At 33.9% G+C, this 59,726-nt stretch overlaps 4 protein-coding genes and 1 long non-coding RNA gene across 5 annotated transcripts in view; 3 read left to right on the top strand and 2 right to left on the bottom strand.

Moving 5' to 3' along the window:
* LOC122579537 (protein timeless homolog) overlaps nucleotides 1-5,489 on the top strand; it is a 13,764-nt gene extending 8,275 nt beyond the window's left edge. The window contains exons 12-20 of the mRNA XM_043751722.1: nucleotides 782-1,164; nucleotides 1,986-2,102; nucleotides 2,190-2,291; nucleotides 2,408-2,593; nucleotides 2,996-3,064; nucleotides 3,183-3,395; nucleotides 4,077-4,178; nucleotides 4,502-4,720; nucleotides 5,040-5,489. Coding sequence (XP_043607657.1) covers nucleotides 782-1,164; nucleotides 1,986-2,102; nucleotides 2,190-2,291; nucleotides 2,408-2,593; nucleotides 2,996-3,064; nucleotides 3,183-3,395; nucleotides 4,077-4,178; nucleotides 4,502-4,720; nucleotides 5,040-5,298 — 1,650 coding nt within the window. The 3' untranslated portion in view covers nucleotides 5,299-5,489. The remainder of the gene's footprint in view (nucleotides 1-781; nucleotides 1,165-1,985; nucleotides 2,103-2,189; nucleotides 2,292-2,407; nucleotides 2,594-2,995; nucleotides 3,065-3,182; nucleotides 3,396-4,076; nucleotides 4,179-4,501; nucleotides 4,721-5,039) is intronic.
* Nucleotides 5,490-10,673: 5,184 nt separating this feature from the next.
* Nucleotides 10,674-15,829, bottom strand: LOC122580160 (uncharacterized protein slr1417). Its single transcript, XM_043752432.1, has 3 exons — nucleotides 15,450-15,829; nucleotides 11,466-11,684; nucleotides 10,674-11,066 (listed from the first exon to the last, which is right to left on the bottom strand). The coding sequence occupies exons 1-3, from the start codon at nucleotides 15,679-15,681 to the stop codon at nucleotides 10,930-10,932; spliced, it is 588 nt and encodes a 195-aa protein (XP_043608367.1). The 5' UTR covers nucleotides 15,682-15,829; the 3' UTR covers nucleotides 10,674-10,929.
* A 24,264-nt stretch (nucleotides 15,830-40,093) lies between these two features.
* Nucleotides 40,094-46,619, top strand: LOC122579077 (single-stranded DNA-binding protein, mitochondrial). Its single transcript, XM_043751169.1, has 6 exons — nucleotides 40,094-40,309; nucleotides 40,392-40,552; nucleotides 41,673-41,881; nucleotides 41,976-42,076; nucleotides 46,072-46,131; nucleotides 46,375-46,619. Exons 1-6 carry the CDS (start codon nucleotides 40,216-40,218, stop codon nucleotides 46,389-46,391), a joined length of 642 nt encoding a protein of 213 aa, XP_043607104.1. The 5' UTR covers nucleotides 40,094-40,215; the 3' UTR covers nucleotides 46,392-46,619.
* Nucleotides 42,823-44,454, top strand: LOC122579078. The gene is made up of 3 exons (XR_006320601.1): nucleotides 42,823-43,571; nucleotides 43,718-43,931; nucleotides 44,088-44,454. It is a non-coding gene; the product is annotated as an uncharacterized LOC122579078 (long non-coding RNA).
* Nucleotides 46,620-47,765: 1,146 nt separating the features above from the next.
* LOC122579292 (2-C-methyl-D-erythritol 4-phosphate cytidylyltransferase, chloroplastic) lies at nucleotides 47,766-53,261 on the bottom strand. Its single transcript, XM_043751434.1, has 11 exons — nucleotides 52,948-53,261; nucleotides 52,790-52,858; nucleotides 51,945-52,000; nucleotides 51,232-51,311; nucleotides 51,004-51,086; nucleotides 50,809-50,886; nucleotides 49,863-49,931; nucleotides 49,327-49,395; nucleotides 49,173-49,219; nucleotides 48,417-48,507; nucleotides 47,766-48,079 (listed from the first exon to the last, which is right to left on the bottom strand). Exons 1-11 carry the CDS (start codon nucleotides 53,173-53,175, stop codon nucleotides 48,011-48,013), a joined length of 939 nt encoding a protein of 312 aa, XP_043607369.1. The 5' UTR covers nucleotides 53,176-53,261; the 3' UTR covers nucleotides 47,766-48,010.
* Between the last annotated feature and the right edge of the window lie 6,465 nt (nucleotides 53,262-59,726).

The following is a 59,726-nucleotide window of genomic DNA, read 5'->3' on the forward strand; positions in this document are numbered from 1 at the left end:
AAACTTATAACTATTGACATAGTCATTTCTACCTTAGAGTAACATGACACCAACATAAAACCTCTGCTGCTGTGGCTGGTGCTTTGTATGTGTTACACCACCGCAGTAGCAGTTGTTTTGCTGCTTTCGCCTGGTACCCAACAATCGCGAACATCACAATCTGTTTACCCCTTTTATCAAGGCCATCTTTTAATCATTTTAAAAGTGTATGCATACATTTATATGGCTTCTAAGTTTGCCAAAAAGCTATTTATTTACTTAGTTATCCACGTTGTTTTACAACCATTTTACAAAAATGGGGTGTAAATAAGATGCATCTCAGTATGTTGCCGAGATTCGTTTGACATCATGTAGGCATTCCACGTTGCTCAATGTGCAACATTTTCCCCCTTGCCGCTCGATCATCATTTGTGCTTAAGAAATGTGAACATCACAACAACGCTTAGTGAATTGGAAAGTCATTAAAATCTACAACTCATGAATACATTTTTGAGTCATACAACTACATTTGCAACTGGCTTGTGGTTCCATAATCTAAAGTTTAACCATACGGATATACTTGGGAGAAAACCACAATCATCCCATACCTCATTAAACCGCTCATAACCATCATGAATCATAAACAAATCTCATTACAGTAAGGAGTAGCCAACCATTCCTAATGTGTTTTGGATAAACTCGATCCAAGTTGACTTATACCAAAAGTTACCTTTTTTGATACGTTACCCTATGCCACCTCTTGTCTATAGTATGTAAGCTTACAATTGGATTTTGGATGCAGCTATCGCTTCTCATCATATTTAATACTATCTTGGAAGAGCAGAAGTTATGTTCAAGCAAAGAATACGAGAATATCGTCTCATTTCTTACATGTCTGGTTAGGAGAATGCTGAGGAAAATGAAGAGTGATCCTCTTTTATTTGTGGAAGTTCTCTTTTGGAAGACACGTAAAGAATGTCATTACATTAATTGTGAATCAATGCTACAAGATCTTGGCAAAATGAGAAACGATTATAGAAAGAGGGGAGATGATCCCTCACATGAAGATCTTGGTGAAACTGCTACCTCTGGTAGAAATGGATGGGTTAGAAAAAGCTTAGCCGATGCACTTGGTGATGATGAAGCTGATGTTGTTGTACCTCTTTGGGGAGATGGTGACCAGAGGTAAGGAGGTGTCCTTGGTTCGTTGGCCAATTTAGTTTTATTCTTTCATTTGTCATTAGTGGTTGGAAACTAAGAAGGTTTTGTCATTAGTAGTGGGAAACAACATGGGCCATATTTGTGTGCACTGACCAGAAGCACTTTTGTCTACAACTTAAGCAGGGATAATGTACAAGGAGCCCAGCCAACTCATTTTTTCATCAAGGCTACTTAACTACTGAAACTACATTATAGGCAACCCAAGCATGTATCGACTTTTGTTTATGTCAACTTTGGCCAAAAATCTGCTGGATGACAAATACTTTGTTGACTATTCAATGGTTTTTGACTTTACATTATAGAATAGATAACCAAGTTTTTTTTAAAAAAAAATTGAAGTTGTAAGTTTATCTTTGTCAATTAGCATGTATTCGACGGGCTTGGTATAACAAAAAGCTTTACATACGTGGTGGCCTATAAAAAGGTTTTAGTATGTGGGACGCCTTAATGGAAAATGGTAAATAGTTTGGTGGCCTTCTTATGCAATATCCATTTGTTGTATAATTAACTTATATTATATGTATAATCAATAATTTTATTAAAGATCAAAATTTTTTGAATAAAATTAATTTAGAAAGGTTTTATGCAGTTAAGTCTCATCTGGGCAACTCTCAACTTATTTTTCATGGTTTCTTATAAGTTAGATATTTTGTTTTACCTGTTAGAGATAAAATGTAACCTTAATCATTGCCATGTCTGCTTATTGCCTGGGGATTTTTATTCCTTATTCACTTTTATCTTCTCTACTTTTATGTATCCCATGTGATAATTTAATTGATGTGTAGCGAGGAAAATCCTGATGAAGCCCAAGTGCAAAAGACCTCAAAAAGAACCAAGTCGAATTTTGGAGAAGGGAGAGAAAGCATGATCCAACAAACCGACCCAGCGGAAGAACTTAATAAGTATTACTTTTCTTTTATTTAGTTTCACATTTAAAACTGCTTCTATTGGTCTTATCTTTCTTGACCATTATCTCTTCTTTTCTTTAGAGAACATCCTATAGAGCAGAAACAAGGTAGAGCACGTAAAAGATTGAAGCCACTTGTTCTTGATGATGCACTAGTAGAAAAACTGAAGGATCTTTTCGAGAAGTAAGTAAACTACAATTTAAGTATATTACTTCTCCTTAGATAAAACAATTGTGTATGAACTTTAACATGCATGCACTTGCTTAACTGCATCTTGTCAAATGGAATGGTCATTTCAGGTATAAAGAATTTCCGGATTGCAGTCAACGTATAGTAGCAGAACTTAATTTAGAGGTTTTACCAGCTCAGATTTCCAAGAAGCTTAAAGAGATGGGATTGAAAGTTTCATCAAAGAGGAGAACAGGTGATATGAATGTCTCTAGTATTCATGGTAACGCCATGGATACATCACCACAGCAACCTATGTAAGTACTTTTTCCGTAGCTTTTGTGATACAGCTCAAGCGGGATGATTTTGACCCATTGAGTTGATTTGGTTTTTGTTTTTTATGACGGGCAAATGGGCTATGTTCAAAAGGAAGCAGGTCAAAAGTCCCTTAAAAGTTGTATTTTTAATACGTTCCACCTCCTAAATCGGTTTATTTGATACTTATTTTTTGCTTACCCAAACCAATTCAACCAAGTACCCAATATTAGCCATTTTGACCTCTATGTTGGAGCTTTCATCCAACCAACTCGTTTTGTCAATTCTAATTTATGATCTGTGTGAGCTGGAAAAAGAAATTCTTGCACAGCGGAGAAAGATTCTTAAACTTTTGGCATCTTAAAATCAAGGGCTGTTATCTAACGTATGGTCTTGCTTCTCAGGTTTGTCAGAAAAAGGGTACGTGCATTCAGTGAAGATCAAGAGATGAAGATCAAAACTTTATTTGAGCAGTGAGTCTTTTTTTATTCAAGATGTTTCTTATATCAAAAGTATGTAATTTGGATTTTGTTTTAAACAATTATTTATTTGTATTGTAAATTACTATCTGAAATTTTATGTTTTATTAAGGTTTAAAGGTCAAAAGAAATGCAATCAAATGATTGCAAGTGCACTAGATGGTGAGGGCACATTCACAGCAGCACAAATTTCGCGGAAGCTTAGGCAGCTTGGCTTGCGACTCCGTAAGCAGAAGTCAAGTGATGACTTGCATCTGAGGGATGAAGACGGTGAAGAAGATACAACAGTTTCAGATGGAGAAACACTATCATCACTTAAGAAAAGGTATCATCATATGTTTGATTAGCTGATCATTTTGTAAGTTATTGTTTTTTTTTTATTTGACTATTTAATATATAATCAGTGTGTCAAACATGATTACAATCATTATTATATAACAGTAATACTCGTAGTATAATATTATAAATGAAATGATCTAGAAGGTTTTAGAACTCTGGGCGACCTCTGGACTGTTTTGCCCCTTTTAAATTTATTTTGCAGATTTAACCCATTTGAGATAAAATGTAACTTATTGACCTGTTTATAAGTATACAAGTAGAAATTGCCACTTCTAGCTTGTTATTTCTTCTATATTTGACTATTCGTCACTCATGGACAAATGCGCTGGTTTATATTTTTTTTTAATATGATATACAAGGTTTTTTTTAAAAAACCCACCACTAAGGTGGCCAAATGGTAGGTGACAGATGTCCTCATAAGAGGTCTCAAATTCAACCTCCCTAGGGAAATGGTTACTGGAATATCCCTGTTAGGCCGTATTTTAGTATTTACCCCATACAAGGTGTGTAGACATTCTCCATACATTTTATGCCATTCGAAAAAAAATTTATATGAAAATGGTGTTTTCTGCGGTGATAATATTGTTTACCCATTATTGTTTCTATACTTATCTTGCAACTGTCACATTGCATTGGTTGGAGCTAGTATAATTACTGGATCTTTTAGGAGCAAAACAAAGCAAAACGTGTTCCCTACTGAGGAAATAGCAGACCAGAACAGCGATAAACTATCAGATGATTCTGACAACATTGCACTCAGCTCATTTAGGTAATATTCATTTCTTTTGGTCTAAGATTTCACAACCGCTATGCACAAGATATCGGTAGCTACAACTTGAATTTAGATGCCAGAAATGCTTCTCTTTGTTTTCAGATATCAAAAAAATTAGAATGAGTGTTAATCTGGTTTTGTGGTATTCGAAATTGGTTAGTTTCTAAAGTTTTCCATCAGCTAAGTTATTCGACCAATTTGTGGAATATGGTCCAATGGAATATGTTACATGCACTAGCTAGTACAGAAAATGTGTCCAGGGGATGAAAACTGGTTTCTACATTTGTGTTGATTAGCTATATTTTAATGTTTCTTTGCAGAAATAAAAGTAAAAGGTTTGCACAAACAAATCACACCAATAATGTAATAGATGCTGAAGTTAATCAAGTTGGCAGTGGGCCACAAGGGGATGCCATGATTATTGAATCTTTTAGGAGCAAAACAACGCAAAAATTGGTCCTTACCGAGGAAATACCAGACCAAAACAGTGATAAACTATCAGATGATTCTGATAACATTGTACTCAGCTCGGCATTTAGGTATCTCACTTGCAGATTGAACTGCTATGAACAATATATCGGATGCTACACCTTGAATTGAGATGCTGGAAATGTTTCGCTTTGCTTTCAAATATTAAATCAAAAAATAAAAATGAATGTTAACCTGGATCTCCGGTATTCAAAATGGGTTCATTTGTGAAGTTTTCTATTAGCTAGGTTATTTGACCAATTTGTGGTATTGCGTCCAATGGAATATGTTATAAGCCTTAGCTAGTATAAAAAACGTGTCCAGGGGATGAAAACTGGATTCCACATTAGTGTTTTAGCTATTCTAATGTTATTTTATTTTTCTTTGCAGAACGAAAAGTAAAAGGCTTTCACAAACAAATCACACTAACAATGTAATAGATGCCGAAGTTAATCAAGTTGGCAGTGGACCACAGGGGGACGCCATGATTATTGAAAATGAGGATTATCTGGAAGATCACGGACTTACTGACGATTTGGCTGATGAACTAACTGATTTTGGGAGCAATGCAAGTCCAGTTACAGCTCCAAATGTTAGTGGTCCAAGAAGAAAACTGAGAATGGTCATAGATGCAGATGATGAAGACTAAAGAGATGACTGTAACTATTGTTAGTAAAGTATATAAAGATATGATAGATTGAAGATTAATACTATCAGGCAATTTTAAGTGACGTTCTAATTTCCAATTTTCTAACTACTTTGGATATATTCCGTAAATGGCCATGTTCGTGTTCATGTCAGCATCTCTATGGGAAGTAGATGTTTTATTTTTTGGAGCAATAGTTTTTGATGTAACCTTTTTATTTATTTTGTTCTGGTTGTATGTTTTGGAGCAAACTATTGATGTACTCTACGATCGTATAGCTGCTTGTTTGCAATCTTTTAAGAAATGAAGTTGATGTTTGCTGTTTAAAAAAAGACGATGCACCAAAGGCTTTTTTTCAGAATTAAAAAAGCACTTTTCTTCGTTCGTTTTGTAAAAATAAGGAATTTTTTTTTAAATGGACATCTAGACATTACTTTGTGTCAAACAAGATTTCATAAAAAAATTATGAAACCTGTAAAATCGGATTTATAAATTCCGGTTTCGTCCACGTAGACTAGAGGTGAACAAGAACCGATATCTACCCGACCCGAAACCGGTTTGACCCAACCCGACCCTGTTTGAAACCAGTTTGGGGTCAAACTTTGACCGGTTAATGACTGGGGTTGACTCGGTTTTTTTGGCAAAAAACCGAACCCGACCCGATCTCAACCCGGTCTTTAACTGACAATCAAAACCGAAAACCTAAACCGGTTGGTAACCGTCGGGTTGGGTCAAACTCGAACCGGGTTAGGTCAAACCCGATTGTTGACCAGGTTCGTTTTCGGTTTCGGGTTCCAACCCGGTTTTTTTGTACACCTCTAACGTAGACTGAAACCGGAATTTATAAATCTGGTTTCAAGGTCGAAAATATGTCACGTCAACGGGAATTTACGGTTTTACTATTAAAGTTGAAAGCAAAATTAGAAAATCTTGTTTCAGGGGACAATGTATGACAAAACAGTTGTTGCAACAACTTTGCAGGTTGATGTAACTAGACAATGTGAAACCGGAATAGTTTTTTTTTTTTTTTTTTTTTTTTTTCCGAACGACAATTAAACTATTTTATTAAAAGAATGGATCAACTAGCAAGGTACTAGTAATCACATTACAAAATTTAAAGTACAACAAAATAAACATAATCTATATTCATCTTAAAACTTTAACTCCTAAGGTTGCAAAAAGGTTGAAAAAAACTTATGCCAATTACAGATAAACCGAGACATAAGAAAAAACTCTATCGGTGAAGGTCAATGTAACACCCCAATATTTTAAGGTAAATAAAAATTAACCCTTTCATAGTTTTGACACTAAATTAATTTCCTAGTATTTTGTTTTGAGTTAAGGGGTTAATTTAGTTGGAACCTTATTGGCTAGCGGGTATTTTACCCACAAAATATGTTATGGGACGTGGCTAGCAGAGAGAAAAGCCAGCCACCAAGTTTGATGACTCATGTTTTCCCACTAAACTTCCACTCATCCTTTTCACTATCTTCTTCCTCTAATTCCCTTCAAATCCATGTATTTGAGGCTTCAAAAACTAAAAGTAAAGAATTGTAATTCTGGATAAATAACTATAATCATCTCCAATTGAATTAGAGATTGAAGTCTGGGGCTTACTTGGAGGTGGTGGTGACCGAAATTTTAAGGAAGAAAAAGGGGAAGAATTTCATTTTGAAAACCCTAATTCTTGGTCTCTAATTCTTGAGGTATTGTTTTCATAACCCTAGTTTTATTTGTTATTGAAATTTAGGGTTCTTAATCTTAGAATTTGGGGGGTTTTTGTTAATTGAGAATTTCAAGAAGAACCCTAATATTTTGAATTGAGAATTTGTTAGTTTGATTTAAAGAGCTATTGATAATGGAAAATCCCCCATAATAAGAAATTCATAGTTGGTGGTGTTTGGCTAGAAATCATGAAATAAAGTTCTATCATGAAGATTTAGAGTTTGTTGGAAAAGTGTTTAGTAGCCAAACACCATGATCTTAGAGTTGTTGGATGCAATTAGATGTTTGAAAGTGGTTGAGTCATGGAACTCATAGATGATATGTGATTATTCTTGTATAGGTGTTGAAGAATAAATTGTTGAACTTGTAGCCTTATTGTGTCAAGTAGCCAAGTTTGAGGTGAGTGTATATGCATATAATCATGTTCTTGTTACTAGAGGTCATAGGTGGGTAAATTCCTATGACCCATTTGATAGTTGTTTGTTAGAACTAGTAGGTGGGTAAATTCCTACTAGTCAAATTGTTTGTAAGAGCTAGTAGGTGGGTAAATTCCTATTAGTCAATTCGTTTGTAAGAGCTAGTAGGTGGGTAAATTCCTACTAGCCAAATTATTCATGGCCATGTTGAAAATGAATGTATGTTGTTTGAAATGTGTGAAAAGGCTAGCTTGCTAGGCTTATATGGTGCTTGATGCACAAAGTTGAAATGACATGATTATGATTATATGTGTATGCATTCACTAAGCGTTGCTTATGTTTTAGTTGTTTAACTCTTTTATAGGAGTTGGTAGTAGCAAAGGTAAGGAAGCAATCGAGTGAAGTTAGAATTGGAAGCTCTTGCCATTTGGAAGGTTGGCATATTGGATAATTTGGGTAGATGATCCCTTTGGTACCCATTGGCTTATGATACATGTTATTTGGTCAAATTATTTTGGATGAACTTTTGAAAGGTTGTAGTTGCGTTAGAAACGTTAGTAATGGTAGAATTTGTAACTAACTTGACAATTACCCAAGTAGGGTTATCGACCCGCTTGTGGAATTTTGTAGTCATAAGTCTTGTAAAAAGGAATGATTTCATGTATGGGTGATTTATATGCTTTAAAGGTCATGTTTTGGTATTTGGAGATGTTGAAGTTGAAATGGTGTTTTGGTTTTAACAAAAAGAGTCAAGTGCAGGGAAAACCTGATTTTTGTACAAAAGTCTGCTGCAGGTAGCTCCATTGCGCCGCAGTGGGAGCCTGTCTTAACTCACCGCGCCGCAGTGGGCTTATGGGTAATTGTTGCCGAGGAAAACCACTCCGCCGCAGTGGGTGTGTGGTGCCTCACTGCGCCGCAGTGAGCCTCCTTTCATTTTCTGCCGAAGTTTTCCACTGCGCCGCAGTGGAGGTGTTTTGCCTCACTGTGCCGCAGTGGGCATTTAAAAAAAAAAAAATTTTTATACGATTTTGTTTAAAAAGGTTTGGGTTCGTACAGTCAAGCCACCGGTTTTCACTTCACGATATTTTTGTTGCAACTCCAAACAAGTTCCAAGGAAAAATAACTAATCAAAGTAAGACACATTTACTCAATGAACGGATTCGCGATCCAATCTTCCCATGTCGCCTTGGACTTCCTGTCACGATAATGAATCCAAAGATAGGATGTTGCAACGATAGAATTAACGATACCCTTACTAGTCTCGGTCTTGTCATTATAAAGTTTGTTGTTTCTTGCTTTCCAAATGTGCCACAACCAAATGAAAATAATGGCTTCAAATCGCTCGCATATCTTTTTTGACTAAGACACGATGTCACACCATTTCAAGGTCCCTTCAATCGAATCAGTGAGGATGTCTATTTTGGTCCAAGAACATATAAGATCTTTCATATCATTGACAAGCTTACATTGCTCGAAAGTATGTTGAGAAAACTCAACAGCCCTCGAACAAAAGTCACATGAAAAAGTGTTGATGTCTATGCCTTTCACAAAGAGATTAATGAAATTTAGGAGACAATTTCTCCCAAGTCTCCATGCGAAGATGTTGACTTTTTTAGGCACAAGCCTATTCCATCGAGTCTTTAAATTGCTGTGACTAGTAACTCGATAATGATCATAGCAACATCTAATATGAGCAACAGAAAAGTATGACTTACCATTGAATTGCCACATCCACTTGTCTTTGTTGTTAGTAAATTGGATTTTAGGAAGATTGTGAGAAAGCTCCTTAAATGTAGAAATCTCCCTAGACTTTTCGCAGAGGAGTGCAGGACATGCAAACCATGCAGACTTATATATTAAACCAAATTTCGCATAGCCTCTTCCACCGTTTCATGCAATAACAACTCAAACTTTTTTGCTTTTCTTCCAAAAAATCATCCCTTAATATTTGTAATTTTATCCATCCATGGCATCTCTAAATGTTACATATGTACCAAAAAACCCCGAATTATTGTGGTTACAAGCTCCGGATATTTCATCGTTCATACAACCTTTTCAGCATCGGCACTGTAAATGAACTAAAACTTAGAAGAGCTGATGGGGTTTATTGGTTTGCTGAGGAATGATGACACACGCAAATGTCATGAAGCATGTCATGAATGCTAGGTTTGATGGTGTATTCATGCGAAGTGATACATGTTTTTGACTCCGCGTAAAGTGCGGTTTAAAGTTCTAGTTACCAACATTTTGATAGTTCTGTTTTATTCTTATACTCCGTATTATGAATAAACAGCAATATAATAAATAAACAAATCCAAGTTTGTAAATAAGTTAAAGAGGCAGTGCGATTTTGACTCGGTTTCGAGCAAAGCTATGTCTTGAAGGAGGCTGCCAAAGATTTGGAAAGTATCATTGCATATCACCGTTAAATTTTCAAGTAATATGAGGATTAACGTGTGGATGACTACATGACACCTCGATAATTAAGTTTATATATACTATAAATAAATGGATTCAATTTTTCACGTTTTGTGCTAACAGGCTTTTCGAAAATGGCGTTTCCACCCGTGGTAAACGCAAATAATTGATTTATATTAATGTTTCTTCAAACACTTAACACAGATTAACGATTTCAAAACACAATAATTTAAAAACCACTTTATAAAATGCAATCCTAAACGCCCTTTTAATTTCTGAAAACCCTAAACAAAATGATATTTATATGAAATCCATTTTTCTGTGATTCAAAAGCATCTTAAAAAGAATGTCAAAAGTCTATAAATTTCGTATTTTATGTTTTCGACAGATCAAACTCTATCTCAGTGATAATGTAAAGTCAAGGCAAAAAGCAACACAAAAAGAGTCGAGACCTTGAAAAGAAAAGGAAAGAAAGAGTCATAAAATTATCGTTAAAGTATAGATTGCAAGTCTGGTCTAAAGAGTACGATAACAGTTGTTTTTATGGTGTGTTAAATTAGATTCAAGAATGAAAAAGTTAAATTAAAATGGAGATGTTTGATTTCATTAGAAGGTATTACTCCTGGTATAACAAATATGTTCGGTCCAGTCTGGTCATCTAAGGCAACAAAAAACCATAACAAATACAATTTTGGCCAACCAGAGTTAATATGAATAATACACTTACATTATGGACAATCTCGGTAATTATCGATAATATTGAGATACGTTGATGTAGCAGTTTCAGTGCAATAGGTTCAACCGTGAAGATGATCTTCATGTGCAAAATACAACATCAAATAGACTATATATGGGTTTCATGAGTGTCGAACTTACAACCAGTTTTACTGATATTATATTGGTTCAACCGTGCAATAGGTTCAACCGTGAAGATGATCTTCATGTGCAAAATACAACATCAAATAGACTATATATGGGTTTCATGAGTGTCGAACTTACAACCAGTTTTACTGATATTATATTGGTTACATGTCGAATACAACCAAATGGTCTATAAGTACATAGTCTTTCAAATCTATGCGTTGAACGACTTACCACAACCACATGTTTGAGTAGCATTCGGGTTTTTGAATGAAAATCCTCCTCCAATGAGTGCGTCACTAAAGTCTAATTGCATCCCGAATATGAAAAGAAGGCTCTTTGGATCACAAACTACACAAGTAGCATAAAAAAATATCATCAACATTCCAGACATCACACTAGAAATTAAAGAAATACATCATGCATCAAAAACCATTATACTTGTTACTCCACCCTGAAAAATGCTTACCTTTTTATTTTTTGAAATCTCATTCAGACATATCATATTGCTAAAATCAGGAAATCGAAATTAAAAAGTAAAAAAGTATAAACTTAATATGGCATTTCACTTGAATGGCAAATCTAGGTACAAATCTCACCTATTGTAAAGTTTCACAATTATAAATAACAGTAATTTGGGTCAACCTGAACCAAAAAGTACCATTTTGATCAATACAAAAACTGCCAATTTGGACACATCTAGTCATTTTCTCTACATATAGTAATAACTAAAACAATATAGAAGCATACCTATGACAAAACCATTGTATTCCATAACTGTGTCATCAGGTCTTGTGTTTTCCTTGCTCTCAAATTCCATGGTGTAAGACATGCCAGAACATCCACCTTGCTTCACGCCAATTCTTAAGCATAAATCATCGTTTTTTTCTGACCTCATCTTGTTTAAATGCTTCAAAGCATTATCGGTCAAATCAATGGCAGGTGCAAGTCCTCCAGTTGCAGGTGCCGCTACAAGATTCAATGACTTTTAATTATTAGATACAGGGGTTTATTGTAAAGGGAAATTAATGCATGAAAGTGTATTGAACTTTGCTTGGATTGCTATTGTGTGTATCCAGCTTTAAAAAGTTCTATTGTTTGTATCCAACTTTAAAAGCTTTAATTGTGTGTATTAAACTCATATTTTATTTTTATCACAATTGATGCATCCAACTTGCAACCTCTATTGTGTGTATTAAACTCTATTGTTTGTTTTGCCATTGTATGTAGTCAACTTTGACCATATAGCTATTGTATGTATCCACCTTTGCTTGTTTTTGCTATTGTGTGTATCCAACTTTAGTCGATTCTGTTATAATGTGTATCCTTTTTTAACCTAAAATACATGTTACAATAATAAGTTATTTCAAAACATCTAAACAATGAAGAGATGCATACAGCAACAATTAGAAAGGTTAGAGAAGTCTGAAAAGTAAAATTCATGATACTAATAACAGTAATTGCAAGTGCCACTCACATGCCATGTATCATCATCAATACAAACCTTCAAAAGGCAAAAATCATCCAAATAAGCAGCAATATAGGCTGGTCAGTTGGCGTTGGCTTGAATATGCTAAAACTCTTAGCCCTTTCTGAGAAAACTCTAGATATATATATATATATATATATATAGGTGGCAATCAAATGAGAACAAATGAGAACACTTAAAAACTACATTTTGATGCATTAAAACTTAAAAGTCCATAAAACTGACATAGTGCATAACTAATAATCATTATCTAAGTGTTTAACAACACATTGATCCGTCAAAATTGAAAAAATCACGTTTTTTGTTGGATGCATCATTTTGATGAATATGCATCCAAGATGGATGCACAAAACAAAAAACATGATTTTTTCGATTTTGACGGATCAATGTGTTGTTAAAAATTAAATGATGATAATTAGTTATGCACTATGTTAGTTTTATGGACTTTTAATTTCTGAATAACTTATGTGTAATTTTAAAGTTTTTAATTATGTGGAGGCATAGATTATCATCCGTTATACAATTATGTGGAGATTTGGATTCTTGATCACATGTGCACGAATATTGCTATGATTACATGTGATCGACTTGCATAGATGTGATCATAGCAATATTCGTGCACATGTGATCAAGAATCCAAATCTCCACATAATTGTATAACGGATGATAATCCGTGCCTCCACACAATTATAAACTTCAAAATTACACATAAGTTAATCAGAAAACAGTCAAAAAACAATTTTCATGTAAAGAACAATCATCGGTTGGGCTTGATTTGAAAAGTTCTCAAAAGTTCTCGCAAAAAAAGGGTTCTCAAAATAACTTTACCCAGGGGTGTATATATATATACATATATATATATATATATATATATATATATATATATATATGTATTATTTATGATTACCTAAGCTATACTATCACAATAAGAGTAGTTTCACGGCTTGTCCTAGTGCTTTCCTAAATATAACATGATTCACCAGTATAAAGCTTTATGGAGTGCTAGGTAAATTTTTAGAATTGTTGAGGGCTTAGTTAAATAGAGTCTTTTGAGTTATCCTCTTAATTGTTTGCTTGTCCAGCAGCAACTTGTTATTCAAGATTTAATGGTGTCTAGGGAATCTCTACTATAGTAGGGTTAGGGTTAAGTCATGCATGTTTTGAGTCTTTGCCAATTAGGAGACTTCCTTCATCTCGAATATAATTGTATCAGATCCTTGATTCCAGACAAATCATCACTACTCATATGCGACTGTTCTTGCATTACTGTTCCAAAACTTCAAAACAACGCTTTTGTGGTTAGTTTTTCTGTTATCATGGCCAACAAGAAAATCAAAGCCTTGAAAGAGAAGATAGATACAGAAGTTTCTCAGATTCGAGCTCTAATTAGTGCGACTCACAACAGAATCATGTGGCTAGCCAGACACACGCAGAAAGAGACGACTAAGATTAAGCAACAGGTCACATTACTCTTGAAATTATCGTTAGAAGCAGAACACAGCCAACAGCAAGATACATCTGCATGATATGCATCGTTACAGAGTATATGGATGGGCTGGACCATGATAAAGAAAAAACGATAAAGATGAAGGTGGTGCCGGAGATCAGGGTCTGAGTCAGGGGAAAGGTGGGAACAATAACAGCCAACGGATTGGAAACATGAATGGTAATTGCAGGAACTGTAGTAATAGCCACAAGAGAAGCGTTTTCACGGATGGTAACAAGAATTTTTTGAAGATGTGTTTTTTATGATGCTAACACTATTCGGAACCGGCCACCCTATGTGGAACGACGATAGAGCAGCTTACTAGGGACCGACTACCTTATTCACAAACTAGACCTTAGCAACCTGACAAAAAAAAACTCTTTGTGGAACAGAAGTGGGACAACTCTGGTGGCAAACAAACGGAAGCAGACCTATACAACTATTGGGGATACAACACAAATTGGGAGGCACAGAGCCTCCACATTGACAACACAGGGTTTCGATGGTTGACGGAGACAGAATTGCAAGTAAAGAGAATTAAGGGGCTATGTTTCAAGCATGATAAACAAAATTTACACTAGATGATGGTTGAAAAAGCAATACTTGTTTAATTAGGCGATGATGATGAACTGATGGAGTAACTTACCGATTTAAACAACCACGCACATCTAGACACTGTTGTAGTGTCATTAAACTCAATGATGTGCCGTACACACAACGATACTATGAATCCACTTACACGTGGTTGCCATGTTTTTAGTATATAGCAGGGCTGCCCGAAATAAATTGAATACTTCTTCGGTGGATATAACCTAAAATATAATATTGGATATGAGTTGGTTATGCATGTTGAAAGAGATGAAAGCCAACCGGAAACTGAGCACGTGTAGAGCGTACTTACGTACCATCCATTAGCGGGAAGAGTAATTCGCCAGGTAAATTGTTGCACACACCTTATTGGATTTCGACTTTGCTTGCCTCCATTTCAATTTTTTCCATCTACACAATGTCGTTCACCTTGAAGAGCAGATGTATTTAAAAGATTTAGCACAGCCAAGAAAAAGGAGGAACTCGGTCATACAGATCTTCAATGATCACCGGGGCGCTGTGGACTTTTGGTAGTAACGCGTTAACTTGTTAAAACTTGACAAAAATGTGTACACTTTTGCAAAGAAAGCATCACTTGAACGCAACGGACGATGATTCGATGAGAGAAAATGTGGTCTTGACTACATAAATCTTTTATCAGATTTGTGTCGGTTCCACACTTTTAAAATTATCTTACGTATGAATCCTATACTATCCTTCTTATATATATAAGTGCGAGCATCGTCAAACATATATATATGCGCGGAGTGAGCATCAGCTTATAAGCACAACATGAATGACAACAAAGGCATTATATAAGAGTGATATTGAGGATTTTTTTTTTTTTTTTCTTTCCAGAATTTCTTATACTATATATCATCATATAAATATAAAGACAAACCTTGATTTATCCCAAGCAACATACTTATATATTTAAATTTAAGTTATACCGCCTTTCGATTCTATTTTTAAAAAATGATGCAAATTATAATTTTATAAAAAGTTATTTATCAAATACACATATATTTAATTATGTAAATTTGAATATGTAAGTAACTGCAAACATTACCAGCTATTCCTCGATTAGGTCCAGTATTAATTAATTAATTAATAATAATATCAGAAATTGAATTAAAAGGAAGAAGATGGGATTAATGAATGAAATGATTACCTTGTGTTGAAGAAGAAGCAGCTCCTGCTGGAACTAATAACAAATTATGATCATTTCTATTTCTATGAAAACATAGATTATTATTATTATTATAATTAAGGTTGAAATGAAAGGAGCGAGTGGAAAGGGAAAAGGAAGAAATGGATGATGCCTTTGCAGGTTGTTGAAGAGGACGGCTAACAGAGTTTGGGAAATTCATCATCCTTGAACAACAAGTAGAAGAAATCGCCATTTATTTATTTATTTATTTATTTACAACCAAAAAAAAGCAACAACAAATATATGGACTGAAAAAGGTTACCTACTACAAGTAGGGAGAAATATTATATTTGGATGCCAAACAAGAAATTGTATTGTTATTTGTTACCAGTGTGTCGTTACGAGTGTGATGGATGGATGCAGCGATTATTATTGTCATTTTATAACTTAACAAGGTACACAAGTTCTTATCCACCACAATTATTTTTATTTTATTTATTCTTAACCAACATCAACATCAAAATTACTATTTTCAACAAAATGGTGCAAGCACTTTAGTTTCTTCGTAACTAGGTTTTGAATCCAGACGTTACCCGAGAAACATAATGATACGTAAAACTTACAATGTGTTTAAGTTCAGTCATATATGCGTATAAAAATAAACGTACATTACAGAAGTCTATCATAAAACTAAAACTACAGTACGGAGAATAAAAAGTGATTTAAAAGACCTTTTAAAAATAATACTACATCATAGGGTTATGTAATTACCGGGTCATTGGTCATGCAAATATTAGTTGTTTTTAATTTAGAATAACCCTTAAAAAATTCCGTAAAAATTAATTAATATACTAATCAATGAATAAAGAGTAAATGAAAGATGAACGTTAAGGATTTTTGTATTCTTTTTCTTTGTATATAAGTGTTTTTATTTTGTTTCATACATATAAATTAAAATTTATGGTTCTCGTGGCTTTTGTTACCGGTAATGGACGACGGTGACGGTTCTTGAAATATTATGCATGTTTATATATATGTTGGTAAGAAGAGAAAAAAAGAAAAAAAAAAGTTGAAAATAAAAAAAAATTTAAAATAACATGAGGCTGTGAGTGTGCAATAGGAAATGACTGTATGACTATGACCTTAAAGGTTTACATGAATTACAAATATATGCCATGACGGATTAAAAAAAAGGCCAGAAAATGAACGTTTGTGAAGAGTACGCAGTCCCGTACTTTTCATTTTAGTGTATATATATAGTAATATAGTAGTTCACGCCATCACGGTGGTGTGATACATTGGTGTTACCTTAGCACCATATAACATCAGCCAACAACCACATAACATTCATAATAAGAATCATATCACATCATATTTTTATATCAAAATATAATATTTTTTTTACTTTTACATAAAATAAACTAATCTAAACCCATAGTATAATAAACAAAAATGAATTTAAATAAGCAAGCAAAGAATATATTATATTTCAAACGAATACATTACTTCAAATTATTCAAACAAATGTTACAAATTTAAAAATCAGTTTGTTAAAATAAAAAAATAGTAATTGGATAATTTGTTACTACATATTTATTTATTAGTGCTATAAATAAACTAGTTGAATATAATAGATACGTTGTTTCACAAAATACAAACAGGTTATTAAAGTCATCCTCATCATTAGAGCCAGCAATATATGCCCAGATGGACGAATGCGGGTCATACTCATCCTCTTTTTAAGAATATATTGGATGATATTGGGGTGAGTGTAACTTTCACGAGGGTTTAAATGGATTTGGGAAAGACTTTATCTATATGTAGGCGGGTCAAACTGGTCGGGCAAAGAAAGTGCATGAGTGATGAATGTTAGTATCTTATATAGTTATATTTAGTAATTTTTTAGTCGACAAGTCGGTAGCCTTTTCTTTCTCAATTATTTTGCACGATCTGGCAGCGAATCTACAGTATGGAAACTAATTTTCTTTACATTTTTAATTTCCAATTAAATTGGTACAATTACTTTTATTTTAGGCACAAAAAAATATATATTATGGATAAGTGCCCAGAAATGCAGTCAATTAATGCTCAAAAGTTATTGTGTGCACGAACTCTAGGTCAGTTTTATTGTATTCAGGAAACTTGAAGTTATGGTTATAGTAACACTAAAAGTGGAATTTGCTTATGAGTAACCGGTTACCCCTCCACATGGATTGACAAATTCCAAATCAATATCACAAACCCAGATTTAATATCTTCATCCAATATTTAACATCAACAAACCCACGATCCTTACCACGTAAATCAATATCACAAAGAAAAATGAAGATTGACTTCCAAGTTCCAAGTTCCTACTCTCTCTGTCACATTTTCACAATGCCACAACCTACAGTCCAACATAAAATAAAACTTCATAAATCAAATTCAAAAATATACGTATATATATATATATATAAGAACAAAAGAAAACCTGAATTTATCTACGAATTTCATTGAAAGCATGAAAGCATTTGCCAGGCAAATGCAAAAACTCTCCATACTCTCCATCAATTCCATCACTTTTTCTCTTAATCTGAAGAAGCTGAAGCACAAGTGATGTTTTTGAATCTTCGATTGGTTAAGTTTCACTGACGGTTCGTTTTCTGGCGAGACTCCATATTTTCCGGCGACGTCAAAACAGAAAACCGTTGGTTAGGGTTTGTGCGGGATTCATCACTGAGTAATTTGGTGAAAATTTCAAGTTTTATATCGAAGAAACAACAAAGTTATCATCGTTTTAATTTTCCCGACGAACGGACATTTTTTCCGGCGATCTAGATCACAACAATTGTTGGGCAGGGTTTGTGCGGAACTCAATTCGGAGTAGTTTGATGAAAATTTCAAGTCTTAATTTGTAGAAACAACAAAGTTATCATCATTTTAATTCTTATGGCGAACTGACATCTTTTCCGGCGAGTCTCAATCAGCTTTATTTTGGATAGGATTTGTTCGCGATTTGATTGTGAGTGGTTTGATGTCATTTTCGAGTCTTAACTCGGAGAAAAGTGAAAGATATTGGATTTAGAAGTTTTTCCAACGAAGTTTTGTTCTTTTCCGGCGCATAACCCAGAATCAATCTATTATTACGATTATCATTACCTTGAATAACAACAGAATTGAATTGGGATTGTTCAACACGTTGATGAATCATATCGATTACAAAACTAACCCGATTTTGGCGGTCAATTGGAAGTGGGTTTCAATCAAGATTGCGTCTTGAAAAGTAATCATGGGCGGAAATGAAGCCAAGATCGTGAACTGGGTCAAATTCGTCTTCACGATTGTTGAGGGTGGGAATTGTTAATAGGATGTTGTGATGATCGTCGGTATGGTCATGGATGATGATGAAGCAAAGTCTTCACCTTTGTTATTTGTATAGAAAAACTGATTGATACATATTTTTATTAATTATATATAAAATCCAGTCAACGGGTCAAACTCAAATTGTTTACTGGCTAACTTTTTACCTAGACACTTTTGCATGCTATAGGACTCTTGAACAAGTTTCCTGATTACAATAAAGTTGGCCTAGAGTTCGTGCACACAATAACTTTTGAGCATTAGTTGACTGCATTTCTGAGCACTTATCCTAATATATTAATAACGAATAAATAGTGTACCATTGATCTTTCCTATTTATTCAGTTTTTGATATAATTTATTAGCTTATACATTTTGAATTTCTATTTTTGAAAAGAAGTTTTTTTTTCTTTCAATTATATGAATTATTATCATATTAAGTTTAAGTTAGGTACTTAAGTTATATAATACAAAGGGTCAATACAAATATGATCATTAGTTATTATTAATCTGTCTGATAAACAAAAAAGTTAATTAAGTTTTGAGATGTTTACTATATTTGTCAAAAGCAAAGCCACAGTGATTAGTACAATGTTATAATCAAAGCTATTTATCTATTATGCTAATTATAAGTCGCGTGACAATATATAAAACTGATATCAGGTAGAAATATAAAATTAATTTAAAGACTAAATATTGAAACATCTCAATACTTAGTGTGGGCTTGGTTTGCTATTTTGAAAACGGTCCGATTTGATCCGGGTACGTTTTGTCTCGCACCTGTTTTGACCCGTTTTCAAATTTGTCCGTTTTGACCCGGATCCATTTTGACCCGTCACCCAACCTGACCCGACCTGAACATTTTGCCACCTCTACTCATCATACATCATCTTTGTATGTCATATTTATCATATATCAATATAATATATATACACTCCATCTTCTTCACACAACTTATTAAAGTTATTCTCATGCTCCATCTTCTTCGATATATATGTAACATCCTAAATTTTTAGACTAATGAAAATTAACCTTTATCATAGTTTTGACATTAAAATAATTTCCTAGTACTTTGTTTTTGGATACGTGGTTAATTTAGTTGAAACTTTAATGAATAGTGGGTATTTACCCACCAAAAATCAATTAAGGTCGTAGCATCTTTAGGAGATCCCAGCCATCTATTCTCCATACTCATTGTTCTATTATCAAAACTCATCTCTATTTTCTCATCCATTATTTATTCTTGAATCTTCCAAGCTTGTTAATTCTTATTTCCATCTACATCAAATTCCTCTTACAAGTGATAATCAACATCACCATTTCAAGCATGGTGTATGGGCTAAATTTTTACAAGAAAAAGAAGGAAGAAAGAATTTTGTTTCTAGTTGTTCAATTCTATTCTAGTAAATTACTCCATCAAGGTAATGATTCCTTTAACCTAATTTTAATTTCTTTAAGAATTGGAGTTCTTGAAATTTAGAAAATTGAGGGTTTTCTTTATATTGAGTTAATTGCTTTAATACAAGTTAGGGTTCTTGAAATTTAATTGTAACACCCATCATTTAAAAATAAGGATTTCCGGAATTTTTCGCTGAACGACGTCAAAGAAAACGGAATAAACTTTTAAAAGTTCAAACCAATAAATTCTGTTTGGTTTATTCATTAAATGGTATTACTCGGCATATCATTGAAACAAGTCTAAATGGAAATCCATCCATTGCCCAACATAAAACAACCGATCATAAGTCAATACAAGTCATAAACATCTTAACATAATTCAAAGGTCTAAAATGAGCAGCCACTAGGGTAAACTATTGTCATCATCAAGCAATCTACCCATGCCTCGCTTTTTATTCTTCAACACTCACAAGCTTGCTAAACCTGCGGGAGCAACACATTTCAAGAAACAAGTGTTAGCTAACGAATTAGCATTTGTCCAATTAAAACTTTATAAAAGTAATATTTTATCATTAAGGCACATATCATCACAATTCATCTCACATAGCATTAAACATCTTTCATATATGATAATTCATCCTAAATGTGCCTAATTATCTTTTGCATCATCACATATAACATCTTAACATCTTTATAAGTGTAACATAAGTCACACCGGACTAGATGAATAGACCTTACGGCTGTCGATCAATGTCGTTAAGAAATGGCAAGCCAATCCAGGAGTAATCCGTATGTTCATGACAAGTGGGGCTGGTCAGACCTCCCATATTACTCTTCACATCTAAGACCATGTTGCAAGGAGCCACCCGAGCAACCACATCTACGCACCAGCCGGGCAAGTGCAAGTACAAGTACAGGTTAAGCTTAACACTTTCACATCTAATTTACGAGCTCGATTTCACATCACATATAGTTTAGGTGTTTACACTACCTAAACACTTATCACATATAAATCTTTACGCTTGGGCCCTTAAACGTGCACGTCACATGGCAAATTAAAAGTCTAGTGAACTAAATGAACAAGCCATACAATCATGCACATTTCAATACATCACAAGACATTACATATCATGTCATTTCATAACATAACATAACATCACATCACATATCATTGGGACTGCATTTCAGGTCTCAATGGTCATTTACATAGCCCATAACACCTCCCATGTAACCCCGAATATCCATAAGCAATCAAGATATCATTAGGGAAGTTAATATATGAAAACCATGCTTTTGTCCAACCATCGGCGTATCAAAGTAGTGTATCTTACCTTGTAGAAGCGTACAACAAATGATAACGTAAGTTACCGAGCTTTGCAAGTATTCCCGACAACCTATAGTATAAGAAGGATTGATGTATGAGTTAACTAGACACTTAAACACACTTTAGAACACTTTAATGTATGATATCGGGGTGAATATGGTGGTGTATATCGAAGGTGTCGAGTTCCCAAACAAAAGACCTTACAGTGGTCACGAAGGTACCTTGGTGGATACCGGCGGTATCGCAGTTCAGCACCAAAATACCAATTAGTGGTCACGAAGGTACCATGGTGCATACCGGCGGTATCGTGGACCAGACTACCCAGATTTCAGATTTCAACTCTTATGAACATCAAATACACTTAAAATAAGACCTTAATGACTCATTGAAAACACCTATTGATTGTTGAATCATTTTCAAACACTATACAACCGATTTAACACTCGTAATGAGCAAAAAACGATTATAAACAAAATTAAATCCAACCCAAACCCTAAGATCAGAAATCAATGGGTTGAAAGGACTCATAAGACATGAAATCTATGTGGTTAATCATCAATTACCTGGAGATAGCAAAAAGGGATGCAAACCTTGATCAAAACTCTCTCGAATCACTCAAACGACAATGAAATCGAATAAGGAATTGACTATGGCAATGGAGTAGTTAGGGTTTAGAGAGAATTGATTATTTTGTGTAGTTTGAGGCTAATGACTGCTACCAAACCCTTAATCCCGTTTTTGAAGTTTCACATTTGACAAGATTAGTCCCTGAACTTCCAAATGGCTCATAATTAGCTGAAAACACCTATAGGGAACACTTACAACACTTTAAACACATCTAAAGGCATTAAATATACCTTTTAAACAGTTATACACATCAATCATTTAGGCATTAAACCCTTGCATTTAAAGCATATTAAACATATAGACGCGTTGAATCATTTAAAGACTTAACAGACATGAAATTTTGACTTAACGACTAAAGTCAACTATTAACTAGAAAGTTCGGGATGTTACATTAATCAACTTGGGGGTTTCTTGTTGGGTGCATAAAAGTTTTGATGAGTGTTAGCGCAAATGTGAGTATGCAAGTGATGGTATGACGATACCATTGACTACATGTGATAGTCCTTTGTGTTTTTGCTCTCCTTCGTGTGTATAAAGGTATGCAAGATTATTCACTAAGCTTTGCTTATTTTTTAGTTGTTTACCCTTTTTATAGGTTGTCCCGGATGTGGAAACAAAGCTAAGTAACATAAAGATTGAGTTTGAATTGTAAAGCTTCAAGCATTCCTTATTCACGGTAAAATGGTATTGATGATGGAACCCTTAGTGACCCCTTTGAACTATTGGCTCATGGTACATTTGATTGTTTTGGTAAAATTATTGTTGCATAAAGTGTTAGATTCAAAGAATTTTTGGGTATTTATAATAGGTCATTTTGTAATAGTAATGTATTGATCGTGATTGAATGTATTCTGAAAACTCATTATCCGTAACAGGTTTTTGATGTAGATTTTACGAAAAAGTCATGCCGAAATTTCTAATTTTTGTACGTTTTTTTTATAACGAGTTTTGGTAAATGTATTTGTTTGAACTCAAAATTGTTGTGGTCTTAAGCTTTGAAAATGAGTTTAAAAAAATTGTAAGTTGAGTCAAGTGTTAAAATGAGTTTTTGGTTCTGTTATGCACCGCATATATGGTCCATGCGGCGCATATCGGGGGCGTCTTTGCTTTGTGCGACGCATATTAAATCGCATAAAATTTTATGTATAATTTTTCACTAGATTATAATCTTTCTATGCGACGCATATATGTAAAAAAAAAGATCCATATTTTTCCATTAAATCAAGTTTTGTCGTTTCAAGTGCTATCAGAGTCGTGGTTTAGGGGATTTTGGTATTTTATGATTACAAGAATTCCTTGACTTAAACCATAGACGTGACTTGGCCTTATGTGGATAGTTGGTTTCTGGTGACATATGAAAGTATTTAGCGAATTTCACTTGAGGCGTATTATAATATGTAATCATAATAATGACTGCAGCATTATTATCATCATATATTATAATAGCTCAAGTTAAACCCATTAAATATGGAAGTATGTTAGTATAAAGTCATAGGTTGGAGACCTTGCTTGACAATGTGATTTAAAATGTGTATTTGCTTGTTGAGATGTGGGTATGATAGAAATATAAGTTTTGCATGAATCTTTAGATTATTGGATGATAGAAACATTGATGATGCAAAGAAAGAGGTGTGATAAATAAATATTGAATGTATGCTATTGTGTTGTATATTTTGGTGTAAGACCATTAGGTAGTGAGACCCATTACATCGTTATTATTTAGTGTAAGACCATTGGGTAGTGAGACCCATGACATCGTTATTATTTGGTGTAAGACCATTGGGTAGTGAAAACCCTAACATCATTATTGTGCTAAAAGACCATACGGAGTATGGCGAATGTGTTTTTGACTTTGATTGATATGCTTTCTTGAATAAGTATTTAACTACTTGATGACTAATGATAGAAATTAAGATGAAATTGGCATAGTGAGAGCGCGAGGATATTATAGTTGCCAGGAACTTGTAAATGGTAAGTATGGTAGTTATAAAAGTTAAAACCTAATTTCAAATTCTTTTTTTCGAGTCAATTTGGTTTGTTTTTCTTTGGAAGCGTTTGACGTAATAGTTGAGAATGGTTTTAGCTATGAGTAAACAATGCAAACTTTGTTGGGATGAGAAGGCGACCTAGTTGAATATTCCTATTATAGAGAATAGTCTTCGGTGGAAGAATTGAAACGGTTGATCTCTGTTGGAACTTTTGCTCGTGTGTTTTGATAATCGTCCTATGGCAGTCAAATCTCATGTATTTGGATCATCGACGCCCAATGGAAACCACGGTCTATGGAGAATATTCTTGTTGTTTGTTAATTTCTCAATGTCTTTTTCATGAATTTTATTCGTTATAGTCGTCCCCGATAGGTATAATTATCCTTTTTGATGAAATTAAAGATGGTATTATGCGTGCATGTTATCTATTCGTGAGCTAAATGAAGTGACAGTCGGAAACGAGTACCCGTTTTCAAGATTTATGTTTTACTCGATCCAATTGGAAGCCACTTTTTTTATTATTCTAATGTAAGTTTTCATATTATCATCAACCTAAAGCAAGCGATGAAGATATTCCCGAAGATGTTGCTCATGCTCGTGATGAGCACATTGAATTCGTGGTTATGTTTTTTTTCCGATTATACTGATGATTTTGCAAATTTTCATGAATATTTTGAACCGCAATTGTCATCCGTTATGAGATAAATCCGTATATGATTGCATTACCAAAATGTTGTTTATTTCGAAATTCAATTCAGCCACGACGTTCCTTTAATGAGAGGTCTGGCAAACACTATAAAAGGAAAAGTTTCATGTCAATTCATTGGATGAGTAGTCTGATTTAGAGAGGTGCAATTACCTTGATCGTGTGATTACCAAAATAGGAATGTGGTTGACCCGGCATGGATTAGTGTGGTGACGAAATGGGGACAACCTACAAAATCAACATAAATTAGAGGCTTCGTGGTTGACGGGTGACAGATGTCGTTTTACTTTCAGCCTTTTTGAAGATAGTCCCACCGTTGACCGAATTAATTAGAAAGAATGAGAAGTGAGCTTGGAGAAATGAATAAAAAGTTGAACGAAGGATTAAAATTAAATCAAGATGGAATCGTTCCATTCACGATTTGGAGTCCATCAGAGTTCTTGTTATTTTTAAATTTTTGGAGTTTTATCTCTGTAGTGTCAAGTTTATAGCTTTTATTCGATCATATGAGTCCTCAGCATTATCCTTTTTCTTATCGAACAACGAAACCTCAGCAGCCGTCAAAGAAGTTGATCAAATTTTTTTTGAAAGATTATGAAGTTTAGTGACGCCCCGTATGCTAATATAGAGGCAGACGCTTTGATCTTGAAAAAGTCCTCACATTTCTTTCTGTGTTTTACAGTCGTATATACTAATCACAATTGATTTCTCTGATCAAATCGTATAGGCAAGATGAGATTTTTGCATACGAGAACCTAAACAAATGACAAGTCAGATCACACAAACTACCTTCAATATATATATATATATATATATATTGCGAACTTACTAGACGTCATGATAGAACTTAGAATCCTCTCCTTAACAAAACCAAAACGAATTTGCCCCATGAAACCTATAAAGTTTGAATACTTCTTTTGCTCAACATGTATCAAGATTTAAGGAGAGAAGATTAGTGACTCCAAATGAAGCGGAATATTGTAAGCGTGAATAGCTCATCTTTGACGAATCATAGAGTTTGCACTTGATCTCTTAGAAGTTCCAGTATAGCAATAGCTATTGTTAGTATTCAGATTGTCGCCATTGTCGCCGTATGAATGTTGTTTGATAGGAAAGGTCATTTTCCATTTCGTTTGGGAAAAGTGGGACAACAAGAGTCGTGTATGACTAGTACCGTGATGAAGATGTGTAAGAAGATGGAAATGATAAGATAACAACTTAAAGCGGTCATGATCGGAAAGAATTTTATGCGGATAAAAGAGAGAGACTTATCAAGATCAATTTTGGTATTTGTATAATATGGAGAGGCGTTTCACGATTCTGCATGCGAAGAAGCTAGATATTGCTTTAAATGTTCTTTAAAAATACATGCTCGAGACGAAGATTATCAGTTGTTTGGAATTATCCGAGAAACTTCCAAGAAATTTATTCTATCTTTCACGGTTCTCGTTTTATGAAGTATTGAGCCGTCAAGTTTTCCAGTTTACTTTTAAAAGAAATCGAACTTCAAAATGAGCTTAAATAAGACATTGTCGAGGAGTTTTTGGTCTTTTGATGAAATATTTAAGAGGAGCGTAAATCAAGACTATATAATGGTGCATGGTGATATGAAAGCATATAAGAATATCGTATATGTTAATAGGAAATTGAGAGAAAAGTCTTTCTTTATTGTCATCGTTGGATGTCGCTTGGATCATGAAATCGTGATCCGTTCCAAGTAGGGGAGAGTTATAACATCCTAAATTTTTAGGCCAATGAAAATTAATATTTATCATAGTTTTGACATTAAAATAATTTCCTAGAACTTTGTTTTTGGATACGTGATTAATTTAGTTGAAACTTTAATGAATAGTGGGTATTTACCCACCAAAAATCAATTAAGGTTGTGGCATCTTTAGGAGATCCCAGCCATCTATTCTCCTTACTCATTGTTCTATTATCAAAACTCATCTCTATTTTCTCATCAAGCACTGATGAGCGTCCATTTTGTGATAAAAACCCCTAAAGAAAGGCTTCATTTCTATGCTTAAATGAGTTAATATTCCGGAACTATCGATACTTAATGAATGATATGTTTGTGCAGGTTCCCGGAAGATGCGAGAGAGGGTAAATGACATCAACTGACTCAAGAAGGAAGCCTATGAAGTTACAAGACACAAGGAAGTGGTTCGGGAGCCAAACAAAGACTCAAGTGCAAGACAGCAGCCACCAGCGCCGCTGGACACATACCTAGCGCCGCTGGTGCTCACCAGCGAACACTCTCCAGACCACAAGCGCCGCTCGAAGCTTCACCAGCGGCCGCTTGAAGTATCACCAGTGCCGCTAGCCCATTAGCCAGCGTCGTTGGCAGGCCCACCAGCGCCGCTGGTCGGCCCAGATTAGTAACCAACTTAAACACCTATTTAAGTCGAACTAACCCTCAAAACCCTAAGAGAGAGCCGATTCAGCAGCCTTAGCCGCCCAGGAATAACCCTAGATCGAAATTGCAGATTCCAAGAAGGTTTTGAGCATCTAAACACCTTCCGATCTTCACTCTTGGTCTAGATCTTTCATCTTTATTTACTCTTTGTCTTTGAACTATGTCTTTTATATTCTCAGACTTTGTTATTCCTTTAATAATGCTAGGCTAATAGGCTGAATACTTGTTTGGATCAATGTGATCATGTAGACGCTTATTGTTTTACTGTGTTTGTTTAGATTCTGTTGAAGTGTGCTTTACTGTTTATCGTAGATCCATGTTTATTAGTAATTCATGTTGCTATTGGTTTTATATCTGAACATATTAGTTTAATTCTGATGATTGTCTATGATCATGTACTAGGACTAATATGCTAGGACAAAAAACAACTAGTCGGTCTATAATTAGAAGTAAAAAGTGATTCACTTGTAACCGAGGGATCCAGAACCATGGTAACTAGGGTGAATTGAACATGAAGCTTAACAATACCAGACGCGATCCTTTGACTTGGAAACGAGCACTGTGGTCACCGGAGGGAATTATATCTGGTCATGGCTTAAGAGCTGGGTAATTAAAAGATGAATTAGTAAAGTGAGTCTAGCGACAGCACTACTACTTAGGTAAAGTGAATCTAATGAGAATCTGAACCGTGATTAAGTTTCCAACAGGCTAACAAACCAGTAGGATAGTATTTGGTCGTACCATGAGATCGGAGATGCCAAACAAGTATTTTAATTTAATTACTGATATTCGTCCTTTCACAACTATTTTCAGAGTAGCCTTTTGCGGCAAAGCATTTGGTTATATTTTCTTATTTAATTGCTAAAAATTAGTTTATTAGGAGTTAGTGACAAACCCCCAAACAAACTAGAATTACACGTACTACTAGATTAGGTAACGCAACGCGTCCCTGCGAACGATCCTGTAATTTACCACTAGGTTATACTCAACTGACCGGGTTCGCTGCTCGTTAAAGTGTGTGTTAGTTTAGATAGTTACTTGTACAACATAAATTTTAAAGACTAGGAAATAAATAAAAAACATACACCCATCAAGCACCTATTCTTGAATCTTCCAAGCTTGTTAATTCTTATTTCCATCTACATCAAATTCCTCTTCCAAGTGATAATCAACATCACCATTTCAAGTTTTTAACAATTGAAATTGAGATGGTAAAGTATGGTGTATGGGCTGAATTTTTACAAGAAAAAAAAGGAAGAAAGAATTTTGTTTCTAGTTGTTCAGTTATATTCTAGTAAATTACTCCATCAAGGTAATGATTCCTTTAACCTAATTTCAATTTCTTTAAGAATTAGGGTTCTTGAATTTTAGGAAATTGAGGGTTTTCTTTATATTAAGTTAATTGCTTTAATACAAGTTAGGGTTCTTGAAATTTAATCAATTTGGGGGTTTCTAGTTGGGTGCGTGTAAGTTTTGATGATTGTTAGTGAGAACCTTGGTTTTTAAAATCGCGAGTTAAGCGTGATTAAGCGCTAGGCGCACTTAGGCGTTAGCTGAAAAGCTTCATAGCAAATTAAGCGCAAGGTGTACAGAAAGCGAGCGATTTTTGCGATTTTTAGCCTTTTTTTCAATAAGCGCTAGGCGCTTAAAAGCCTAGGAGTTTTGTACAGAAGCCTCTGAACTGTGAAATACACCCATAAATAGAGAGAGAGGACAAAGGAAATACCTTTTAGTTAAAATGGTAGGTGTTTCATGTCTTTGATTGGCGGTGGCTGGCAGAGGATGGAGGCTACTGGAGAAAATGATGACAAAGAGAGAGAGAGAGAGAAGTGGATATGAATCTGATTTCTCATTTGAGATATGTCATCACGTGAGCTTTTGAATTATTGAGCTTTTGGATTATAGTGGACATAAGAATTATTGAGCTTTTGGATTATAGTGGACATAAATTTTTGAAGGAAAATCACTTTGCCTCCCTATACGTTTAAATAATTTATGTTGTACAACAGAATTACGGAGTGTTTGTAATTTATATTATATATATCTTTCAATTATCCAAATTTTAGATGTAAAAGTATTAATTTTGTAGTATATATTACATATAAATAATAAGATAAACTTATATTTAAATCGTACGCTACGCGTACGAAAATTTCGCTGCTTTTTCGCTTAGCGTTTTACGCTTCGGAAATGGACCTTATCGCTTTTGTGCGCTTAGTGCTTTTTAAAACCAAGGTGAGAACAACGTTGGACAGATTATGTCTCTGATTTTGCAACGTGTAAAACACCCCTGTCTTAGATTATTAACTTGTTGATCACCAAAAAGAAAATATAGGTTTATGTGTTATCTTGAAGTGGCCACTGTAATGGGTTAAAAAGATGGAGTAGAACTCTAGCTATGACTTTTTGAAGTAAGTATGGTCATTCTAAACTTTCAGTAAATAATGATTCTGTGTCTGTTTTTGAAACAAGTAAAACATAATTAAAAGAGTTAATTCATGTCTTGGTCATTGAATACATAACGTAACTATATGTTTTATCGTGAAATGGCCACTGAAATGCGCTTAAGATGTGGTGTAAAAGTCAAGTTATGATTGTTTGAAGTGAGTGATGTCAAATCTGTTTTTGTTAGTGACAACAGCAACAGTATTGGCTTTTAAAACTAGCAGAAGTCACATTTGAAGGACAATTGACATGTTGATCACTAAAAATAAACTGTAGATATATGTGTCTTCTAAATTTGGCCACTTGAATCACGTAAAAAGACTGGGTATAACCAAAGTTATGCTTGTCTGATGTCAGCTTGGTCAAAGATGAAAATGGTAATTTTGTTATGAAAGTGAGTTTGGCATTATAATAATGATATACAAGATACATGTTTTGTGAACCAACCCAAAAATAATATGAGATTGTAAAAGATTGGTTGGGTGTCAAAATACTAGTGATTATGGCTAGACAGCCTAGTATGTGATTGATGATCCTATATGCGTTTGTGATTTATTGCTCGGTTGAAAGCATACGTATTGTGTCCATGCGGTCATCTTAATTGTTGATTTGTGTTCGCGAATGAGGTGAGTAATAAAAATATGGGTGTGAGAAAGTATATATTTCTTATTTTAAAAATCTTTCTAAATAAAAATGTGTAATTTTTAATTTTATTTTTTTTGATTTTTTCATATATTATTATGTTTAGAAATAATTTTTTACTATTCTTTTTAAAGAGTTTATTATCTTTGTGGTTTAAGACTTTAAGATTAAATTTTAGATGCTAGAATATGATTCCTAACATCGCATTATATATTTTAGATCACAACATAATTGCTAAAATTGAAATTGAATTTTATTTTTTAATATATTAATTGTTTAAAAATGATATAAATTTGTTCAATTGAAAGGTAAACAATTTCACTGTATTTTTGAGTTTTTTTTTCTTTGAAATAATAAAATGAAAAGATAGCATTCTTTAGCTTTTAAAGACAGAGGAACAAAAATCGCAGGAAAACCAAGTGTGCTTTGTTCCAAATTTTTTTGCTCGTTTATGGCTTGACTCGGATGAAAAGGTGTCTAATTACTAACAATGTTTTCTAGAGTTTATATTAAAAAAAAGGATAAAATTAAATATGAGAGGAAAAAAAAGTGAATTATTATAATGCAATATTCTTAAGTTTAATGAAAAATGAAAGAATAGGAATTAAAAGTAAGAGTTAATTATATTTTTGAGTTTAAGTGAAGAAAGATAAAGGGAAAAAAATGACATAGGTTTACAAGTATAGTCTTTTTAAAACAAGTATTAATGCAAATTGAATGTTGAATATCTTTTTTTTTACTAAGAATAAAGTTTCACTAATATATCATTTAACTAACCCTTATTCAATGTTTTGAGTTTATACTAGAGTCTTTCACTATACAAAGAATCACAAACTTTACTCCATAAAATTCTCTCCCCAATCTCTTTTCATTCAACAAGTATCAGGTATCCACTTTTTATATTAGGAATTCTTGCTTGCAATGTTTTACTAGTAGTTTAGTTAGTTTGTTTAAACAAGATTGCAAATATATTTTTCTTAAATTCTTGGATTAGTAAAATCTTTAGATACTTTTGCGTACATGAGGCATTAGCCTATTAGGTTTTGGATTCAAAATTTGCGGACGTTACTTCCAGGTTATTAAGGGTTTTTTTAGTTAAAGTGTTGCAATTTTGGTTAAAGTAGAAATTAGGGTTGATTCAAAATTTATTGTTGTTGAAATTACTTTGATTAAAGTTTTGCTGTTGATATTGCTATAAATGAAACTTCAATTCTATACGTTTAGCTAGTATAGAATAAAAATGAAGAACACACGTAAAATCATTATTTTTTAAGGGAATGGCTATCCACACCAATTATTTTCATTAGTCATACCAATATAATAATATGCTAATCATGATGTTTTTTCTTTTTAATTTGCTTTTTTCATTTGACTTTTGATATGGTAATCATATTGTCTTGTTACTTTTTTCTTTATACATAATATATATTTATTATATTTGATTATTTTTATTTCAATATCATACATTTTACTTTTATTGCAATTAAAAAACTAAAATTATAATAAAATATGCAACATGCACCTTATATAATTATACATAATAGTAGAAGATATAAATAATACTCATAGATAATAAAATATTTTATATCATTTTCTTAATCAATATTAATATAAGTTCTCACACTTACTGAATTACGTCTAGGAAATTTAATCTGGTTGTACACATTTTGTCTATGCAAAAAAGGATTTTCCCATTCCCGATCAAATGCGTGACTAGACCAATGTGGATGCATAGGAGGTACCGGAAAATCTCCTTGTAACACCAGTCTCACGAAATGATTACCATTAAAGCGTTCAATTACACAAATATCATGTGGTTGTGAACTTGGTGGGCTAGTAAAAAGCGGTAAGCACGTTGTATCTCCTTCTTTGCTCAATAAAACAACCACCACATTATACCTAGTGTTTGGCATAATCATCCAATATGGTGGTTTTGCAAATCCTCCTTCAAAGTGATTCAGCACGTATTGAAGTGATTGTACGCCTTCTTTGTTAAAAATTGCAGTGTATCTTGCATTATGCACAAATAACTCATCTAATAAATCCATACGAATTTGACGCCAATCATCTTGGTGACGACCAACGCAAAAAACCGTCGCTCTAAATCCACAGTTTCCATCTCATAGTCCATTATGAACCTTTGTGATATACGGAAGAAAATCTTTGAATCCCTGGTCAATTAAATAATCTTCATTGTTCATACTTGGATCTGGATTCTGGGTTTCGGGTGTATATATATATATATGGATCTGGATTGTGGTACATATATGGATTTGGATTGTGGGTTTCGGTTGTATACACATATGGATCCGGATAGTATGGATTTTGGCTCATAAAAGGATCTTGAAAGTATGGTTGGCTTGAATGAAAGACTTCCGGAATATCATCCATTATTTTTGAACCACTCATGGGTGGGGCCTTCGTCAAATTCGAAACAGCTATCAGTTGGGACCTCATTTAGGTCAAATTCGAAACACCTATCAGTTGGGACCTCATTTAGGTCAAATTCGAAACAGCTACGCCTAGTCGGCTGATGTGTGAAATCTAGTAATAAAATTTATAAACACGAATCACTGGAAAACTGACTACAACACACTTACGGGCAGTGTACCTGTTCGTATGCAGTATAGTAAACCGGTAAATCCGAGGTCGATCACAAGGACTTATTAAGCAATTGTAAAATAAAATGACTCTTAGTAAAAATGGGGGTTTTGTGGCCGAATTGCCACGTTGGAAGTAGTTAGTAGAAAAAGTTAGTAATCCCGTAGGATTAATCGCAAGAAAGAGGATTTTGATTTTATGACAATGGAGATTTAAAAGTCATCCGTCTTGACTTCACTCAACAACATGTTCGGATTGCACATTAATGAAGTTCAAATTCAAATTTAGTTGATGAAGATAATCGTGATAAAACAAAGACACAAACTGGTACCACCAACGTTTGTAAAAATCATTTTAATCACCTAATTAATCAGTTCCTTTGTAAAAGCCGGTACCACCAATGCTTAAAACAGTTTCCCTAACCAACTAGTTTATTTGACTATCAAATTAACAATTGTACCTTTGTGAAGATAACGTGGTACCACCAACCGTTACACAACACGTTGACAAAATAACTCCTTTTATTAAATGACATTCACTATCATACCATGAACTGGTGACAACTGTTTATAGACAGACAATTAATAGAAAATCACATACGTATTCAACTAGTACCACTAACGAAGAACACATATGCCACCAATATCAAAATAATAGTTAATAAGGAATTAAATCATCAAGATCTCGACACAACGATAATTGAAATCAGCTTTGAATTATAAAACTGTGCAATCTTACATATTGTATCACTACATCAAGACGGGTGATAGAGAATTTAGCTGCTCATATTAAAATAAATAAAATAAACAAGAATGGAAGAAATCATATTATACCAATGAATTGAAGAAAATCTGGTAGCAACAATGATTCTGATCCGAGACTGAAAAGATAAAACTCTAACAACTTATTTGCCTTAAGAATATTGAGAATAAGAGTTATGCTCATAAAATCCCTAATAAAATTGGTCCTCTATATAATCTCTCAAAAAATCGTTTTTTTAATGCAGAATCGAAGCTAACTATATATATAAAATCCGTGTGTAACGGCCGTTAGCTATGTCACGCCCGTTACACCTCAAAACCCCGCCTAACGGCCGTTACTTATGTAATGCCCGTTTCATACCCTTTAGAAGTTAACGGCCATTTCAGTACATAACGCCCCGTTATAGGTAAAATCTAAAATCTCCTATATAACGCTCGTTACATATGTAACGGGTGTTACACCTTCCAGAATCCGTTTTTATCGTCTTTCACTTGATTTCGACCGAATCCTTCTCCCGTTCTTCCATATATCATCAAAATCAACCAATTCATCCGTCTAATGATTTTTCAACATGAAAACACTTAACACAACTTCAAAGCATCGAAAGTTGGATATAAAACTATAAAAATAACGAATAACTGGTTCTAAAGTCACGTGAGAAATGGTATAAAATATTGAACATCACCGGCTCATTAGCCGAATTGACAAAAACGGGAATAGTTGAACAACTATATCTTGTTGAGGAAAATTCGAGACGTCTTTTTGTTGCGATTTCTTTGGTCGTACATGGCTATTTTTTTGAACCCGTGGTTCCCGAATGTGAGTTGTACTTGGACTGAATATATTCTTCAACTTTCTTAACGAGCTCTTTCTTCCAACTTTGGACTGCTTGTAGTTTTCTTTAAAATGTTCCAGTACACTCCCATAACTAACATCATCATCTTCCACAGATGTTGCCGGTGAAAATCTAACTTTCTCCAAAAGATGTCAATCGAATCCAATGAAAGACATTGACCTGCATTAAAAAATAAGTAAGTATTGTATATACAATTTTTAAAGAAATGTTATTAAAATAAATCTATCGGATTATACTTACCTGAATTTATATACTTCGAAAGTTCACATTAACATGGTAACCCACAACTATTGCGAAGACGACAATCACAATATGAAGGGTCTACTTGATAGTTCGTAAGAATTGTATTGAGAGCTTCATTGGAAACAAAACCAAGCAACAGTTTAATACATCGTAGATTGTGCTTCTGATAACGGGCAATTCTGCTTTTTTTGAAGCTTGCTTTGATTGCCGTATGTTGAGACTGTACGAGACGATTAATACAGCCCACAAGTTCATGCAAAGTGCATTTTTAGATCCGTAGTGGTGGCTGCGGTTTAGATCCGCCCCTCCTTTTCAGATCTAAAAGAGGGGTTGGTGGTGGTGGTTGCGGTTGGGGTTTGTGGCTGGATGTGGCGGACGTGGAAATGGTGGTGGCGGAAGTCGTTGGAAGTGCGGTCTATGGTGGTGGTGGTGGCCGGAAGTTGTCGAACGTGGAAATAGTGGAGCGGCCGGAATTTGATGGAGGTGGTAGCCATGGTGGTCAACTATATGTAATACAATCAAAATGTTCAAAATATTCTTTCTATAAATTGTAAGAAAAATTAACCAGCTTGTGTTATGTTTCTAGTAATTTGTATTTTAAAAAGATGATTAAAAGTGTTAAGTTTATCATCACTATATATAGTATAATTCTTTTTAGAGTATTGTTGTTGAACTAATTAGTTTATCATTCCAATTGATCTTCTAACTGTATTTTCATTTTCCAAAATTACGATTTAAGTTACTTTTCTCTTTTTAAACAAAATTATTTTTTCAAAACTTTGACTTTGATTTTATATTTTATGTTTTCTGTTTTTTTAGTAAGTTGGTTTGTAAATTTTAATCTTGACAAAGATATTAGAAAACCAAAATAAAAAACTTAGACATGTTGGTTGATTTAGACTAAACCAAAATTAAAAATAGATTTTATATAAAAGAAATGAACTTGAGAAAAATATATTAACAGACTAACCGTTAGAAAAAGTTACAATATAAGTTATATTATTTTCACATAAAAATAAAAGAAAAATGATAGAAGTTCTAAACAAACAGACAAACAACTGCTCACACAATTTGAGGTAGGCCCATTTTCAAAAATCTAGGTGGTCAATTGACTAAAAAAATAATTGTAATTTAAAATAAATTGATAGGTATATTAGAACTCTTTTTAGGTGATGTCATTCACATATTGTTTTATGTGTCCATGACTTCATGTTTTTATAGACACATAAGTTATACAACTAATTAGTGTATTGAACATAAAGTTTTACTCTATACATCCGAAGTCGTTATTGAATTATAGTGTGTATGTTTTATGTATGGTTGATAATTATACAAGAAGGACAAATTTGTAGAATTATTTTTACTTTTTTTTCTTTTCTGTAGTTTTCTTTTCAAATCGAGAATGCTTTTTTAAATATAATATCTTACCTTTCTTCTTCTATCCGATTTTTTCTTTTCTTTCCTGTTGAAAAAACCCTGATAATGTAGTGTTTATTTAACGAAATACTAGCACGATACCTACTCAATGTGACTGCAGTGGTGGCGACAATGGTGAGGTAGTGGTGGCAACCGATGATGATGGCAATTGGTGGTGGTGGCTGGTTGAGCGATGTAAGTTAATGCAAATGTAATTCATGTAATATGGTGGTGGAGATGTTTTAGAACATAAAAGTTTAAGGTGTAATTTATTAAAATAAGAGTTAATATGAAAATTAAAAACCAACTGGGTTGGATTAGTGGTTGGAGCTCATGCCTCTGGAAACAGAGGTCATGGGTTTGATCCTCATGCACAGCAAGGCTGGAGGTCCTTTTCTACCTATGGTAGAACCTGGAAGCAGCCTCTCTGAAAGAACTCAACTCGACTCGACCATTTTTTTAAAATTTTTTTTACAAGTTGACTTAATTTGACCAATCCATACTTAGAAAATTTTTAGACAAAATAAGGTGAAAAACTCAAAATGTTCAAATTCAAAATCTAACAAATTAGAACACCTTAATATGTTATAATAAACATATCCTATAAGTTTCAGACCTTGAAAACATCGGATGAAGCTCGGAAAAATTTTGCTCGAAGACAGAGAAACTGCGGCCGCAAGCACGGTCGACCGTGCTTTGCGTCCGTGCTCTCAGAATCTGAACACCAAGAGGAAATACTGCAGACACTGAGCACGGTCAGCCGTGTCTACATTTGTACTCTTACTGCACACACAAAACATCAAATTTGACTATTAACTCAATTTGCAACCTTATCCAAACTCGAACACAAGTTCCATCACACATCAAATTTGATTTCAAACCTTCACATGACATAATTTACAACATAATTACTACATTCGAAACTTTAACCATTGAAATTTACACTAAAACAACCAAGCGGGTCACTCGCCCGCATTTACCCAAAGTGACGAAATGACCAAGTTGACTCCAAAATGATTTATACTTCAATCCACCATAATAGTCAAGACTTCAAGACTTAAAATACATCATACACAACATTCTCATTCGAAAAACACATGTATCAAGAGCCAAGAGTTTGAGAGGGAATTAACTAGGTTTCTAACCAAAATGTCATTCTTCTATGGATGACCAAATACCTTCAAATCACTAACACTTCAAGTCAACAACTTCAAATCAACAATACCTAGTTCCTTCTTCCGGAACCACCTATAAAATGGTAAACAACTAAAACGTAAGCGAATGCTTAGTGAATAAACTTGCATACAATTATACATACGAAGGAGGGCAAAAACACAAAAGACTATCGCATGTAGCCAATGATATCGTCATATCATCACTTGCATACTCACTTTTGCGCTAACAAAACATACATGGATCCATATACGCTAAACAATAATTTCAAGAGGTTCTTAGGCCTCAAAGGTTCTTAGGTCTTTATCTCATATCAACTATGGGGTTCTTAGGCCCCGGAGGTTCTTAGGCCTCATAAACAATGCCCCACATGGGCTTAACGCCGAACCAATTACCATGCTTGGAACATTCACATCTCATGGTAATTGGCCCAACGTGTACATAAAGGTATGCAAATATACTCACCTCCTCCGCGACTATCAACAATCAACAATGCAACAACAAGTGCAAAGCTTTCAATACAATATGCACATAAGACTTTATTCACAATCTTGGCTATCTCACTTAGCCAAACTAACGATTCACTAGCATTCCTATTCACCTAAACTCAATTTCCTTGAGTTGGCTTAAAATCAAGTTTTACTTAACAAAGTTCTATCTTTCAAACTCATCAATCTCAATTATCTGTTATTTTGCTAAAAATCTCATTTTACCACCAACATGTGGCCATTTCATCTAGTTGCTCAAAATTACCAAATTCTCATTCACTAGCCTTATCCAAACCCAAAACCCAACCCATTTGTCATTGAGTTACTTCCACCTTTAACAACAAAATTAGGTAGTTCATCTTACCTTTTTCAACCACATTTCAATAACTAGCAAAAATTTCATCTTTTCTTGCAAACTCAAAATATTACTTTGAACTTATCAATTTCATAATCAAACATATCATATAACTCAATGACAACTAGGTTAACTAAGGAATTGGGGAGAATATAACCATAATTCATCTTCTAGCAAAAACCCCCAAATTGGTTCACTCCATGAACCCTAATTTCAAAAGAAAGATGAAAACTAAATTAGGGGAATTCAATACCTCAATAACAATAAGTTAATGCAAGACTTAAGTTGGAAATTCTTCTTCCTTTCTTTTCTCTTTGAAATTCGGCCACCACCACAATACCCACAAACCCTAACTTTTCAATTCTTGAATGAAGATTATTTGATGGTGATGATTATTAGGGTGATTTCTAGTCTTGCAATTGAAGGTATTTTGACTTTGATTTTGAAGGAAAAGGAGTGGATTGCATGAGAAAGTGAGGAAGAAGAAGAATAGTGGAAATATGAATTAGATGAGTGTGTGGCTGGCACATCCTATGGGTGCCACGACCCATTTCCAATTTTTAGGGTATTTTACCCGCTATCCGTTAAAGTTCCAACTAAATTAACCCCATATCCAAAAATAAAATACTAGGAAATTAATTTAATGTCAAAACTAATAAAAAGGGTTAATTTATTTATCTTTAGAAAAACTTGGGGTGTTACACTCTTTACCTTTGGTAGGGGTAAGGCTGTCTACATATCAACCTCCCCCATACACCGTCGAAGACGGTATCGGGACCCAAAACCCGTGGAAGACGGCATTTGGAGTTGCTTTACTTTACTTTACTTTAGTTAATATGAAAATTAATATATTAAGAAAGGCTAAGTGCACGGATATGTAACAAACTATGACCGAAAAGTTATTGTGTGCATGAATTTACAGAAACTCTATTGTATGTAAAGAACCCTACTAAATGTCTATTGTATCACGAAACCAGGTAAAGGCTCATGTGGGCCCGGTTTTCTTGACACGACTCATGTGGGCCCGGTTTTCTTGACACGTTGGATGCTTTGACTATAAAACCCTACCAATTTCCCCCTTTTCCTCATAATATTATTCCCTCCCATTTTTTTTCCCGCCCTTCTTTCTTTCTTACTTTTTCTCCCGCTCGGAGCTTCACCCACCACCATGGCATCTTCTTCATCATCATCGACTGCTATAAATCGAGGAGATTGATATATACTTTGTCATTGTTGACAAAAGATGAAACTCATGACATCTTGGACAAATAGAAACCCAGTGGGTGTTTTGTTCGATGTCTTAATGTAAGGTTTCGAATTTATTTAGGGTTCATTATATAGAAGGATCGATTATTAGAATAGACAGTGATAAAATACCTTAGATTGTGAAGATAAGCTGTAGATCATTGATCGGACCAGAATTTTGGATTTCAAACGTCAATATGATGCATAGATTGTCACGGTGTGTAAGTATGTGTTTGTGTGTGTGTGTGTGTTTAACTGTGTGAATGATCGACTATAGAAATAAATATATGAATATGTTTTTTTTTATTTATTTAATCAAAATATCCATGTTGTGGGTCCACGTAAGCAAAAATCCTTGAAAAGTCAAAAGGTGACCGACTAATGTAATAGCATGTCTTTCATGTATTATTAAAATTTTTTTGTTAAAGTTCATACATACAAGAGGATGATGTTAATTCATACACACAATAACTTTTTAGCCATAATTAATTACATTTCCGTGCACTTAAATAAAAAAAGGTTTATTGGTAGATATTAGATGTTCATTTCTGGAAAAAATTTTCATTTCATCGGTCAATTAAATTAGAAAAAAAAAAAGAAAAGAAAAAATAAAGTTCCTTTTTTCCTTCCTTCAAAACAGAAAAAATATTTGGCCGCATATAGCAAGTTAGAACCTTTCAAAAACCCTAAAATTATACCACTGTGATAAACCCTAACTCGAATAATAAAAAATTAATAACAAAGAAAAAAAAAAGTTAAGAATGATGAATTCAGTGGCAACCAAGACAAGATCATCGTTACTCGAATTTCTCCCTTTCCTCAAATCCCACAACAACAACTGGTTGTCACTACGAGGTATTCTTATTTATATTTATATATACTCATTTTTGTATGCAATAATAATTATTAACTGGGATTATATATATTTCTGAACAAGTTAATAATGGTGGCGTGCAAAAAAGAATGTTTTCTGCTGGGGGCATTGGCAATGATGATGAGAATGATGATGATGTTGATGACATTGTTGGTGAAAAACCAGAGCTAGAAATGCAAGGCGTTGATCCCCGAAAGGGTTGGGGTTTTCGCGGTGTTCATAAGGTATCCGATTTCTCTATCGTCTTAGGTAGAATGTAAACAGTTTTGCCAATGTATTTTGACAATCCTATGTGGCAATAAACGTTTGCTAATTACCATAAATTAATTAATTCGAAAAGTTAATGAAATTAAAGTTTAGTCGATATAAAGGTTTGAAATATGAGGATCCTAGCTTAACATACTCATATAAGCTAATGTTAGAAGTTATTAGGAATTTTTTTTAAAATTATTTTTGTTGAGTTAACAATTTATAATGAATTAGGTTGCCTATTAAAACAAACAAATCATGTTGTGCTCATCGGTTTATTCATCCCATCTTCATGTACCTTGAGACGGGTACAAATTGTCACGGTTGCTTGAAGAATTCATTTGGTGATCTTTTTTCCAAAAAATTTAACGGGTAATAAACCAGTGTATGTATATAGTTATAACTTGTTTCATTAAACTCATATCGTGTTCAATGGATTACTTTTGCTAATGCGACAACCATATAGGTTTTACTTGGTGGATGTATACAATAGAAAAATACATGAGTTATTATGCACTTGTCCCATTATAATAAACTGAAAGTTAGTCTATTCTAATCCACTCTTTTTTTTCATTGCTTGAGTTTTTCTGTTTTCATGGAACCAATAGATTACCCTTTTTAGCTTTCAGTAATCGTTAGGTTATTTTGTATTCCTACCTGGAACTAGTTATGCCATAAAATCTTGTACCTTCCCACTCGAATATCAATTTTGTTACAAGTTTTAAAACTCAAATAATAAACTTTGATTACAAGATTTTTAAATCGCTTCTAGTTTTATACACTGGTGAATATGGGTTGAGTAGACCTAAAAATCTCTTTCGCACGCTTGTTCCTCTTCCATTTTATATTTTTAAAAAGGTTAATGAATGCAATATGTTGTTACAAAGTACAATATCATCATCACCACATTCGATGATATTAAATTAAATGGTTTATGACGTGCTGTTCATTAAAGTTATACTTTGGACAACTCTCGACCCTCCTAACATAAAATATAAACTAAATCAATCAGTTTCACTATTAATATCTATTTATTTATTATTATTGCTACTATTATTACTGCAGCTGATTGATTACTAATTTCTATTTTGACAGGCAATTATATGTGGAAAGATTGGGCAACCACCTATGCAAAAGATCTTGAGGAATGGCAAAACAGTCACTATCTTTACAGTTGGCACAGGAGGCATGTTTGATCAAAGAACAATTGGAGCTAAAGACTTGCCAAAACCGGCTCAATGGCATCGTATTGCTGTGCACAATGAATATCTTGGTGCATATGCAGTTCAACAATTTGTCAAAAAGTATCAATATATCTATATACCTGTCAAAAAGTAGATGTTCTTGATTATGTGTTTTTGTGTCTTTGTTTTCTCATGCGTGGGAACGTATGTGCAGCTCCTCAGTTTATGTAGAAGGTGATATCGAAACAAGAGTCTACAATGATAGTATCAACGGTGAAGTTAAAAACATACCGGAGATCTGCATTCGTCGGGATGGTACGTGCCCATTCAATCAAATCATTTATAACCTCTATATCACGCATTAAGTTCATGAAGTCTACAAAAGGAAGTAAAAGAAAATTCTATTACTCCAATTGTGTTTCCTGCTCATACTATAACAATTTAAATTATTTATACGTCAGCCAATATTGCTAGTTTTATAATACAGTAATATAAAGGGAGTGCGGTTATCAGTTTGTCTTCTGAGCATTGGATTAGAACACATGTGAGGGAGTTCCGGAGTTAAAATCTTGACAAATTTTATGGATGTGGAGCAAAAGCTGTATGTTATGAACTCCAAGAAATGGTTCAAAGTAGTGATAGGGTAAAGGCATTCGGATTGTTAGAAATTAGTTTACCATGATTTCTGCATATTTTATGAAAGAGTGCTGTCTTGCTTGGCTAAATGTTGTTGCTACAAAAACTCCAGTGTCAGCTATTAGTCCACAAATACGCACAATTAAATACTAATTCTCAGGAAGTAATAATTATAGTTAGTACTTAAGGTCTTTTGGTATCTTAATCTCTTTTAAGGCAAGTGTTTGAAACTTTGAGGTAAATTATGCCCCCTCATGTAGTTGCCTTTTTTCTCCATTTTGTGTTGTTTCAAATGGATCAGTTGTGTGCCATGCATTGTTGAGGTTTAATTTGAGAAGCCTCTAAATTGCTGCATCTGTTTTTTGTATCATAAAAAGAAGCAAATACATATGTAGAATAAAGTGGTAAAACTAGTGATAAGCAGGATAATAAACCTCAACATGGCAGTAATAAGAGATGACATGACATGGGCATCCAGAAGACGAGTGTGCTTTTGAAGATGGAAACTTCCATCGTGGGCCTGATCAGACACTGTTTAGGCTACTAGAAAGCCCTGCTTTAGCATGAATGTTGTGTTTTTGCCAGCTTTGAGGTGATTAATATGGGAAAAGGTATCAATTATTTTGATATAGGTGAGACCACCAAAGGAATTCCACTGAAAACGAAGACTATCTGTGTGCTGGAATGTTTAAATCACGAGGAGCACTACTTAGAATGAATTAGATGACTTTGTATGAGGGGTTAGACACTTAGACGCTGTTGGACTGTGTCTGGAAGGTGAGGCAGCACATGGTTTATAGGTTGAGAACAAGCAACCATTTGCAGTCAAATACTAACAATTCCAAGGATTGTTGATGGAACACCCAACAGAACAGATTCTTTGCACTAGAGCAAAAGGGACTATACCTAGAGTGTCACAAGGCTTTTTAGATGTTAGCAAGTAGAATTCTGGGATCCAAGAAGTTGAAGAAAATGGCCATAAGCGAGCTAAGGGTTTCTGTAACTATTAGTTTGCGTCAGGGAACCACTGTTAAAACCATTTTAGTGGATGAGGAAGGTGGTGATCAGGTTCAAGAAAAAGAATGGGAAGAAAAACAGGGAGGCAGAAAGTCAAAGAAACACTTGCAAGTTGCGTTATTCCACCTTGAGGACAAGGTGATTTGTCGGTCGGCAGGTAATGATAAACCTCAAGCATGGCAATGATATTAGTTTTCACTAATTCTTTCTCTTTAAGTAATTAGGTTATTTTTTATTTAATTAACTTTAGTATTAGGATTTGAAGGTAGCCATAATATTAGGTTACACTTGTTATTTAATTAGGATCTTTTTAGGAATAGGTCTTGAAGAAACAGTTGCCTTTCAAAAAAACCAACCTTTGTAACAAGGATGTGTAAGAGACTAAGAGGTGCCTGGTATTGTTGTACTTAAGAGGTACATGAATGCTGTTGGAGAAGAATGAAACGAGGCACCATTGCCCACTATCAAAACCGAAGAGTTTCTAGGAAGATGAAGACAAAGGGCAATCAAATACTATGTAAGCTCCTCTAGTTAGCTAACAATAAAATAGAATTATTATGAATCTGAGCTGATACATGATGCATGATGCCTGATATTGTGGCTAAAACAGCATCAAGATAGTATGAATAATGGCTTGACTAGGACTCTGTTTCCAACTTGTTATGCTCACTAGCCAGGGTGATAGTGGTACCAATCGAGAGACTTGAGACTGATTCAAAAGGTAATAATGGTATGTCAACCAAGATATATCATGCATGCCAAATACGTGTGGCCGGTGTGGGATTTACTAACTTGATTGTAAGAGAAGCGTCCGAGATCCCTTTGAAAGAAGATTCGGCTGTTACTTGTTATGCTTAGCCTTTCCAACTTATGTGCTGTATTGATTCATCTTCTGGGAAGATTCTTCTCCTAAAGCTTCTCTGTTTCCAAAGATTTTGGGTTTTTGTCTTTTTGACACATATCTTTTTAGTATCCTTGTACCTTCTGCCACAATGCTTGTTTTCTCTTATGCAAATCCTCTAATAGATCCATATTGTATATTCTCCCATCATCGTGTTCATATTTTTATCTTTAGTCTCAAACGATATAATTAAGTGTTGAATGAATCTAAGAAGTGAATGAAGTGGTGGTTGTGTGCAGACTTGATTCTTAGTAAAAATCACCGTTTGAAAAAGTTATCTGAATGCAGATGTATGTTCTTGTGCTGCACAAAATTATGACTATCAGATAACTGTTCTGAATTGATAACTATAATGTAGTAAAAACAAAGTGTTGAACTTGAAGCCAGATCTTTTAGATCGGAAAACGAAGGACCTTGGGATGCATTAGAACTTATTTGACCTATAAAGAAGCCTGTCGATCAAGTGGTAGAATAAGTAAACGAAACAAATAACACCGGATGAGAGCAAATATTTGAATCGATCTTAATTGCTCTACTATGTCAATGTGAATTCCACTGATATTCGATAGTAGAAGTAACAAGCTCACACTTCCCTTGTACTAGCACCCTGAAAGTACCGGGAACTCTTTTTTTTTTTTTTTCCTTTCCTTTTTGCCTTTATTCATGATGGTTATAATACAGCAATGAGAAGATTCAGTTTCTCATAAACTACACGTATTTTTTTATAAAGTAAAGGTTTCCTCCAACTCCTGTTTGTTCTTCCGAAAGTTGGATACATAGTAATGCAGGTGGATCTGAGCCTTCTATTAGTCTAAGATAGGCCTTTTTAGCAACCCAGACTTACAACAGATCAGATTTTGTTATTTAAGTCTGATCTTTTCTCTTATATTTTCTTGATCTTATTTACGGTGTCACGAATCACATGGTTTATGCATTGATTTGAATATATTACGCCGTACCAGTTTATTTGTTTTCATTATAGAATGATATAGTAGGTGGTATGATTGTGTCAATGTTTTTAGACCTGTTTTCCTATTGCATTGGCCCTTTTTTCATCTAGGAAAAGTGGAATTGATTGTTTTTAAAAAAAAAAGTTGGTTGAAGGTGACATCTGTAAACCTTATATTTTTTTCAACTGGACCTTGCTATAAACATTTAACACAACGCTGTACTTGGGGTATTTTTGGAGCTTAGAGTTAAATTCAGCTATGACATTTCAAACACAAATTTCATGAATTCTAACTTTCTAAGCTATTGTGTTGTATAGTTCCTAATGTTTCTCCAGTTTTTGGAAGTTTGGCTATGCATCATATAGTTATGTGACTATGTCTGGTAACTTTCTTTATAGAATAGGATCATTATTATCAAATAGTATGAGACGTGCTGGATTTTTTTGAAAGGCAATTAGTTCACACAGTTTTTTTATATTAGAACCTAATTTGCACTCTGTCCTTTCCGAGATTTTTTTTTTATATTAGAACCTAATTTGAGTCTTGAATCCCCAACCTCTTGGTTAGTAGTCTACCTCGATACTGCTGGGCTGAAGGGCTTCTTCTTGTTGGATGTCCTAGATAAAATGCTTATTAATTGGATAGAAAACACATTTTAAATTAGAAGAGTTTTATATGCTTTATAACTTCGGTCAATAAACATCCATCGAAAGTTTATGAATGTAGTTTCTGATATGTTTAGTAATGACACAGCAAATAAATTCTCAAACATTTTATGTTTGATGTATTACATGTTGATCTTGCAGGAAAGATTCGGCTCTTTAAAACAGGAGAAAGCATCAACAGCATTTCCTTTGATGAACTACGTAAGTGCTGTTTGTGGATTCTTTCACTTTGAATTCTCTCTTTTTATCTATTTTTGAACTGCAAACAAAACACACTAATTTCTACACTTTTGTCTCATCGAGACTTGAATCCCATAAGAAACACCTTAAAGCCACCAGACCAAGGCTCTTTGTTTTACTGTGAATAAATTTATACAGGATTCATATCCCGAATGCTGTGTCATACCTTAAAGCCTAATCTTTCTTTTTCTTTTTTTGTGACAGGTGAAGGATTGATTTAATAGATTGTCAACTGGCATACGAAGATCATCTAATTGATTAAGGATCATCAAACCAAACCAGGGAAAGCTTACGAATAACCAAAAAGCAGATAACCGATGTTTTTGAGACATATTTTACGTCTGCATGGTGATGGTGTTTATTTTTTGGTTTGGAATATTATTGCTTTTAAGAGTTGTCCTTTTACATTGTGTTCGTATTCTATTTCTATTATTCCATTCATTACCTAATTTGGTGTCGCAAAAGTATACATGCTGGCAAGTTAATCTTCTTTTTAAGTTGTACATTCTTTTAGACTTAAACTTCTTCTAGATAACTGGTGCATCGTGTATAAGTTTAAAAGACAAAAAGAAGATGAATTTGCCAGCATATATACTTGTAAGTTTCCAGTTAACTTTTGTATATTTAAGGCATTTTAATCTTTTCTAAAATAGACTTAATAATTAAGAACTTAATGCATTCAGTCAAAATTCATGTTTTTTATTTGACTTAATAAACAAAAATAAACTTTAATTACATAGTTTTTTTTTATTTAATGCATACAAACATTATTTATACATTCAACTATTTAATACATTCAAAATGAACAAAAATAAAAAGCCCCTGTCATGCCAAAGTATTGAATATTTAAAACCTTATCCGTTTTTATTTTGAGTATTTATAATAACCAAAAAATTATATATATAAAATGGAAATACTAATTTGTATGATCTTATATAACAATGATTTATGTGACTCTTGTCACTTGGAGAATTTAGGGTGCATTTGATTACGGATAACACCCCTTGTTTTTCATTTTTGTCTCTCAAGCAAACATGAAAAATAAAAACCGCGTTCTAATAACAGTTTTTTAAGAACGTTTTTCAAGAAAACAAAAAACAATGTTTTTAACTTTTCTATAATGAAAAACTAGAAAACTTTTTTAACCAACAAACGGGCCTAATCGTTTGTTCTTGTTTGATTTCCATCCTAACAATAAAATACGGGGCACTATACGTCACAATGTCTTCAACTCCAAGTTACTTTCTCAAGAACAGGGTGTGTTTATAATATTCCTATGTGAGTACCACTTGGCAAAACGTAAATGGATTGATAGGTAAAGGTTATGGACGAGTTAATCACATAGATGGTGGACCGGTAGAGACATTGCTAAAAAATAAGTCAAAAGGGACGAAAAGAATAAGCGTGGCCTTTCTCCCCTGCAAAAGTGATTGAGGATGTGTTCAAGTCGCTTCTTTTCCGCTTTCATCTGAGGCCAAGATCTTACTTTGAGAAGTCTAACAAGAAGGCTATGGTCTACGCATACTTCCGTAATCTACATTATTATTTTGAGAGAATACATGATTACAGTCTAGTTCGTGACCTATTAGGAGTCATTGACGGAAAACAGATAGAGGATCATATTCATTATTCAAGATACAAACCTTCTCAATCTTAGAATTATTACAAAATATAATAGAAACATTTCAAAAAAGTAATATGAAAATCTTATATTGCAATATGTAAAGTTAATTGGTTTACACTAAAGATACAGGGGGGAAAATGTGTGCGGCCTTTTCGAGAATCACACAACCACCATTCAACTCAAGTTAACATTTACGGGGTCACAGAAAATGAATGTTTATGCTGGCACAGGCGACGTGGTGTTTAGTATTCTTTCAGCAAGTAATAAATCATCAGGAGTTGTAACCTGCATGCCACAAAGATGGGACTTTCTTTATATATACTTTGGTGCTTCCTACACACATGTATGTATTATACGTACCCATCAAAAAGGTTAGGCATACTTTTAAATGGGGGGTAAAGTCTATGAAATAACCTTCTGATCTGATACAGAGTATAACTTTTCCACAATGGATATGGACAGTTCTCATTCACGAGATATATAATCATTACTTAGTATACGGTACCAAAAGTTTCCAAAAGGAACAAGGGACAAGTCTAAACCAGTTTTGAAGTGAAAAAATAAGTCACTTATCCTCAAAAACTAGTTTGTATCCCGTTATATTCAAAAAAGAATAATGTACCTTGATGTTTGTATAAGATCCTTCTGTGATGTAGACAGGATGTTTGAGGTGCTCAACAATCGACACATCATCCGTGACTTCAAGGTTTTCTCTGTTGTGTAACCATAAAGATTGAAAAGTTTTTAAGAAAGGAGCAAATATCAATACTTTTCTCATCTTGAGTTTAAAATGACAATTGTCGAGCCTTGCACAAATAGCACAAGGTCTTCAGTTCAAGTCGGGGCACCCCATAAGCACAACCATTGAATGAGTCAGGTATACCTCTACATTTTGGTTAGGCAGGCAATTGTGGGCCAGTTTAGGTTGTCGCCTTGCCGGTTATCAACCTTTCTACTAAAAAGAAGCAAAGGAGGGCCATCTTCTTTAATAGGTAAGGATGCAAATGGGATGGATGGGGGCAGGTTGGGTAATGGGTCATAATGTATACGTTGTGGCATAGGTTAAAACAGCCCGATTTGGTTGTGTTGACCCTAATGAGTAGTGTTTATCCATTATTATATTTTATAAATAATCGTGTTTAATGTGATCTATTCTTACATTGTAAATCAAATCTTTTGAATACAAGATTTTAGTAGGTCGCATAAAACAAAAGACACTTTGGGTCCTTCAACCTCTTTGACCTGTTCTCTTTATAACTAAATATTTTGATTTTTTAAATATGACATGTTAGAGATATTATAGCCCAAATTGATCCTTTCATAAGCAGATAGGTCAAAATTGCAACTGCTATTAATTAAAATAAATTGAATCTGGTACCTATTTACAAGCTCAAAACCTTGCTTCAACAAATCAGGCTTGATGACCTACAGATGAAAAGATTGACCCCCACATAAATGGGAATTAAACAATATCAGGATGGCGAGCTATGAATTTTCTATTTATTGTAGAGGAGATGCTTTCGTTACATCACCTGTGGAGTTTGCATTTCCCAAAGTGTTTTCCGATCTAAGGTCTTGACCACAAATGACTCACTATTTCCCTTCAACATATATTAAAATCAACACAATCATTATACGTACCAACATTAAACACTCTACAAACTTGAACAAATTCTTAATAATGTAGTGTAATGGGTTTAAGTAGCTAGAAAAATTTCTAGATAAGCAAAGATAGTGACAACAAAATAGATATTGGCAAATTGCGTGCCTCCGTTTTGCAAAACCTTTTTAATAGTAAAATGAAATAATAATACTTCACCTATTTGACGATTTAGAAATAAACTAAAACAAGTGACTCATTAGTAAATGGGTTATATTTACCACCATTAATAAAAATCAGCTACACCTACAAGAGATACTTATAATGTCTTGAAGTCATTTTAAACAATCCCAGATTTTGAGATAGTATAATCGTCATATGCAGATTCAAGCAAATCTTTCACTAGTATCTAGAAAACTCAATATATTACATATATAGGAATTTTGTTTTGCTATCCGATGTAGATACCTCTTTGATAGTAGCTTTAGCAGGAACACCGAGAACTGCAGCTCCAACTCGCAACCCATCATTCAGAACCTATGAAGAGATCAACAAGAATATAAGAAAGAACTTGCAGATGCTTCCAGTTTGTGAATGGCAATATAATGCTTTTGGAGTTTTAATAGGAATTTTACATGCAAGGCAACAAGACTTCAAATTGTTGCATTCTGATATTGAAGAAATAATAACCATAGGACCTGATTTGAATAGATTATCAAGACTCATGTCTGTTTATTGTGCATCATTTCAAATGCCGTTCTTATATAGATGAATGTCTACATAGATGCACGTGTGAGCACATGCGCGTGCACACACACACAGGGGAATTTATGAAATAAAAGGTCGACATTGAAGAGAAAGGTAAGAGCACACGAAATGTTTTTAATGATTTTACCAGCTACAAATAGCTGCATAAGAATGGTTTTTAAAAAATTTCAGTAGATATCTAAGAAGATGAGCATTTTAATTTCCCACTTGAACAATTTTTATATTTTAATTCATTTTCAATGTTTACCAGCTCTTTACAGTTGCACACGAGGTTTTCGAAACATATAATAAAAACTTCAATGGGTATTTTCTACATTGGAAGTTTTTATCCAAAATCTGTAATGTCCATGCCAAAACATTGTATGCTCATGACAAAACTTACTTAAGGCATCACACATATGTGACATTCATACCCTTATTTCCTTTTATACAAAAACTTGGTTTGTGACGCACAAACGGAGTTTGTAGGACCTTTTCACAAAGTTGATCCCTTTTAAACTCACCCATGTATCAACATATCATCAATTAAATGACACAATGTTCTGTTTATATATTTAGAGAGAAAGTCTTGTTATCAATGCATATTCAACTCGAATAAATCAGATGATGATTGTTTAAGATGCAACTTAATATTCAACTAACAAACCTTTTCTACATCACTGGATGTTACCAATGGTCTAGCAGAATCGTGAATACACACAAGTTCAGAGTTTCTATCGATTGTCTGTTGATCAGAAGAAGGGGGAAAACATTAATTTACTAATAATGTGTGATTCCTCACCCTGCAAATCATTAAAATATATAAGAAAACAAATAAATGACAAGAATTATTGAAATAAACCTGAAGTCCACTGTACACAGAATCTTGTCTTTCCTTTCCGGGCAATGCAAATTTTAGGTCCACATTGATCTTTCCTCTGGAGTCTGGTGAAATATGTAACAATTTAGCTTCGTTCATGCCCGAGAAAACAAAAAACAGCAGTGAACCCATTACTATCTCTATATGAAGGGAGCAAAAAAAAGTTGCTCGCACACAAGAGATCATATATGTACAGCTATATGTTCAGACCTTCGAAAATGTCCTGGTAAGATGGATCACAAACTACAACAATTTCCTTAACTTCATGCATCGTTGAAAAAGTGTAGAAACTGCAGACAGACGAAGCAGCTGTTTAAAAATCGAATAACTACCCACACGTTTAAAACAAGTAAAGATGGAAACTTGGGCAGGGTCATGTTGGTTGGGTAATGGATGACTTTTATTTATGAATCAAAGTAGGTTGGATTGACCTGAAGCAGTATTTGTAGAAAACATTGGAATTTTTGCTGATAAACAATTAGTCTGTCAAAATATGATCACAAAAACAATATAATTTAATAATAACAATTTATAGACAAAGTGCATTTTAGTTTTCAAGCACAAAAAAAATGCATTTCAGACATTGCTGATGTTTATACATTGGCCCGTTAGAAATAGCTAGAACTGACTCACATATAAGTGGGATAAAAATAGCCATCTCTAAAAAGTAGCAAGACAGTCAAAGAGGGCGTGCTTTGGCCATTTTACACTAACTACCGTTACCAAGGTCAATAAAATCACCCTGCAGCCGTGGCAAACATTCTTAATTGATAAAAGAAAGCAACTTTTGTTATTTTATTATATCATCCAGATGGTTGACAGTGGTCAAAATAAGAATGGTGCTCCTTCAGGATCAATAAATATTGATGACTCTTTCGTTAATATGATTATTGGGACAGGACTTTAAGTAGTTACCGAATTACCTATACAAAGCAATCGGCTGTCCTAAAAGTGGAAGGTACTGCTTTGGCATGCTTGCCTAGTTGCAAAAAAAAAAAAAAAGATAAAGCAAAAACGTCATCTTACGTGCCAACATAACATAATAACAGTAGTAACAACAGCAATGAGTAAGTAGTACTCCCTCTGTGCCAAAATCAGTGTCCACAATAAAAAGACACAAATATGTAGCAGATGGTTAATCATTGCATTCTATAGTAGAAAGATGAAAAGATTATCCTTGTTTTTTGCACAGCCGCATATTATTTGAGAAATTCAATCAAGGGCAAATTGGTAAAGTTAATATCTTTAATGTTCAGAAGTGGAAACTTATTTCGGGATGGAAGGAGTAACACATACATGGAGAGCAACACATACTTAGCAAGTATAGATACAAACCAATAAAAATTAACATACTCTAACTTTCATGAGTTCAAAAACTGTCAATAAATTCATGCTCTTCCCAGTTAAATTTAATTGCTATATCGGTCCTATTAAAATTAGCTGTGTAGTAAGCTAATAAGGATTAATTCATGTATCAAGAGTCGACTATACTGGCACTCCTTATATCTACCAATTAAGATAAGATAGTATGAGCAATTGGGTAACACAAACTCTTTAGATTAGTTAGTAATTCTCAAGCATTGGTAAATAAGTGTTCCGAAGATGTATGTATTCAACTTAGAACACTTTTATTGTGTTGTGTACTATCGGATTAGCCCGAATTAATGTAATCTTGGTTTCCTAAGTTTTTTAGTAAGTCTTGCTGCTGTTGTAAAAAAGTAAACATTTTGAAGCAAAACAGAAATGAAAATAAAGGGGAGAGACATACACCCATTCTTTTTCCTTTCCCTCCAGCAAGAAGAACCACAGAAACACTTTTCTCTTTAACAACACACCTCTGCACAAAACAATTCACTTTCAAGTTTCAAAATTTATGAATTCCCAGCAAAATATAAACTAAGCAAAGCAAAGGAGATTGCATTAAACCTGTTTTGCAGCAGTAGAATCATTATCAACAGAACAACTTATTGAAAATCTTGAATATCTTTTTTGTTTAAGAGAAGAGGATGAGCACAATCGAAGTGGGTGTTTGTTGAATAAAGAATTATTTGAAGGAAGAATTTTGCATTTTAATGTTGAGATAGAAGGAGTATTAATTTGTTGTTGGGGAGTTATGGACGACGGACAGATGACCTGAGCAACAATCATCGTCATAGAATAATAGCAAATGACTGCTTGGAAATGGGGAGAAAAATATAAGACACAAGGCTCTCATGGGTATATAGATGATGTGTATATATTTGGTTTCTGTTGTGTTGTTCATAGTTGACTAGGAAGGAAGGAACCATATTCTCTTTATCCAGACATGGATATCCGGGTCTGGTTTGATGGTGCCATGGTGGCACTAGATTTTGACCCGTTTCATGATAAAAATAAACTCAGAAGTGTTAAATGTTAATAATAAGTCACTAAAGTCAACATCTTCTTAATCGGTTCGTTGAAAGAGGGTCCTAGCTAATATATTATATTAAAATTATTGATTAAAAATTATAACTTCATATATAAAAAATATACTTCCTCCGTCCCATTTTAGTTGTTATGTTGACTAACTTTAACCGTAAATAATTTTGTTTGTGTCATGTAACACTTGATATAAAATATATAAATGGATTGAGTTTTTGATGTACTTTTCGTTTATATGAGTTTCATCAACTATTATATAGTACAAACAAAGTTATTTACGGTCAAAGTTAGTCAACATGACAATTAAAATAGCACGGAGGGAGTAAATAAAAATCAAAGTTAAAAACAAAAATCAATTCGAATAAATCGGAAGCTTTAATTGATCCATTAATTATTAAAGCAACTATTTTATAGTACAAAATATTATTAGCCCAGTATGACAGAAGTTTTCATGTTAGTTTTTTGGTTACCTTTATCAAAATAAAATAAAAAAAGTATAGTTGTTGGAATAAACATGATTCGATTCGAGTGATAAAACATCCTCAATCGTCCTGTGGAACCTGTAAGAACATTAAAACATAATTGCTATTGATTTCGGGTTCCCATAACAAGGTGATTGAGTAATAATGGGATGATAAATTCGGCTGGAACATGATGCACGAATTAGAGAGGAATACACACACGAAAATTAGGGTTTATTATGTGTTGGGATTAACCTTAACTTAGGGTTAATTACCCTCTATTTATAATGAGAGTAATTACACATTCAACCCTTTAGTATTTACACATTCAACCCTTCTGGTGTTTAATGTGTGTACCATTAGTCCTCTTAGTTACAATCACCTAATGGGAAACCCTATACTACGTCTCTAAGAGTAAATACACCCATCATATATTTACCTAGACATAGGGATTTCAGTTATTGTCAATTATCATATCAGGAATGATACATGATCAGTGATGGTCACACTAACGTGGTTCCAACATTCTCCCACTTGACCAAGCGATCATTTATCTATGAGTATTCAAATAAGTTCCGGAATAATACTCATTTTGTTTTAAACTGAAATCATAGCCAATAAGTACAGTCGTAGAGAAGAACATCAACTCAGGACCCCCACTAGTCAAACTATGACTCAAATTTAAAACTAATAAGCAATGATCAATTGACTATGACAAATTTTGTTATATAATGTCTTTACACTGTTATGAGCTCGAAGTGTAACTAATAGACAAACAAAATCTGAATAAGGAGGAAAATTTTAATTAACATAATAATAATGACCAATAAGTACAACATGCTATCATAATATGTCTTTAAGTAAGCCTCATCTTCGATACGTATCCTACGAAGATTTTAGGAGGAAGACCTTCGGTCATTGGATCCACTAGCATATTATGTGTACTTATGTACTCAATACAAAGAACATTTTCCTCAATCTGTTCACAAACAGATACTTTGTATCAAGATACATCTCAGCGCCAGTTGAACTTTTACTGTTCAAAAATTACGGTAGCTGAGTTATCACAGTAAAACTTCAATGGTTTAATAATAAAGTTGACGACTTTCGAGTCCACTGACCAGGTTCTTCAACAACATCTCATGACATGAAATTATGAACGTTCAGACATCATGGTAGACGTTGCAGTCAGTTTCTACTTATGACTCCGTCAAAAGATTGGTTTGCCAGCTAATCATAAATATACATCCAGAAGTAGATTTCTTATTGGAATTAGAACATCCCACTACTTCTAAGTTGTCACCTCTTCTATAAGTTAATATGTAGTCTTTAGTCCTTTGTAGATATCGTAGAACCTTTTTAGCCATTTTCCAATATGCTAATCCGGGATTATATACTTAACTCCCAAGCATACCGGCAATATGAGCGATATCTGGACGAGTACAGACCTGGGCGTACATAATGCTCTCAACTACTTATGAGTAAGATATCATCCTCATTTGCCCTTTCTTTAATCTCAATGTTCAGCTTTGGAAACAATCACATACGTTTCCTTTTACTAATAGATCTATAGTGGGTGTGTAGTGTTGCATGTTATGTCGTTCAAAGATGTGTTCAATATAAGCCTTTTGAGAAAGAACTAGAACATCATTACGCCTATCCCGATGTATTTCGATACCTGTGACATTAAAGGCATCACCGAGATCTTTTATGTCGACATTCTGCGAAAAGTAAACGCTTCGACTCATGCAACATATCCAAGTTGTTATTTGCAAGTATATCATCCACGTGCAAAACAAGGATTGTAAATTTACTCCCACTGATCTTGAGCTAGATGCATTAATCCACTTGATTTTCTTAGGAAGTCTTGTCCTCTTATGACTTCATTAAACTTAACGTACCATTTTAGTGATGCTTGCTTCAACCTGTATATGGATTTATTCAACTTGCAGATCATGTGCTATTTACTTTATGGAACTTCAGGTTCACATGTATCCGTCTTAATGCAAGTTTGCATTTAGGAAAGTGGTCTTGACATCCATCTAATGTAACTCTAAATCATAATGAGATACGAATGCCATGATGATCCTTAAGGAATCTTTATGAGACAGGAGATAAGGTCTATTGATAATCGATTCCTTCCTTTTGAGTAAATCCCTTCGCAAATGGTTATGGCCTTATAGCGTTTGACGTTTCCATTCGGGTCTAATTTGGTTTTGAAGATCCACTTACAACTTATAGATTTGGATTCTTCAAGAAATTCAACCAAGTCCCAAACGTCATTATGCTATATGGAATTAAGCTCTCAAATTATGCCTTCATCCCACTAAGTGGCATGATCGCTATTAATGGCATCTTAATAAGAGGTAGGATCAGTAAGCTTTCCATTGTCCTCAACTTCAGTTAAATAATGAAATCATCAAAGTTATGGTCTTGCGTGACCTAGATGATCTCCTGAGTTGATTTTCAGGTTCAATAAGGAAGATGCTTTAGCATTAGTAGTAAGATGCTTTGCTTTAGCATTATTAATAAGATTCTTTAACATTAGTAATATCTCTATTAGGAGGATTAGGTTTTTGATTTTGATTAGGAGAAAGTGAATCAGTGATATTAGGAGCAGCGTTGGGTACAAGAGGAGTTATCGGAGGAGTAATAATAACCGACAAGTGGTTTCCCCGCTTCTTGTACTTCCTGCAAATCTTAAGTTATGATTTGTCGTGCTCCCACTGATCTCTTAGTTCTCGGAAACAATGACATGCTACGTGTCAATAATGCTAGTAGTGTAGGAAAGACAGTAAGACTAATAATCGATAAAGAAACAAGTAAGTGATTTAGGATTCAGTTTCTTTAAGTTAGGGTTATAGAGTTATGCTTTGGCAGAACAACCTCATACGTTCATATATTTTAGACTTAGTTTCCTTTCTGTTGGAGTCTTAAGGACAATTTCTAATGGAATTCTTATTGAGTATATGAACAGTTATGCGTAAGGCCTCAGTCCAAAGGAAAGTAGGTAAGTTAGTGTTGACAAACATACTTTTCACCATGTCCGTTAAGGTTCTATTTCTCCTTTTAACAACATAAATTCGTTGAGGAGAACCAAACATGGTATATTGGTTACTTATGTCTTGTTCCTTTCAAAAGTTATGGAAATGATTAAGAGCTTAACCAATATCAATATGTCAACCATAATACTCACCTCCTCTATCTGATCTCACAACTTTTATTTTATGATCAAGTTGGTTTAAAACCAAAGTTACAAGATCAATAAAAGTCTCTAAGGGTTCAGATCAAATATAGGTGCATATAATGTGAATAATCGTTAATGATTCTAATAAATGATGCATGGATGCGGGATAGGGCCCACTAACATCAGAGTGAATTATTTCCAACAAGTTGGAACTTCTAGTGGCTCCTTTCTTAATCCCTTAAGCCATTGAATACATGTTTCAAAATCACTAAAGTCAAGAGAATGTAATATTCCATCCTTTATGAGTCGTATCATGCAAACTCGTGAGATGTGTCTAAGGTATTTATGCTACTACATGGAGTAATTCTCTTAATTAGTTAGGTGATTTTGTCTTTGTTTTAGTTATGTCATCAATATTAGGAGACAACAAAGACTGTGAGAAATTATGATCTAGTTCTAACTTATACAACAATCCATTCAATAAACTATGACCAAGAAATTCATTATTATGAGTAATGACAATCTCGTCGTAACCATTAATTATTACATAACTTTCAAGGTCTAAAACTAGAGAAATAGATACAAGGTTCCGAGAAATTCTCGGTACACATAAGGTGTCCATTAGTCTAATACGCTTTCAAGTGTTTATATGTAAATCATAAGTCTCCATGGTTTTAACATATGAGAGATCAACCCTTCCAACTCTAAGCTTTCTTTGGTCATTTGATAGCTTCTGGATTGTATGGAACTCCATTATAGAGTTGAATGTTGATAACATGAATCATAGAACTAGAATCACTCACACATGTATTAAGAAGTACATCAATCATAAATAAATCAAATATTACATGAAATAAGTTACCTTTCTTAGCTAGCAGTTCCTTGAAATTAAGGCAATTTGGGCACAATGAGAATTTGCAGTTAGGATTGCTAGTCAAGGACTTAAAGCTAGAGGCAATAACACCATGATTATCCTTTTGAACTTTATTTGCAGTCTTATTATTGTCATATCTTTCCTCTTAATGGTATTAGCAGTGGTAGTAAGGTGAACACTTTAGGTTTGCCCAACTTAAGACGAACATTTTCTTGCATACACATTGCATTTAGTTCACTCATCGACCATTTATCCTTCATAGCGCTAAAGTTAATTTTTGAAGGTATCAAAATGAGCATGCAATGGGGTCATTAGAAAATGCACAAGAAAATTGTCAAAGACTTCCATTTTAGGACTCTTAAACTTATGAGTCATGTCAGTCATATTCATTATGTGTTCACAAATACTGCTATTTCCTTTGTATTTAAGCTACTTGCATACGCCTTATACATTCCCTCAGATACTTTAATTGATGAAGTTCCTAACCATCATTAGTGCAAGTGATTCGCCCTATCCCACTTAAAATTCGCTTTCTGAGCTGCAAAACTTAGTAGTAAAGCAGTGGGTTCATTATGGTGAATGACATAGTCAAGGTCTAGCATCTTTAGAGTTAGAGGTGATTAATCCTTTCATAAAGCAAAGTTTGCATCAATAAGCGACTTAATGCCTAAGTTAGGTACTACAGTGGAAATAAGGAGGATATCAATTTATGATACAAGTAATAAAAGATTATTAAAGTAATGCCTAAAACTAAGGGCAATAAGATTATAGTGACATAATTAGCTATCTAAGGCAGACTAAGCAATATCTATAAAACTAATAGAACTAAAGTAATGCCTAAACTTAACTAATGGCTAATAATAATGTTCCTTATAATAACATAATTAGATATCCAAGGCTTTTAAGTAATGTCTCTAAAAGTAATGGAACTAACGTAATGCCTAAATACGTAAGAGGCTAAAGTAATGTTCCTAAAAGTAATGAGACTAAGACCATTATACTAATGAAGTCAGTGATAGGTAACCTATTGTAACACCAAAACAATAAGTTGACATAAGGCTCTACTTAGATTTACATCACCTTTGGGCAGAAGTAACTAAAATCTAAGTACACATGAGCATCAGGGTCATGCAGCATAACGCTTATCTTTTGACCTTTGGGCACAAAATTAAGAATCGTGTATCTTATGCATGAAAAAATATTCCTTTTAGCACACAAAGTGTATTAAATCACCTTTGGGCAGAATCAATATACTTAGTGTTCATTATCTAAAAGGAAAAGAACGCACCATGAGAATCATATTTGACCTTTGGGCACAAATGATGAAACCATGTACATTAGTGCGAAGCCCCTACACATTATGGGGGTCCGGGGGCAGCGCCCCTGGGAGCAGGGTCCAAGGGGCTGCAGCCCCTGGCGGGGTCCAAGGGGCAGAGCCCCTGGCTGGGATCGTTAGAGACAAATTCAGTAAAAACGTGCTATGGTAAAAACGTCTCAGAAAAAATTATTTTTGAAAAGTTAAAGACAAATTCAGACACCAAATTGTAGGGTAAAATAGTAAGCACGAAGACATTCATCAACTAAGATCTTCTTTAGTATAACACGAACTTAAGTCATAACTTGTGATCAAGTAAGCACAAAGTTAGGTAATAGTTCGTGATAACATAAACACGAAGTCATCATAAGTCGTGTTGACATTGGAACGAAAATATCATTAAGTCGTGAGGACGTAAGCACGAAGATATCATAAAGTCGTGATGATGTTAGCACGAAGATGTCA

The sequence above is a fragment of the Erigeron canadensis genome, chromosome 8 (genome assembly GCF_010389155.1).
Source record: "Erigeron canadensis isolate Cc75 chromosome 8, C_canadensis_v1, whole genome shotgun sequence".
Lineage (NCBI taxonomy): Eukaryota > Viridiplantae > Streptophyta > Magnoliopsida > Asterales > Asteraceae > Erigeron > Erigeron canadensis.

What these genes read in the sequence shown, in the direction of transcription:
- LOC122580160 (XM_043752432.1), bottom strand. Translation starts at nt 15,681, where the DNA reads ATGGCGATTTCTTCTACTTGTTGTTCAAGGATGATGAATTTCCCAAAC. An exon ending in TGCTTCTTCTTCAACACAAG is followed by an intron (nt 11,685 to 15,449) that starts GTAATCATTTCA and finishes TGAATCTTGTAG; the next exon opens with CGGCACCTGCAACTGGAGGA. An exon ending in ATACAATGGTTTTGTCATAG is followed by an intron (nt 11,067 to 11,465) that starts GTATGCTTCTAT and finishes CTACTTGTGTAG; the next exon opens with TTTGTGATCCAAAGAGCCTT.
- LOC122579077 (XM_043751169.1), top strand. Translation starts at nt 40,216, where the DNA reads ATGATGAATTCAGTGGCAACCAAGACAAGATCATCGTTACTCGAATTT. An exon ending in GTTCAACAATTTGTCAAAAA is followed by an intron (nt 41,882 to 41,975) that starts GTATCAATATAT and finishes ACGTATGTGCAG; the next exon opens with CTCCTCAGTTTATGTAGAAG. An exon ending in GATCTGCATTCGTCGGGATG is followed by an intron (nt 42,077 to 46,071) that starts GTACGTGCCCAT and finishes TTGATCTTGCAG; the next exon opens with GAAAGATTCGGCTCTTTAAA.
- LOC122579292 (XM_043751434.1), bottom strand. Translation starts at nt 53,175, where the DNA reads ATGACGATGATTGTTGCTCAGGTCATCTGTCCGTCGTCCATAACTCCC. An exon ending in CAGCCGATTGCTTTGTATAG is followed by an intron (nt 51,312 to 51,944) that starts GTAATTCGGTAA and finishes GTCTGTCTGCAG; the next exon opens with TTTCTACACTTTTTCAACGA. An exon ending in GGTTTTGAGCTTGTAAATAG is followed by an intron (nt 48,508 to 49,172) that starts GTACCAGATTCA and finishes GTTACACAACAG; the next exon opens with AGAAAACCTTGAAGTCACGG.